The sequence below is a fragment of the Carya illinoinensis genome, chromosome 11, assembly GCF_018687715.1.
Source record: "Carya illinoinensis cultivar Pawnee chromosome 11, C.illinoinensisPawnee_v1, whole genome shotgun sequence".
Classification (NCBI taxonomy): Eukaryota; Viridiplantae; Streptophyta; class Magnoliopsida; order Fagales; family Juglandaceae; genus Carya; species Carya illinoinensis.
In genome coordinates this window covers 42,502,183-42,574,271 of record NC_056762.1, presented here as the reverse complement: position 1 = coordinate 42,574,271, position 72,089 = coordinate 42,502,183, and the positions used below count along the sequence as shown (strand labels likewise).

Sequence of the window (72,089 nt, the reverse complement as noted above, 5' to 3'; positions counted from 1 at the left end):
AAACAATCTCTTGGCGTTTCATTGTAAAAGCACTCATCTGTGTTTAAGTCTAGGTTGCTGCCGCTAGTGAATATTCTCATTACAAGCCCTCCATTGCAGCACCTTAGATCAAATTTATGCAGGTTATAAATTTTCTAAATCAAATTATAGAATCCCCTTTTCTACAGATTATAGATTCCAATTTTCTAAACTTACTTTTTTTTAAGAACAAAATCTGAATAAAAAACAAATTCATCGACAAAGATCAAAAACAAAAATGAAAAAAACAAAAGGAAATCTTGAATGCTTGAATAGCATAGCTAGAGCAAAGAAGGGAGGTGGCCAAGTTGTGGCTTATGTTTTCCAAGCCAACGAACTTAACGAAATTATAATAACCAATTGTCCATTGATTAACTCTATACCCATATACCAAATATCATGATTTAAAAGGGAAGACACTAATGAAATGTTTGCTTGCGCACAGATCTCATCTTGGTAGTGTCTGAAAATGAAATGGATAGAAGAATTAGAGTTGCCTTCGTTACAGAAAATTAAAGCTATTATTTGCAAAGCTTGACAAGTATAGTGATGCTTCAGATGTGGTTTTCAGTTGGGTTTCTTCTATTGAAGAATGCGATGTTTAGTAGTGGTAAAGACTTTTAGCTATTTTTCAAAGATAGAGGACTTCCATTAAAATTAAAAACTACCAACACCAAAGGTGAAATTAGCCATTTTCTGGATATTCAAATGTGCTTTTTTGGCTAATTTAGAGAAAGATAACAAGAGATTGAAAGAGAAAGAGATATATTATCAGTGTTATGACATAAAACAAGGCAGTGATGACGATGGCGGTGGTGTGGAAAAGAGGGGGTGCTAAACATGAGAACAACATATTGGAAATGAGATATTCAACTTGTAATTGGGGTTTATTCCCGTGAGATAAACTCTATCATCAAAAGCAATAAAAAGACAAAAGCAGTGGTAAATTAATCCACTTTCTGCTCTCAAGAGCCATATATTTGATTAGACCTGGGTTCATGATACCTTTCTTCAAAGCTTTAAAGGGCCATGCATGTATGTAGTCAGTGTCACTCATTGTGTAGAAAGAACATGCACAGTACATCACATGCTTAATTTCAAGCATTAATTTCAAGTATAATTGTGTAGAAAGAATATCAAAATGAGCACATGAGACAAAAAGGACATGCATAGTAGACCACATACAAGCTGGTGCAAGTTGTGTGAAGTGTAGCTAGCAGTAGTAACACGGTTCTGATATACACTTTTGACCAATTTATTTTCTAGGCTATTCAAAACCTAACTTCAAAATCCCTAATTAGTCACCTAATTAGGGATTTGAAGAAAAAATCAATACTTCAGACGACACGCTGCAAATTAAAACTACAACCTAATAATTATGAAAGCCACAATACCCACACCAACACGTAGCCAAAATGCAGATATAAAAAAATTAAATAAAAAAAATGGTGCAAGAAAGGAGATGCTGATAGATTCAAACATCTAACATAACGTCTACAAACAAAAAGGTCCTATTTTTGTAAAGAGACCATCGCGGATGAAGGGGGAGAGAGAGACAAATGAGTCGGAGGAATACCTGTGGTGACGGAAGGTATACAAAACATAGTTAGGTTCCACAATGGCGACGTCTGATGCAAAGAGAAATTGGTGTAATAAAATCACTCCGACAGTAATGATGGAGGAACAGAGCGGGATGGGGAGGAAATGATGACCGTAGCTTCCGCAGAAGGGAAATGAAGTGGAGGAGAATCTAGGGTTCTAGTGTAGTCGACAATGGAGGTAGATTAAACACTCGTGTGTATGAAGTTGTTTAGCTTTCGGAACTGAAGGAAGGAGAAATGGGTAAGAACCACGAAGTGGAGAAGCGCTAATCAGTAACAGAGGGATTTCGGGGGGGGGGGGGCAGGAGGGAAACAAAAGCTTATGTGAGATTTGGCGCCCAAATCCTTTTGCAACGACATTACCCTGTTGTAACAACATTTTTATTATTGCAAGGCACATTTTCGCCGCTATAAATGAAATTGTCGTTTTAACAGCCTAAAGTCAGCCGGCTCTTCATTAAACCGTATATCGATGTGAAAAAAATTGCAAGGAGATATATTTCACTGCAAAAGATAACTAATTGTAGCAATTTCTTTTACAAAAATATAAAAATCGCTGCAAAAGGCCAAAATTCTTGTAGTGTAAGAAAAAATAAAAAGCAAAATGAAAGGGATTTAAATAAAATTACTTCTCTTGTCAAAAAATTTTTTAAAAAAAAGGAAAAAAAAAGAAAAAAAAAAAGAACTACACTCATTTTGGCAATAGACATGAATCATACTTAATAATAATAGTAGTACAAGAAATAAGTGAACCGCGTTGTGCTTGGAATTTGAAATGAAAAGGATAGGACTTAATTTGCAGTAAGGTCATAAATCATTTGATGGTCATCTATGTGTGGCTGAAATGAAGATGCCAAAAGTATCATATTCCTATATAAACCAGTAGGACAGCCACATGCAGGATGACGATATATATCGCCTTCACCACGTTCTATTACTATGATTTAATTTGATGGTAGACCATCTCCTTTTTATATAGTACATTATGTGTTCGCGACTGAGATGGATTCCGATCGATTCTTTCGCAGGGATAAGGAAGGCCACATTATTAATTCCTTGTATATCCCGTATCCGCATGTTTTACATGTATGGTCACGAGGATACCTCAAATTGGTGTCATGTATTTATCCATGCATCATTGTCGTATATGTCGGGACCTAAAGTGCCAATCACTATAAGAAAATTATTTATTTAAGATTAATTATTTTTAACAAAATGTCTATTTTTAATTTAAATGAGTCTATTTTTATCTTAAGTAATTATTTTTCTTATAAAAAATTAATCACAAATATCTATTTTTCTTATAATAAATAAAGAGTAGTTTTCCTATCGATGCTTTCGCAAGCCAGAATGCACAGTCGTCAGTATTCGATCGATGATCATGATATCTCCTCGTCATGTTTTATACATGAGAATACTATTATCGATGACTCATGTGATCCTGTACTATGTTATAACATGCATCATGTGGTTGAAAATGGATCAAGTACTGCAGATATGCAGGCTTCTAGATCAACCTTTACTTGATCCATGCCCATGATGTTCACGAGTTTTTTTTTTTTTTCATCGTACGTGTCCCATGTTTTGTATGATCATGTCATGTGGCTGAAAATGGAAGCACTAGAGCCATCTGATCTTTACTAGGGGTGGGCAGCGGGGCCCCGGAACCCGCTGCTCCGCCCCGTTCGCCCCGCCCCCGCATATTCAAAGATTGCCCAAGTCTAAATATTCAAAGATTGCCTTAGCCCATTCTGGCTTTACTAGCGCCAACTGGTTCACTCTTATTCTGATTGCTGGAATCTCTATTCCCCTTCTATGTACCTCCCATGGGAGATTCACTTCTTCCTTTGCAGAGGCGGCTTTTTCCAGTCTATCTGTTATGGTGTCGTCTTCTCTGGGGATTTGTTCCGGGCTAAAGTAAGTCAATTGGTCCCAGATCTCCCATACTCCATTCAGATATTGTTTCCCTTAGTGGCATAGGCTCTGATGACTTGGTTTATTACGATGTGGGAATTTGCCTTCACCTCAATTTCCACTACGCCCAATGCTTTGGCAATTAAGAGTCCTAGTATCAAGGCTTTGTACTCAACTTCATTATTGGTGATTTTAAATGTGAGTGTCCCCATATAATAATGCTCATTTGCTCTTTCTTCAACAATGTAAATCCCTATTCCCCCTCCTGTCTGACAAGCAGATCCATCGACAAAAACTCGCTAGAGCTATTAGCGTGGTGTGGCTTGAATTTCAATTGGGAACCCTGTGAACTCAGGACAAAGTCCGCCAAAGCTTACCCCTTAACTGCACTCCTGGGTAAGTATTCAATATCGAACTCACTAAGTTCCACTAACCATGCGACTAACCAGCCTATGAAGTCAAGCTTCTACAATATTCTTCCAAGCGGTTGTTCTGTCAACACTTTCACAGGGCTTGAATGTATGGGCATAACGTTATGGCGACTGTTACTAAGGCAAACGCTAACATCTTCATTCTCGGGTATTTGGATTTGATGCCTCTCAATGTGCAACTCATAAAGTATACTGGTGCTTGGGCGACACCTTCCTCTTTAACTAATACTGTGAAAACGATGTGCGGAGATACCACCAAGTACATGTGCAGGGTGGCTCCATGATTAGGCTGCTTCAATAGAGTGGGTTGGAGAGGTATTACTTCAACTCTTGAAAAGCCAAATCACATTCCTCATTCCATGTATGGACCCTCCTCAAAACCATGAAAACATGAAGGCATTTGTCCATGGACCTTGAAACAAACCTATTTAAGGCTACTATTCTGCCTGCCAGTCGCTAGGCATCATTGATGTTCTAGGGCTGCTTCATGTTCAATATAGCGTCGATCTTCTTAGGATTTGCTTCATTCCCCCTTTTAGAGACTATGAAGCTTGAGAACTTTCCTAAATCTACACCAAAGACACACTTTGTTGGGTTTAATTTCATCTTGCATTTGCAAAGCACAACAGAAGACTCTTGTAGGTCAGCCAACTACTTGGTAGGTTCTTTTCTTTTGACCAATAGGTTGTTAACATATACCTCCATAGTCTTCTCAATTTGCTATTTGAACATCCTATTGACCAATCTTTCATAAGTTGCCCCGATGTTTTTCAAACTGAATGGTATTACCCAACAACAATAAAGACCTATCAGTAATAAATGCCATTTTCTCCTCATCTGAATTGCTCATGCGAATTTGATTGTACCCTAAATAGGTATCCATGAAGCTTAGCACTTGATGCCCTGTCGTGGCATCTACAATAACATATATCCGTAACCATGGAAAATTGTCTTTGGGACAAGCTTTAATCAAGTATGTGAAGTCAACACACATCCTCCATTTTCTATTTGCTTTCTTTACTAATACCATGTTGGAAAGCCACTCTAGGTAATAGGTTTCCTTTATGAAACCTGCTATTAATAGTCAATCAATCTCCTCAGTTATGGTTGCGCACTTCTCTATGCTGAAGGTTTTTTTTTTTTTTTTTTCTTTTGACGCACTTTGTTCACTACTGGATCGACACATGGTGTGTACTCCATGACGACATTATCGATGCATGCTAGCATATCCTTGTGGCTCCAAGCAAATACATCCCTGTGTTCGACCAATAACTAATTCTATGCCTCTCTATACTAGGGTGAGAATCTTGTCCCCACATCGGTGGTGATGCTTGGATGGTCTGATGGAGTGTTACCAACTCCAAAGGTTCATTTGCCTCTGCTTGCATTAGTTGCTTTCATCCCTTGCTTCAATGTTTTAGTCAGTAACAACCAACGGTGGGGGCGGTAGGTTAGCACTTGAGTTCTCCACAATGAATACTGATGGCGCTGCTGCCTTGAGTTCCTGCACATAACATTCTCTTGCTAGAATTTGTTCTCTTCTTACCTCGTCGACACCCGACTCTGTTAGGAACTTCATTTTTAAGTGGTAAGTACAGGTGACAACCTTTAAACTATTTAGAGGAGTGGGTGATGGGCGTAGTCTATCAGGGTTGATGCCCATCTTAGTGAAGGCATCCCAGAACAGGATGTCAGTGGAACTCCTATTTACAATCAATATCCATCTGGTAGTGTAGATAGTGACCAGCAAAGTAACCACCAAGGCGTCATCGTGTGGGTATAAAACACCTTTGTAGTCTTCATCTCCGAAGGAGATAGTCGAAGAGGCACTCAACCTAGGGTACTTGAAAGGTTTATCTACGGAGTATACTTCATGATATCTGGCTTGACAGGCTTGGGCTTTTCTGCAAGACACTGTTACCCCTCCATCGGCAAATGCTCCTGATATTGTACAAACTCTCCCAATAGGGCTTGATCTTGGTCACGTGTTTGGTGGGGAGTGTCTTACCTATGTTCTCTATCATGCCATTGACTTTTTGGGCTTTTGCTCTGTCTGGGCTCATGGCGACAACTTTCTTCTCTTCTTGGTTTCACATGGTTTGCTAACATTCGTTTGAGCTCCCTATTTCTTGTCAATTTCGCTACCCTCTTCTTCATAGTTGTGCAATCCTCTACCCAGTGAGTATCTGACTGATGGTACTTATAGTAGAGCTGGCCCCTAGTGGGTGGGCGCGTATCTTTCCTTGTCGCTGCCGACTTTTCTTGCACATTTAAGTTGTTATGGACTAGTTGGGGCCCTTGGTCCCATTGGATAGAGTGTCTCTCATACCCTTCATCCTCATGACTTGACCTAACTTTTCTATCTCTGTTTGAATTCTTGGATTCGGACTTCACTCTTGCTTGCTTGGCTCCAACAAAGCCTGTAATGTGTCTTCCACGTTGACATAGTCGTCAACCCTATCCATAAACTCCCTCAAAGTTGAGAGGGTCTTTCTGGCCAGCTTGGTCACAAATGGGCTTCGGGGACATATACCTCCCAACAAGACTGCGAGCGTGATCTCATCTAGGCCTGTTCATCCAGGTCGGATTTGTCCAGCTCGGCCTGAAAATCGGGTTTTCGATTACAGGTTCCGGCCTGGAATATATCCAGGCTGGTACTCGTATGACTAAAACCGATTTTATCCGATCCGGGTACCTGATGTTAAATCCAAAACTGGGATTTAACATCCATTACCCGTTTTTTTTTAAACTCGTATCAAAACGAAGTGGCAAAACCCACTTGAACCCTTCACTATTCAGATTCTCAGATCTCTCTCTCTCTCTCTCTGCAACTTGAGCCGATTTCCTCTCTCACTCTCACACCGAAACCCTAGCCTCCTCTACCTTCATCGCCTCTCTCTCTCTCTCTCTCTCTCTCTCTCTCTCTCTCTCTCTCTCTCTCTCTTTCTCTCTCTCTCTCTCTCGTGTCATCAAGATTCTGCAACCAGGTGAGGGAAATTTTGGTATTTTCTATCATGGGTTTGAGTTTTGGACTGTTAAGTGCCGAAACCATAGCTTTTCTCTGCCTTGTGCCGAAACCCTAATACTCTTAGATCTAAGACGTGGCTTTGAGTTGTTTTTGCCTATTTGTTCTAGATCTACTCTTAGATCTGATTCAATAATTTGCATTATATTTTCTATTTATTTGTAGATCTTATAATCCATGGTGGTGCGAGATGATTGTTACACGATACAAAGTTGAGGAGAGCTTGATGAAAGGAAGATGATCATCGAGCATAAATGCAATTATAAATTAACTACTGGTATCTCATGCTTTTTGGATCAGCCACTACTTGCAGTACTAGTAATCTCATGAGGTCGAGAGGAACAAAATGTGAGCATTGATTGATCTTTGGTTGTTTATTTTGGATCACTCATATACAAATGCAGTTTGCTTCTTTGAGTTATTAGTGTTATATCTCCTACTCAAGGCTAGCCGGACTGGGTTGCAATTCTTCCAGTTTGTAAATTGTTAAGTGACCCTTACATTTGGATGCTTTTCTATATTAAACTAAGACAATGTACACTATTATCCACTGGAAGTATCCATAGTCCATATTTTTTAGAGTACTTGTTTTCAATAAATATATTACATGATGTTTGGTTCAGCAATAGTGGCTTTAATGGGTTTAATTTCAATGATTTTCTTGTATCTTTTTCTCTTTCTAGTTAGGTGTTTTCTTAGTATACATCCTACATACTTGCATGCACCATTTGCCTTTTTAATATTTTTTTTATGAGTGCCTTGCATTCAAATTTTTATTACTAAAAAAGAAAGGTGTTGGGTCCAACCAGGAGGTTTTCATTACTATAATATTTGACTTGCACAATAACAAGCACGATTATGCAATATTTATTGGCTTGCATCTTAACATGTGGTATATATTTTGCTTACTTTATTGACTATTGACATTGGCTGTAGGTTTACTCAATTCGTGATGTAGCTGCAAATAATGTGAAACGCCCCGCAGAAGAATTTGGCCCAGAGTGGGCAATGCAGCACATAATCCACAGGTTTGTATGGACATATTATCATAAAGTTTCCTCTAGGAAAAAAGGTAAAATTCTCAAATTGATGTTGGTACATGACATCGAAAATTTTATCTATATTTTTTGATAGGTAATCAATAAGTTTTACTGATAATAATGGGCTATGCCAAGTACACAGAACGAATACATGAGTAATTCCTAACTAGGATTTACAACCAAAATAAGATACTCGTGGACATTAATTAAGCCCATTAAAATCTATTACCCCTCCCAAAGGAGCAAGTTTTAAAAACAATTCATCCATTGTCCTCTTGTGGTTTTCAAAGCTTTTATCATTTCTCTCTTGCAAAATACACCAGCACATGCATATAGGCATCATCTTCCAAATTGTAGTCACCTTTGGATTTCCTTAGAGACCATTCCAACACTACAGGAAATTCCTCCATTTCCGGCGGGTCGATTAGCTGGAAAAAACATATGGTTTAACCGTTATTAATTATTACCCGCTATTTCTAGTCGCCACAGGATAGCCGCTATTAAAGAGCCAAGTAAAACATTTTCTAGCTACTTTCACAATTGCCAGAAATACAAATTATTTCCGACAATAATTTGAGCCGCAAATGAATAAAATTTTGTCGCAATAATTTTTGCCAATATCCATTATCCATAGCCAAAAATAATTTGCGGCTATATTTTTTAATCGGAAATATATTTTCGTGGCTACATTTTTAAAGCCGCGAATAGATAGTGGCTAGTTTTTAGTCGCCAAATTATTTTCCGGCTATATATTTTTAGCCGCAAATTCGTATTTGTAACTATATTTTTAGCCGAAAATAAGTATTTGCAGCTGAATTTGTAGCCAGAAATAAGTATTTGCAGCTGAATTTGTAGCCAGAAATACTACTGGCTTGTTGGCTTGACAATTTTATTATCCGGCTATATATTTTTCACTGGAAATATATATTTGTAGCTACTTATATAGCCGGAAATAGTGAACGTTTGCTGTTGCCAAATTTATTCCGGCGAAATACTGTCGTCGAAAATGTTTGGAAGCGGTCCCTGTTTTGTACATTTATATGTTGTTTTTCCCTGAATACTTGCTTGTTAATAAACAAAGCAAGTTAATAAACCAAAAAATACTATATATAGAGAAATTCAGTTTTTGTTTGAAATATCATTCATGTAACCTCAAAGTACATATTTAAAGCTTAACCACTGCACTGCCATTGTTTTAAGTTTTACATAAAACCATCCAACATATCACAATGTAACAAAAATTTACAAGTGAAAGTATTTCTATATCGGTTTAGCTAGCTTTTCTATCAATCTTTGACAGCTCATGAAATGTTTTTGCTCTATTTCTTGATATCTTGGTTCAATCCTGTGAGACACAAGAACAAAAAACTTCCATGAGCTTTTAGAGATGTCATCAAACAGAAGCTAGCTAGCATGCACAACCAGATAGAGTGAAAAATGCAATAAATCAAAGTATTCAACAATGAAAGAAAAGAGCAATATAAATAAAAGGAAATTTAAGGAGAGCAGTGACTAGTACTGAGGATGGCTGGCGAGGGGGATGAGATATCCGGACATGGAGATCAAACAAGCTGTCAACTTTGAGGAATGTTAGTGGTGGGTTCGACGAAACATTACTGAAAAAAATGGCCATGACTTTGATTGTTTTTATTCTTGATCTTGAGTTTTGAAGTCAAATATCAACCATGTTACTTACAAAGTAGTGAAAATGGGTTGCAGTTTTCTTCTCAATTTTGAACATACAAAGCTGATCGATGACCCCAATGGAAGAACCAGTAATTTTTCTAAGGGGGCCAAATATTTTAATGTGACACATTGAGGTTCAAAAATTATGAAAACATAACTATTAATTAGGGGTGTAACGGGTCCGGTCAGGTCTGGACAGCAGGAACCCAAAAAGTATGCAGTATAATGTATTTCCAGGACACAAGAATAAAAACCCAAAGCAAGAATCGATATTAAGACCTTGCAACAATTACAAAAAATCAAACAAGTGTCTAAAACTAAACCTGAAAACAGTTTGATACTTTCACTAAATATCCCAAGCATGAAACAGTGCGCATCCACCTATACCTATCATCCCAAAACAATACCAATTGCATTTCATGCATGCCTTTATCACGGGAAATGTCATTGATATTACATTTCTACAGGAAATTCTCACTACAACAACAAATTTCTCACTACAGGAAATTCTCCATATAAACACTAGGAGTTTTGAACTTTCTATTTCTACAAGTAATGTCATTGATATTAAGAAATGATTAAAATTTGGCAAACACCATAATCACGAAAACATCTGAGTCTTCTAGAATTGTTTTATGATTTATGAGATGGTCATTTCCAACAATACCAATACCTCAATTTCAGTAATTCATTAAAGAAAAACTTGAACATTTTATGAGTCTTCCCGCCATGATGCTAATATATATAAAATGGAAAGTGAGCATTTTATTAAACCATAATAAAATAATTTCAAACCTCCCACGTCTGGCCCCTTGGTTTTGCGGTGTGATCTGTGCAAACCATATACTTCCATTACACTTTAACAAATATGTTATGTATACGTACGTTGCATGCATGCAAAAGTATGGACTTTTTTCCCTCAAAGTTCTATTGGTATTCCACCGCATAGAATCTTTCAATTTTATAACAATTATTTTTATTATAAAATAGATTAAAAATATATTATTTTATAAATTTATTTTTATAAAATTTTTCTGTATCTATAGTATTTCTCTTATATAAATAATAAGTAAGAAAATTCTAAAAAGTAAAAGCCTGAAAACTCCATTCCCCTCAAAGGCTTAACTGGAGCAGGCAAGAATATATTGGCTGTTGTAGGATAATTTTATAACCTAAAGTAAAGCTCTTTTGCCGGTCCAACTCTTATTAAAAAATTGTTTTTGTTCAGAACTAACACCCACACATATAAATAAAACTATATATAATCCAATCCAGCTTTACGTCTTTCTTTATCACCAGAAACTTTGTATGCAAAGCAATCTGGACTCACCTACAGCATCCATCAGTTCAACAAACTTTACCAACAAAACAAGAGAAAAATAAATCTTTTCAATTAAGCATCTAGCTCTCTTTCAACCAATTAGTGAATGCACAAACAAGTCAATCTTCATAAACAAATAGACAGCTACGTACTTACTTTACTCTAATAAATAGGATATATGTTCCTCTATAAGTAAAGAGGAGTGAGAGAAGGAGAGAAACCTTGGGCTGGCGTAATCAAAGAGCTTTCCGGTAGCCCTGAAGACAATGAGCGCTATTTCAGCCTCGCAGAGAGTTGAGAGCTCCAGAAACTCTGTATGCAAAGCAATCTGGACTCACCTACAGCATCCATCAGTTCAACAAACTTTACCAACAAAACAAGAGAAAAATAAATCTTTTCAATTAAGCATCTAGCTCTCTTTCAACCAATTAGTGAATGCGCAAACAAGTCAATCTTCATAAACAAATAGACAGCTACGTAGTTACTTTACTCTAATAAATAGGATATATGTTCCTCTATAAGTAAAGAGGAGTGAGAGAAGGAGAGAAACCTTGGGCTGGCATAATCAGAGAGCTTTCCGGTAGCCCTGAAGACAATGAGCGCTATTTCAGCCTCGCAGAGAGTTGAGAGCTCCAGAGCCTTTTTAAATATGCACTTCCTCCTCTTAGAGAAAGTCACCTGCCGTGCTGTGGTGTTGTCGATCCTCATCTGAATTTTCTTTCTCGTCATCGAATCTGTAAACCATCATCCGATGCTTCATTAATAAAACCAAATAGTCAGTCTATAATAGTTTGGGCCGAAATTTTAAGCTCTTAACAAGGAATACAACTTTACAAAAAAAGGAAGAGATACGAAATAGGCCTCATATATACTTCATAGGTTTCCAGATGGTTTAGGAGAAATCAAAACTGCAGTAGCACCAAAGAGGGATGATTTTCTTTCTTAAACTATTCAATCGAAGTCAATCATAACATGCAAATAAAATGCAATGCTAATCGTTAAGAATTTAAATCAGAACATAAAAAAGCCTATGGGTGTAGGACATTACTTACCTTGTTGTAGCAGTTTGACCTGACATCCAATGACCAATAACTTCCATGTGAGCAGTTGGTGGCAAGAAAAACGTACAATGGCATAAGCTACAAAATATCCACAAAACCTAACCTTACACTACCTACCCCACACCAGTAGAACCTAAACAAAATATTAATTAAGTAGGAGGCATTTTGTGAAAAGTATATTACTTTCACCTTCATCTCCTTATCAAAATTCACAAAAAAATGTTTCATGGCCAAATATTAACTATGCAGGTCCCTGAGTCTCTCTATGAGACTCTCCCTGCGTTTGCCGCTCTGACTCATATTGCTCCATGAACTTGTCGTATTCAACTTGTCTCTCCATTAGCATCATGACATTTGCTCGTAAGTCATCAAGCTGGCCCTTATAATCTGAAGCAGCTTTCTCAAACCTTTCTGCACGTTCAGCTAATTCTGCTATTTGGGCATCAGCTGCTTCTCTAGATGACTCCGGAATAACCATCTCGCTAAGCCCCCTTATATACCCTAATATTTGGCCCAAAACTTCCTTAAAGATTGTTGCTGTAGCCTCATTAGTCCTTTTCTCCAGCTCCAGCTCTGACATCTTTGCAGCTATCTCCAGCTATGAACCATTGGAAAAATCACAAATGTTGGTAAGGAATATGTACTTAGACAACACCATATAATAATTTGGAAATTGAACCCATATTAATTTAGGCTTTTACTTTAACACTCACATATTTCTCTTCAGCAATGGGAGTCACAAATTTGTTCTTTTTCTTTGACCACCTCATTTCTTTAAAAAAATGGACCAAATTCACCTCATTCCCAGACTGCCAATACAAGCAAATTAAATTCAACTTACACTTAAACTATATCATCTTAAGGTCTCATTGATGTGCATATTGCATATCGAGCTTAATTGACTTACCCTCATCTCCATTAGGCGTACAAAGGACCTTCGTCTAGCCGTGTGATTGTTTTCTTGCTTCTCTCTATTACCTTTGTTTCGTTCAGACATTCGCTGCATGAAACACGAGACATGATAGGATTGAGATCAATCACATGTGTCAAGCTTAACATGTATTAAACAGTGATTAAAAAATATTGGAACAAAGCAACGTTAATTCAATATTTGACTTCCAACTTACCTTATACTCCTCGCTTGCATATCGAGCGCATAACTTCACCCAGGTGGTTGGTGTCACCAACGATGGCACATTCGCGAGTGCTTGTTCATTACTCTCGTATTTCTTGTAGGTTTTATGTAAATCATAGTGAATATGATTAAACCGCTTCCGAAGTGTCTTCATAACCGTATCACGGTGATTCTTCTTGGTCCAATCGAGGATGAAGTCAGCTTAGGGACAAACAGCAAACATATTAATTATAATTAGTGCTACGAGTTTTATATTTGCAACGTTGGGATTTCAAATACTCTATGTATGAAAATGTATGAAATTCCAAATCAAGCTAACCTGAATGCGTGTTACCAATTCTTCCTTCTCATTAGCTGGAACGGCATGCCAGCTAGCATGACTCAAGTCCATATGGTGCTTGACCAACCATGTAACCCTTGTAGAAAAAATTGTAGCATTTTCACAACAAGGTGCAGTCTCACCATCCTTAATTCTCAAGGGTATCTTTCCATGCTTTCATAACTTCTCAAACTCTGTACTTTTTGCTGCTCCTCGGCCACGCTTCTGGCTTGGTGGTACTAATGTTTTTAATTGACATGTTAGCATCATATATCTCGTGTAACAATCAAATTAAGCAACCACTAACATACTATGTAAAACAACACCTCAGAAAATTAGAAATATGCCATCCGGGTTTGCACTTTGTGAATCAATTGTTGGCATGTCATTGGGTTCTGTGCTCGGGATGCAATTAGGTGGCTCAGTTGAGTCATCTGAGCTTGAGAATGCATCATCTTGGGCAGTAAGGGCAGGAATGGGTACTGTATCCTGAACTTCATCATTTCTTTGAGATCTACCTCGCCCTCGGCCACCCCTCACTCCACGTGATCGACCTCTACCTCTTCCAGTGATCAGCATATTCAAGGCGAAGGCAACCAATAGAGTATCCCTGCAATCACACTAAGTATATACAACCATACCAACAAACAAGTGTCAAATTCTGGGCATAAAGGGGGGTGGGGATTCTTCAGTTGTTACTTGAACTTAATATATGAATAAATTTTGTCAAATTCTTTGAAAAATAACAAACTAATATATTGTCAAGCACAACACACAAAATGGATACTAAAGTGATAAAAGTCTTCTATTCAATAGAAATACATAAAGGGTGCAACACATCCATTCAATGGAATATCTGCTATTCTTGAAGTATCACTTGAAGTATCAAGGGCATTCAAACATCAATACAATAAGATATTGCCACGCTGCAATCAACCTGGTAATAACTCCTGCATTAGATAAGAAACAATGGAAAAGACGAGAGCATAATTAGTGGCGAAATGATATCAGATTGAAGTAAACACAATGGGTTATGTGGAATCACGAGGTTATTACTAGCACACAATTCGCTAGTCCATCTCATCCTCCGTTGAGATACTATCTTCTTCTATGCTACCTTCTAGTTTGGCGCTGTGATCTAAATTGTCTTCGCTGGTATCGTCATTGATAAAACCTTGCTCAAAGTGGTCCCAATTAGACCTTTGCATTACCAATGTGTCAACATCAACCTGCTCCGATCAACATTCGGCCTGTGCATGTCTGTTTGCACTGGGATGTCATCAGCATGGACACTCATGTAAGCATCACCATAATTATCCTCTTGGTATGCATCAACGTCACTAGAATCAGATTCATCATCTTCAATAAGGGATGATCGTGGAAGGTCATAGACATTTCTATGTATGACCTTTTGGACTACATACCATTCCCCACGGATGCTGCGATTTTTTAGGTAAAATACCTGTGATGCTTGGGATGCCAAAACAAATGGATCATCCTTATAAGCTGTCCGCGACATATTCACACTAGTAAGATGTGGTTCCATACGTATCCCTCGTTTGGAATCAGAGATGTCAAGCCATTCACATTTGAATAAGTAAACACGACGCCAACTCATGTAGCGGAATTCCAAAATGTCTGTTAGTCTACCAAAGAACTCAAGTTTTTTAGATCCTGGTTGTTCACTAATGACCATGACACCGGAGTTTTGGGTGCGATGATGTTCTTCCCTTTTTTTGTGTGAAATCTTATACCGTTGGTTATGCAACCAGAATAGGACGCACCCCAAGGGTCAGGACCACATGCTAAGGCATATAGATCGTCCGAAACTTCTTCGGGATAAGCAGGCAGAGTCATATAACTCTTTATGCCAATTTTGCCTATGTTTGTCACTTTTCATTCCACTTTTACTCCTATTTGTCTGGTTCAATTCTCGTTTGTTTCAATTTTTCAGTTTTGTCGCTCTTTAATTTTCTAGAACATCAATCTACAATATTTTATTTTTTTATATTTATGAACTTATCTTTGCTTTCCATCGCCTTCTTTAATTTCTAGAACATTAGCCAACGTTTGAATCACTGCTTCACTCACTTTCTAGTAGATCAACCCCTTCCACCCCCTTCGTGTTTTGTCTCAATCAGTTTTTGGACTTAACTTATCTGCTACCAGTGTCTTCTGTTCACTTCTTCGTCTTCCTAGTGTCTTCTACTTAGACCAATCCACCGTCTAATTCACTATATATACCCTAGCTGCCCAACCAAGAAAAATAAAATAGAGGAAAATATTTTCAAGATCAAAACAGCGGAACGACCACACTGCTGCTCAAAACTCTGTCATAATGAAATTGATGCATTGCTGATATTGTTCATCAATTGGCTACTGATATACAACACCAGCGGCGAAGATAACCATACAACATCGTTCGCATGCATTAACATAGAGAGATGGAGCCCTTCCCGTTCTTCATGACCACGCCACCTTTTCAAACAGGACTAAACCAAAGAGGACTACAACAACTTCACCTACAACTACCTCCTCAAAAACGGCTTTTGCAGAAGTCATGAAATGAAAGAAACATGACTTGTTTGGGCAGAGATCTGAAAGTGACGTAGAAAGAAAGGAGATTTGAGAGGCATGTATAGAGAGCCATAGAGCTTTTGGGGAGTTGTATACCCATATGCATTCTTTTACAAACTTTTGGATCATTTCAAGAGAGAAAAAATATTTATAAACAGAGGAACCAAAAACTGATTCACTTACATACAAACAAAAGAACAAAAAAAAATACCCGAACTTTCCGAAGTTAAAATCCCAACCTTTCGGATTCGCGAGATAAACACGAAATTACCAAAACAATGATACCCATATACGCGAAGTGCCTCAATAGAGATAAGAGATAAGAGATTACAAGTTCTTCAAACACATATATATATAATAATAATAATAAAAAAACCAAACATATATATTTAAAAAAAAAAGCCAAACATATATATTTATATATATATAAAGGCCAAAAAACAAACATGCAAAAACACAACCCATAAATTTTTTCCCAAAACAACCAAGGCACAAAAAGAAGAAGAAGAAGAAGAAGAAGAAGAAGAAGAAGAAGAAGAAGAAGAAGAAGAAGAAGAAGAAGAAGATTAGAATGAAATAAGAAACTTCATTTCACATATACGAGAGCCTTGGTCCCAAACTCCATAAAAAAATCAACAAATCTACTCACGACAGGCAATAGCAGAAAAATAGAACCCACAATCTGGCCGTCCATTGGGGGAGAACTCATGGTGGGGGAGAACTGATGGGGACTAAACCCACAGTGAGTGAAAGAGAAGAGAAGGGAGAAAGGAAAATGCAGAAGTCTTGTGGGAGCTCATGTTGCGGGACAACTAAGGGAAGAGAGGGGAGGGGATACTGCTTAAAAAAGAAGAGATAAAAGAAATGAAGAGAGAGAATAAATTAACATGTAAAAGAACCGGTGGTCAGAATGTAGAAGTACGAGCGGTCAAGAAGAGAAAAAAGTAAAAAATAACATCACTTGGCACATGAACCTAGAATCAAAGTTTAAGATACAAAAGCAAAAAAATTAAAAGAATAAATTCATGACACATATTTCAAATGTCAAAACCATGTCTACCAATCCACCTCAAATTCCAATGAAAGTAAAAAATAAAAAAGATGACTATTTTAAACACAGAAGGAAAAGCAGAAATGACAATGGTGTGATCATGTGAGAGTGTATGCTTACTTCCTTGTATGCTTACTTCCTGTCATCATTTCAAATTTTCAATTTCATTTAAGATATAATTTCCCTGCAAATCCATCCTTCAAATATTATATAACCTTCATCTCAACCAAACTTGTGAAGATCCCAATGAGAAAAAAAATAGTAAAATACAGAAAATGACTCGTTACCAAAATAATACTACAAAACAAATATCCACAAACGTTATACATTGAAAAAAATTTACTATAATTTTTTTAAAAATAAATTAATAAAAATTAACATGAATACATCCAATTTACGGATACCCTTGGAGTCTGGCTGGGGTTCAATCCCAGATCTAAACCTTTTATTTATCCTCACGTAAGTCCAAATCCAGTAGCAGCTTGATAGGCATTTGAACCACCATAATGAATACGACTTAGAATCAAAATAAACCCAAACCTAAATAAATTTAAAATGGGAATAGATTTCAAGAATGAAAAGAGTTTTACTTTCCATTTCTCCTTGTTAGTGTCGTGTTTCGCAGCCTGGGCAGCAGTATAGACCTGCTTTGTAAAACCTGCAAGACAAATAAGGAGTGGACTCGGGTTGAGCCCGTGTGGCCTTCAATGCTTAAGTTAGTTGAGAATTGTCGTGTATGCAAAGAGTATCCAAATCATTTTCAAGGAATGGATTGGGTTATTTATACCTGACCTGGATCAAGAGGAAGCATGGATCAAACCTGTCTCATCCCTGATCCGGTAATGTCCTACCATATCGTGATCGCGTGCAGGTATATTCTGTCATGTAATAAATGCGACGTGTCCCTGGCCTCCCCCGACTAGGCAGGTCATAAATGCGACGTGCCTCTGGTTGCCTGCGACTGTGCAGGTCATAAATGAGACGTGCTTCTTGCTTCCCATACTTGGGCAGGTCTGACTTCCGATTGGAGTGACCCAGTTAGAGCCCTAATCCTTGTTGTGGCCTTGAGGAGGGTCGAGTTTATGATGGGCTTCTTACTTGACCAAGGCCTATAATCTGAGGGGCCTCTCTTGTGGGGCTGAGGAGTCCGTTGGGGGGAGGGACCCAGGCTTGCCCTTCGACCAATTTGGTTTTGGGTCACTTAGGGGTCCAGGGCTGGGCCGCTGGGTCCGTGGGCTCGTTCCCCTCACATTCCTAATATGTGAAGTGAATAATCATGTATGCATTGGAGTTTATAGGAATAAAGTCAAGAATAGAAAAAACTACCACCATCTGATCCAACAGAACGTTTGTGAAGAAGTTATTTTATTTTCTTGTTTTCTCCTCAAAGTCATACTTCTTACTTCTTAATTAGTTTTGTGCAAAACATTCATTCTAAAAATTCAATTGAATAATTAAAAAAAAAAAACTAAATACAACTCTTGTCCTTCCAAATATTGGGTTGCATTGTCTTGCCCTTGTATGGCTTATGTTGTGCAGGTATCAAGTCTTTTCTGTAAGGATGGTGATAGGCTTATTCTCTTACTACCCTTTTACTATTTTAGTGTATTTCAGATTTTTAATTTTTATTATTATTTTCTTTTAAGTATTGTTTTAAATCATTAATTATTAAAAAAATTAAATAAATATACAATTTCATTAATAGTCAATTCCTTAACTATTAAGTTAAAAAAATTAAAACAATAAAAATAAAATAAAAAGAGTAATAAAAATGTGGTAGGAGAGTGGTAAACCAATCATTATTCTTTTTGCAATCATCTAAGAAAAGCTAGTCCTATTGGTCACATAAAGTCTACTGAACCACATGCATTTAGCATAATACAATATTCGCAGTGGATTAATTTTTCTCTTTAGCAATATTATGTACCAAACTGAAAATATCTTAAATACTTAAAATATACTTCATACATAATGACATACTACACAACTGAGATCACAACACTAGTCCAGATCGGTTGTACTCAAAAGAGTACTTGAGATTCAACTCCATATGTATAAGTAGTAATTTAAGTTAACTACGTTGCACCATCACTTAGTCGACTATTTCCAACAGGTCGATCCCCGGCTCTCTTTCAGGTCCTATAACAAGATCTACTTTTCAGGAAAAATGGTAGTTGGGACTACCATAGTGAGATTTGATTACAAATCTCAGCAAGTTAACAGAAAACCTTTACACAAGTTAATGATGCATGCATATTAGTAAAAGCATGAATACATAATCACAGTCATAAGTAAGTATAACATAATTTAACATAAAGCATAATATAACTTCACATATGACGTAGTATAACTTCACATACTTATAATGTATAGTAATACGTGACAGAATATTTGTATAATAGATGAATAATTTGTGATAGAATAAATTCTATGTAACTAATAAATATGTGATAACTTGGTATGACATGACATATATTATAACATACATAAATACACTGTAGTTCCTTTACTTATCACCCATACACAGTAAACTACTAGTAAGTTAAAAACTAACTTACCTCGTTTTTCGCATTTTCTAAGTAATTTCAAGTGTGATTACGAGAAACTGAAAATAGTGATTTTTAAAATTTAAAAATTGATCACTAATAATTAGAAATATGAAAAATTACTTGGAGTAAAATTATCATTTTACCCTTTACATATGGAAAAATGACCATTTTACCCCTATATTAAGGATTTTACATCCTAACTTCAAAAATCACCAAAATTTACATACCTCATGTAAATTTTGTCATAAACTCAAATAAAAAATCGTAAAATTTTAAAACTAAACACAACCTATAAAAATTCTATAGGGGCAGAAACTTGCATAGGCTTTTTCCATTGATTTTTGTTACAATTCTTCCAATTTCATAACTCACGATCGAACTAGATTTTTGCGACAAAGATCTACCTATCCTAAGTTTAAAATATTCTTAAAACATCCACTAAATATATGCTAATCAACAACAACCAACGTTTTAGAAAAATGATCCAAAATTTTTAACTAAAAAGGCAAACCCTTAAATCATATGGTTTGATATATTTCAAAGCAACTCCAAAAACTTCAAAAATCTAAATCTATCTTATAACATATTCATAACATATTCCTAAGAATAATCATGTTTTGAATCATCAACAAAAGTCATCAAAATCACTAAAACAATACTTGGAATTTTTGGCTTCTTTCTAAGTTCTAAAAACAGATTTTTGTTTCTAACTTGTTTTGATCAATCTTTTGATTCATGACTTATAAAAATGTGATATTCAAACCAAAACATCACAAAATGTGTCTTAAAACAGATCTAAGCTTCAAATTCAAGATCACATGGTTAAAAATCAACCAAAACATAAATTTAGCCAAGAACATCAACACTTTGCTCTATCCGAATATCTCTTTGCATAAAGTTTCATATATTTAAAACTAACATCAAATATCTTCAAAATAACATTCTAACATGTATATAAGAGGTTGAGGATCCTCCAATAAAATTATCAAAACCATTGGAATATGTTTAAACTACCAAAGATTTAAACTTTTTCAAACCAGAAATTGTTTTTCCTCTTCCAGTTTCAGGGAGGTTTGGGGGTAGAGATGAGAATTTTGAATTTGAAATGAAAGTTTAAAATATTATTTTTTAGTATTATAATTGTTTTGGGATTTGAAAAAGTTGAATTGAGTTTTAAAAAAGTTAAATTGTTTATTATATTTTGTGTGGAAATTTGGAAAATTTGTAATGATGAGATAAGAATTTTAAGTTTGAGTTGAGAATTCTAAAGCCCCAAACTTGCCCGAGTTTCCAGATCTAAGAAAATATTTCATCAAAACCTTTAATCATGCAGCAAATACTCAACCAATAATTATATAGACATGTTAAAAATACTCCATAAAAATTTCAGACTAAGATCTATCTATTAGCTTGTTCAAAAACTCCAAAATATAATATACTCTCCAGTTTATCGTCCAGAATGACCTTTCTGGGGTTTAAATAACATTTGACTGACTAATGATATTCAAATAAAACAAATAAGATATTTAGATAAACTAGACTCCAAAAAGAATAGCTTTTATGAAGGAAAATTTGTGAGAAAATACTTTCAAAAGCTTCAAAATGGGTATATGAAAAAACTCCTAAAAGCTGTCCAAGAGAGTCTTTGGTTTTCTTTCTAAGAAATGTAAGAAAAAAAAGTGAGATGATTGTGAAATGAGCTGGACGACTTCTTGAAGAAGTGAGGGATGAAGAGATGGCTGAGAGTGAGCTTGGGTGTTGCTCTTGGCAACCCAAAAAAAGTGGACAAAAATATTCCAAGATATTTCCTTATGGTGGAGAATTGAGTTGAAAGAGTGAGGTGGCCCATTTAGCTTATCCCTTCTAGAGCCTTCTAGGCCTCTTTTTGAAAGATTTGCTCAGCCAAGTGAGGGAAAACTGAGCTAAGAAGCAATGCTAATGTGGCCAAATTCGTGGGCCTTAATGAGCCTTAACCGAATGGGCCTCAATTTAGGGTTTTAAGAAGGTTTCGGTTGCTATCAACCCCCAAACCAATTTATTTTGGCCCAATCAAATATTCAAAGTTTGAAAGGTTGGATAATGATGTTCAAACATAAATTTGAAAGATTAATAACATGTGAAAGTAATTTAATCAAGCGATTAAACATAATGTTAGAAATCAATTCAGTTAGGATTTTGTGATCAGTTTTAGGATTTGAATAAAACCGCTTAGGATTTCAGTTTCAACCATGCTTTTGGGTTCTCAATTAGATTCTAACCATTTAGGGTTTTACTAGGGTACAAATCATTTTTAGTTTGGTACAATTTGATTGGTCGGATGGAATACGGTTTTTGCTTAGATGACATGATCTCAGACCTTGATTCCTTCAAATCCATCAAATGTTTCTCATGGTGCCAAGTGTCTAATACTACTCACTATATATGGCTAAGATCTTGCCAAATGTCCAATTAAAACTTCTCTAACCTAATTTAGACATTCCACAGTGTGATTTTTGAAAACATTACACTTGGTGTGCTTATCGAGTTTACTATTCACTCCAAAAAAGTGTATAATAAACTTAATACTAAAAAGTTCTCAATATTCATATGAACCTACAGTGAAATCGTTTACCGTAATTCAACCCCAAAGTGCCCCAAAAATAAATTTACAGTTTTGAATAGACGTTTCGTCTGAAAATTTGAAAATAAGTTATTGCGCTATAAAATCATAAATAATCATCTGAGTTTAATGACATAGACCATAATGCATTTTGACACTTTTAATTATCTCAAATAATAAAAATCACATTTCTAACACTATAGTGAGTGATAATACTGATTTTGTTGAGAAACTAAAAATTATGCGATCGGTTAATTCATGAAAACTTATGGGATTTTCATTAGGTTCCTAACTAAAACCAATAAAAATTTCACTATTGAATTTCTAACGGGCTGTTACACATATGCCCCCAAATTGAAAAGCTCTTGTTAATGCGCACGTCGTGGCCATAGAGCTTCGATCGGTGCACATCTTTTCCAATGTCAAAATCTACTGTTTTCCCTTCCGAATCTTTTTTTTTAGTTATTTCTTCCTGTTATGGAAATATTTCATTTATCATTGAGGAAGTGATTCTGAACCGATTTGAGCTAATTTTTGACAAATTATTTCTTTTATTATATATTTAATTTTCACATGATTATTGGGATTTTGCTATTTTTGATAAAATTTTGATTAGTACGATTTCGAACTATACAGCCCGGCTTATGGGCTAATTTTCGACATTCTTTGATTTGATTAATTAATTTTGAATTGAACATCAGATGTATTTCTCTATATTTTTTGGCAGTTCTCTTGTGTTCTTCCATATGAATTATCTTTTAAAACTATCTTGTAGAATAATCATTATTCTGCCCAGTGTCACTTACTGTGTTTCCTCATTTCCCCAAAGACGTCAAGAGACTTGTGTATATATATCAGGCGACAATCGAAACTATTATCGAATGGGCGCACGGTCGTGTTGGAGACTCTTACCGAAGTGAAAGTTCAAAGGTGCCCGATTATTTTCTTACGTTTGTCGAAGAAATTGAGCACATAAGATCGACATAGCTTACTCAAGCAAACTAGCCGCCAGAGAAAAAAATCTGTGTATTCTAACAAATGCATGGATGTCAAAACTGTACGCGTAAGTTCCGGGAATATTCCAAAGTTTTAGTTTGTTTTTTGGCCGTCAGCTCAGACCAAGAAGGTTGATTTCCCTGTAGTAACGATCGTACGTCAGCATTCTCGGACACAATGGCATGCATTGTAATCTGGAGATCAGACTTCTCCCGAGATCAAAGTTCAAAAGTTACACAAATTAAGAATATTACCTGTTTTACATGACCAGGCAATTGGCCAAATTCAAAGGTGGCTTCATATTTTTGGTTCTATTGTTCGAGGAATCAAGAACGTACGTACATAAATTAAATGGCATATTATATGAATGGGTGGCTTTGGGAGAGACTTTTCGATCCTTATATCAAAGCAGTGTTTTTAATTTTGTATAATATATACCGGCCGTACACGTATTGGCCACTGGTTCGGTATAGAAATTGTACCTGTTTCACACCGGTTTAAATACCGGCCGATATTTTGACATGTACCGAGTTATGTACCGGCCGGTATTTTAGCATTTATTTTATTTTATTTTATTTTTTATTTTTTCAAACTACAAGCTCATTTTTTAACCCCCAATTTAGATTAGACTATTTATAATTTATATATATGTGTATTTATGCGTAATTTATTCATATATAGATTATTATTTTAGAATATAATTAATATATATTTATATATATAATTTATTCATATATTGACTATTTCGAAACGGTACACGAAATAATATCGATATCAAAGTATTTTATTCTAGTGCCTTAACCAGTATGACATCCAATACAGTATTTAAAACATTGAATCAAAGTTCAAATATTACACATGCAAAGAACATGACCTGTTTGATCCATCCCTGGCGGGCCATTACGCACCCGAATTCAAAGGTGGCCGGCTTCATATTATTACTCTATTCTTCGTAGAATATACATACATATATATATATATATATATATATATATATATATATATATATATATATATATATATATATATTAGCCTACCAGTCTACTCGGCAATCTAGCAAACAGAAAAATATATTAATTTGGGAATATGATTTTGATAAATCATCGATTTTCTTTTTTTTATTTTTTACTCCTTTTTTTTTTTATAGTTAAGGAAATGAATATTGTTGAATTTCTTTTTTTTTTAAAATATTATTGAATTGCATGGATGTGTATCCTGTTTCGAAAGAAAAATGATCTAATAAGCTTAACTTAAAAAGAAAATATGAAAGAAAGTGAGAGTAGTATAGCTAGGCAGAAGGAAAGTGATAACCATACAGTTATTTTCTAATTTTTTTTAACTTTACGTGAAATTGAGGGTAATTTTGTAATATTAAAAATTAATTTTAGTAATGTGAAATAATTTCATTGATAGTTTAAAAATTAATTTTAATAATGTGAAATAATTTCATACATTAATTTCATAAAAACTAATATCTTTGACGAGTTTCGTGTAGCACGCCTCATGAATATCATACATTATCTGCAGGCACGCATGGGGTCGTAAATCAACAGTAATTTGTTTTACAATTAGGCAGGAGGCACGTGTAGTGGAAAGGTTAAGTTTGATGACGTAAAATCACAATTAAGGACAGAAAGTTGGAGTCAAGAATATTGTTTCACGGGTCATAGAACTGATCAAGATTGTTAGTGCAGGGGGGAAGTGCTCGGTCCAATGAAGTAAGCGTCCGTGGAGTTTTTTTTGACTGCTTGGAGGTGTCCGTAATCGATCGATTTCCACGAACTGAGTCGACTCTTTGGACTTTTAACTTGCACTATAATGCTACGTGTCGAGACTATTTCTACTAAGATCAAAGTTCAAAAAATTACCCAGAAATTCAAAGGTGGCTGCTGGCGAAATATTTATTCAAACCGTTTGGGTATAATATATAGGCGATAGAGAGAAGTTCAAAAAATTACCCAGAAATTCAAAGGCGGCCGCTGGCGAAATATTTATTCAAACCGTTAGTGTATAATAATATATAGGTGAGACAGAGAAGCAATTGAGGAGAGAAGTCAAGAATATATATATATATATATATATATATATTTATATATATAAGGAAAGAAAAAAGAAAGAAAGAACACTACAACACGTAAGCAATTGAGGAGAGAAGTCAAGAATATATATATATATATATATATATTTATATATATAAGGAAAGAAAAAAGAAAGAAAGAACACTACAACACGTAATTCCATTCGTCGTTTACAGCACTAATCTTTCTATAAATACCTGAATGTCCTGCAATCTGTTTAGGATCTCATACTAGGCCCTGGAACTGAAAGCACTAGAAGTGCCATTAATTAGAACCACCATCTCCAATACTAAGTACGGTCCCGATTAACTTCTATAATGTCTATTCAAGTTTCAGCAGTAGCTGCTCCAACAGCCCAGAATCATGTTATGCCAGAAATTAACCGTCGCTCAGCAAATTTTCAACCCAGCATTTGGGGTGACCATTTCCTCTCATATGCTTCTGAATTCCTGGTAATCTAAGATTGATATGTATAGCGTTTACATTACGACATCATGTGTTTGAACTCTCGTAAATCAAACATTACTTTTGCATTTCTCGGTGTAACTAACGCTAGCTTATAAGCCCTTATTTTTCTAGGGATAATATTTATATCTTGAAAGTATGATATTATTCCATGGACAAGTCACAGTGCATATATACTTTTTGCTCATATAGGAAACTGATGTGCATATGAGGCAACAAATTGAAGAATTGAAGGAAAATGTGAGGACGATGCTCACGGCTCAAGTTGAGAAGCCTTCACAAAAGCTGAACTTGGTTGATGCAATTCAACGCTTAGGCGTGTCTTACCATTTTGATAACGAGATTCAAGAAATTCTGCAACAACTGCAGAAGACTCATGAAAGTGATGACCCTGAATATAATGATGACCTTTACAGTGTTGCCCTGCTGTTTCGACTGCTTAGACAAGACGGCTATTACATTTCGTGCGGTAAAATATGCTTGTTTCAATTCCTTTCTATAGGCTTGCAGAATTCTTTTTCAAGGGAAACATAATCAACTAATTAAAGGTTTTAAGATAAAAGATAGAACCCGTTTCATTATGGGATTAAAAAGTGTCTAACAGTACTATTAACGCACACACACGTAGATATAGATATAGATATAGATATATATTATTCTCCTTCCATGGGGTGACTCATTTGATGTCATTGGAATATTGTGAGGTAGATATGTTCAACAAGTTCAAGGACAGCAAAGGAAATTTTAAGGGATCACTTTCCAATGATGTGAAAGGAATTTTAAGCTTGTATGAAGCCACACATCTCAGGGTAAAAGGTGAAGATATACTGGATGAGGCTCTTGTCTTCACTACCACACATCTTCAGTCTGTAGCATCCCAATTAAGCGGACCTCTAGCAGCACAAGTAACCCATGCGTTGAAACAGCCTATCCGAAAAGGACTACAAAGGTTAGAGGCAAGGCATTACTTTTCTGTATACCAAGAAGACGCTTCACATGATAAAGTTCTTCTTAAGTTCGCAAAGTTGGATTTCAACCTATTGCAGAAAGTGCACCAGAAAGAACTTTCTGACATTGCCAGGTCAATTATTAAGCTCCATCTCAGAATACTTGCAAGTGCTGTAAGTTAGCTTGTACATGATGATATGATAATTGTAGGTAATTGATAGAATGATTCTTTTAAATTATGTTTTACAGCTGGTGGAAAGACTTGGACTTTTCAAGGAAGCTACCCTTTATCAGAGACAGGGTGGTTGAGTGCTATTTTTGGATATTGGGAGTGTACTTTGAGCCCCAATATTGCTTTGCTAGGAGGATGCTAACCAAAGTGATCTCCATGACCTCTGTTATTGATGATATCTATGATGTGTATGGTACAATGGAAGAACTTAACCTCTTTACTGAAGCAATTGAGAGGTTGAGATTGAGACACATCCTAATCATATTTACATTTATTCTTTATTTTTTTTATTACTGGGAAAACTAAATTACCTATTTTACAGGTGGGATATGAGTGCCACAGATAAACTCCCAGAGTACATGAAAATGAGTTACCAAGCACTCCTAGACGTTTACACTGAAATGGAGCAAAACCTAGGTGAAGAAAAATTGTATCGGGTCCAGTATGCAATAGAATCTGTAAGCATCATAGTTTATATATTCAAAGAAATTAAGCAAACAGACAAACAAACATAAATAACAGGAAATATTATGTTTGACTATATTATATGTTTCAAAAACATAAGTATTTGTTCTGATTGTGAGTTGCTTACATCTACGTACGTACGTTGTCTCAGATGAAGAATCAAGTTAGAGCATACCATCATGAAGCCAAATGGTTCCACCAGAAATACATACCAACAATGGACGAATATATGCCCCTTGCTCTTGTTACCTCTGCCTACGCAATGTTAGCGACCACATCCTTAGTCGGAATGGGAGAACTTGTCACAAAGGATTCCTTCGAGTGGTTGTTCAGTGACCCTAAAATGGTCACAGCTTCAGCAGTGGTTTGCCGACTCATGGATGACATCGTGTCACACAAGGTTTAATTATATCTCCTTTTTTTCTTTATAATAATAATTTATAAAATTGCCCTATTAATTTATATACTAACATATATAAATGATTCTTCAATAATAATACTTGCAGTTTGAGCAAAAGAGAGGACACGTTGCTTCGGCTGTTGAATGCTACATGACACAACATGGTGTTACAGAAGAAGAAGCAGTCCATGAATTGATGAAACAAGTGACAGATGCATGGAAGGATATAAACAAAGAGTGCCTCTACCCAACCGAAGTCCCCATGCCAATTCTCATGCGAGTTCTCAACCTTGCACGTGTAATTGATGTCGTGTACAAGGATGAAGATGGCTACACACATGCTGGAATTGTGCTCAAGGATTTTGTAGCGTCTTTAATGGTGGATCCTGTGCCCTTATAAGCTGCATGGACCTCTGCATTGGTGGCTGTCGATCACAAGAAATACTTGATATGGTTACGTTTACGTGTTAATAAAGAAAAAAAAACGTACTTGTAGAATAAATTAATAAGTTTAGCAGATTGCTCAACACATATATCTAAATATATAAAGTCGGGGTGGCAGACCATAGAAAATATGAAATATTTCTTAGTCTCTTTCTTCTTATTCTAATGACATGACAGTTTTAGTGACTATTCAAACTCAAGTCAATGTCTGAATAAAGTGAATTGTGATTGATTCGAGTTGCAAATATATTATTATTAGTTTCTAATTCTTAATTAGTAGCACTAGCTTGTGTAAGAATTGGTCATTCTCTTAAAAAATTTATTACTCGGCTTGATCCGGGCTTAAGCTTGGCCTGGGGAAAGACTACTGGGCTTCTATCTCGACCTCGCAACAGATCGAAGTTCTTTTATTTGGGATTAGGCCTATGAATTAGAGTAACCCCAAACAAATCTCCAGGCTTGGCCGACTAGCTAGGCTTCTCAGCTTAATCACATGCAACCTTAAAAACTATCTGATTATGCAACATGCACCCAAACTCAATTACTCACGCTAGTTGCACGTGATTGGATAATAATTAAGAGTTTAATCATGATTGTGCAGCTAACCATCGGCCTAAACTTCATGGTATAAAGGCCCATCGCATGTAACATGATCAACTACCGACATGGTCAGTTGTGTTTTTTCATATGTAAAAGCATCTTCATTGGATTATTCAAATTTAAATCCAATAAAAAATTTAAGTAATAGAATTTAAAAATACTTTACATTGGATTATCTAATTTTAAAATCTTTTACTTTTAGCTAAATTAAAATTAAGATTGACAGTCAAATTTGATTGTTACTATATCACAACCAAATGAATAAAAAATAATATCTTTGTACACTCTCTCTCCATTTATTCTCCTTCCTCATTCTCATTCTTCTTCCTGCATTATTTCTCCATATTATTTAATAAAAAATAATAATATATTTCCATATAAGCCATTAATTTAGAAAAAAAAATTAATAGAAAAAGATTGAAAAAAATATTATTAAATTTATAATATTTTATTATTATTTTGACTAATAGATGAATTATATAATGTGGAAATACATTTTGAATAGAATAATTAAATATAAAATCATATTATATTATGTAAATTTTACATTTATATTTAGATAATCCAATAACGATGCTCGTCCAAATCTTTTGGATGTGAAAAGTAGTTGTAAATATGTCCCATGAACAGAAGCTTTGTAACACCTCCGGTGCTAAGCCAGGCCAAGGCCCAAACCAATGTATTATTAATTTTTTTATATATAATATTTTTATTTGGTTAAAAAGTATGGATAGCCACTTGAGATTTAATGAGAAATTTCGGATTAACTACGTGCCCAGATTTTTATTTTGGGATTGTTGGGCATAACTTACGTTTAACAAGCCAATCACTACAACAAAAAACATTTTTTGGGACGAAAATTTTCGTCTCAAAATATATAGATTTCGTTCCGAAAGATTTTTTGGGACGAAAAAATTTTATCCCAAGGTCGTCCCAACATCACTGTCCCAGAAGATATATTGGGACGAAAATCATAATTTCGTCCCAAAATATATCTTTTGGAACGATTTTGAAATTGACCGTTCGATACCGTTCGAACGATGGATGTTTTTGTCACGGTTTAAATTCGTTCCAGAATAGCGTTCGAATGCTTCTCATATAACGTTCGAACGTTAACGACTCTTTTGAACGGTTATCAAGATACGTTCAAACGCTCAGTAGAAATACGTTCGAACGTTAAATGAGACGATCGAACGGTATAAGAGTTCGAACGGTGATGATCAACGTTCGAACGATATGGTAATGTCATGCGTTTGAACAGTTTTTTGAGCATCTGGTATCGTTCGAACGGTTTGCGCATTGTTGTTTGAACGGTACATTATCGTTTGAACGGCATGCCCATTAATGTTCGAACGTGACTCGGTCGTTCGAACGGATATTATTTTTATTAAAACCAATAATTATAAAAAGACTAAATAGACATCCATATTATTTGAAAAACATAAATTAGGAACTGTTTAATTACTCACAAAAGTTTTATAATAAGTGCGAAGAAATAAATAACCATAAAACTAGCATTGTTCATACATAATTAGATAATGTCATAAGCTAGACGTAAAAAACCATCAGTTGGTTGGAGGCCTGTACTGTTGCATAAGCTGTTGCATTTGGAGTTGCATATCTCTCCTGAACTGTGCTTGTTCTTCTTCATGTTGTTTGAGGCGCATCTCCATGTCTCCTTGTCTCGCCAATTGAGCCTCTAACTCTTGTTGTTTTGCAACCAATTCTTCAATTCTACGATTCGCATTCTCTTGAGCTATAGAGGCAGACCCGGAAGAAGAGGAAGAGGGAGAAGGTTTTACACAGCGACCCAAACCCCTCAAATATCCTGAACGTTCACCCAGAACTTGTGTAAAAATCTCAACATCTGTATTTGAGGAATTTTGATCTGACGCAGATTCAGCACGCAGGGCAACTATGTTATCTTACACATAAGATAAAGAGTTAATATCATCATAAATATTCAAATATATTTATTTAAAACAAATTATAATACTTACATAATTTTCACGGGCATCAGGATGACTCCACTCTCCATTACGATTAGTATGTGATGCAGCATATAATTTTGTCAGATCATAATTGGCATCTGAATCTTGCTATAATAAAGATTTGTTAAGATATAAAGTCATTATGATTGATATATTCAGTTAACTATATACAAATGAAAGAATAGCAATACCAATTTTTTAGAGAGGCGGTGGAAAGATCTTGAGCCTGCATGATGAGTAATCTTCAATTTTGATCTATTTGTTTTGTTTATAGAACTTCGCTCCTACATAAGAATTGAAAATATTAGAAAGCGAAATTAAAAATAGGACTAAAATAATTAAATTAATTATACCTTATATGATGGATCCTCAAACATGTCACAAAGTTTTTCTCAATCAGAAGGTTGCACATCTTGAAAGGGATGTTGGCGTGCTTCTTCACTATTCTCAAACTTATTATAATGCTCATGACACCTCGCCTTATACTTGCGGAATGCATTACTCATAAGCTCTTCCACAGTTTTACGCTCCTCTCTTCGACCAAAATTTAATTCGAAATCATCCTTACAGAAAAAAGTTTGGACAAAAATATTATCATTTATAATATTCTAACTTTAAAGTAAAATAAAATTATAAGTCCAATTAAATTTCATTTATTAAACATTACCAAACAACGCTTCTTGATAAGGTCCTTAACATCTTGGGGGACTTTCTTCCATGAACTTGTTGCCAAAGGTGTATAAGTTCGTGTAAGAGCACCCACATGCGATGCAAGCCAAGCTGCTGGTTGTCCTTCGCCTCCGGTATGTTCATCAAGAATGTTAACTTTGATCTTACCCACCTTACGATATTTTTCCAACGTCACGCCTCTCGTAGTGCCTCGACCTTGACGAGATTGTACTGTGAAGTCATCATGATATATAACATTATAATCAATTTTCTATTATAATCTTAATTAATAACTTTTATGACTATTAGAATTTTACCTTGTTCTGTAGAGTCAATCTCTAATGGTGAGTCTGAAGGAGAGCTAGGAACAGGTGGAGATGGGTTGCGCACTTCCTTTCTCTTCGGAGGCATAATTTCAAAAGACTGATACAATATTCATTAAGTAAAATAGTGTTCATCATCACGTAATGTGAAAATATAATTCGTCAATCACTATCTGTATCAGTATCATTTGACAATTTAGTCTCATCTTCTGTAGATACTTCAGATGAATCAACACTTTGCTCAAGTGTCGCATCAACAATTTCAGCCTCAATATCTTCTCTATTCAATGGAATCATCTCATACTGGCTCAAATCCACAAACAAATTAAAGACGGGTTGACTCTCTTGGTATGCTTCTTGAGTAGAGGCATCATCTTCTTCTTCATCTCGCCCTTCTGCCTGAGGGATAACATCATATATATTTCTTGGAGCATATTTTTGTACTACTCGCCATTGAGTTCCCAACTTCGGGTCATCTAAGTAGAATACTTGAGATGCTTGAGAAGCTAAAATAAATGGATCATCCTCGTACCATTTTCTTGATGTATTAATACTCAAGAAATATTCATCATCACGGACTCCAGTTCGAGGATTGCTTAAATCCCACCAATCACACTTAAACAGATACACTGCAAGCTCCCCCAAATATTTCATTCCAATTATATCAACAATCACTCCATAGAAATCAATATTTTCTCCATCATGACTTCCCTCAACTAGTACACCATGATTTTGTGTTTTCCTATAATGATCTCGATCTATTGTGTGATACCTACTACCACGAGAAATACATGCAGAATATCTTGTAGCCCGTCTCGATGGGCCACGCGCTAATGCATACAATTCATCTGATATATCGTTTGGATTATTGGCATGCATTTGTACAACCTACATATTAAGTAAATCGTCTATTATATCAATAAAAAAAACAATCAATATTTTCTATTTGTATTAAATGAAGTGTCGCATATGTAATGTCATTACCCGTTGTTCAAACCATCTCGGAAACTTCTCTTCATGTTTCCGGTCTATATCATTTACTCCTAGTTTCTTGAGCATGTTAATATGATCACTGAAATTGATGATTACCACATGTATTTTATATTATTAGAATTTTGCGAAAGTAAATGAGCGAATACTAAATTAAGAAAAGATTAATACTTACTTCAAGTAAATCTCTATTTCAGGGCAATTGTTCAGCACGTACCATTGAGCTTTCTCAAACTCTCTTCCACATAAGTCATAACCACGCACTGCACCAAGTGGACGTACTTGTTGGGAAAACACGGAAAACACATTTCGTTGTCTTGTTCTGTCAACGTCAAAGTTTCTTTCTGGCCGATCAAACCTAGTGTCAACTCCGTGGAAATATTTGGAACAGAAGGTATGCCACTCATCATCAATGTATGCTTCTGCAATTGATCCTTCTGGGCGAGCTTTATTACCAACTGTTCGTTTCAACTTCCCAAGAAATCATTCAATGGGATACATCCATCTATACTGAACTGGTCCTGCAAGTCGAGCCTCACGTGGCAAATGGACGGCCAGGTGAACCATGACATCGAAACATGACTGTGGGTAAATACTTTCTAGCTTACACAATATGATGGGAATTTCCCGTTCCATTCGATCCAAAGCTTCTACATTTAATGTCCGTGCACATAAGTCTTTGAAAAATAAACCCAACTCAGTCAAAGCCACGCGCACGTCTTTAGTCAAGTACCCACGTATACCAATAGGCAAGATACGCTGCAAAAGGACATGACAATCATGACTTTTTAACCCAATTATTTTCCAGTCATTTGTTCGCACACACCTTGTCAAATTCGAGGCATAACCATCCGGTAATTTAATTTTCATTATCCACTCACAAAAAGTAGCCCTTTCATTCCTTGACAATGTATACCACCCAATTGGCATGTAAACGGACGAACCATTTTCTTGCAACTGCATTTCCGGTCTTATTCCCAACCGCTTCAAATCCTTCCTTGAGTTTAATGTATCCTTCGTTTTTCCTTCGATTGACATCAATGTTCCCAATACGGATTCGCATATATTTTTTTCAATATGCATAACATCAAGACTGTGCCGTAATTTTAACTTTGACCAGTATGGAAGATCAAAAAATATACTCTTCTTAGTCCAATTCAACCGGTATTTTTCATTTTTAAAGCATTTTACCGTTTAGATTTAGGTTTTTGATATATTAATTGTTTAAGTTAGGGTAAACCGATTTATACATCAAAATAATCGGTAGATTTGCATAAATCCACGTTAGGAACGTTTATTTAGGTTTCTATTGCATTTATTTTGGTGTAAAATCCAGGGAATCGAAGGATTTCATGGATTTCAATGGCCGAGTCGACTCGGCCTGGAATCCCGATCGACACGAATATCGTGCGTAGCGTTCGAACGATATAACTTAACGGTCGAACGGTTTGTCTGAAACCGTTCGACCGTTACAGTAAACGTTCGAACGATTTAGCTTAACGGTCGAACGGTTTCAGACAAACCGTTCGACCGTTACAGTAAACGTTCGAATGGTAATTAATATTATATTTATATTATTAATATTGATATTGAGAAATATATTTATTGTTGATAATGTTGTTCAGAATATCAAATATTATTAAATTGCTGTTTGTTTCAAACTACTGTAAATTGTTCTTTATTGTATTTTTCTTGTTAATGTTATATATCTAGTTTGTAATTATAAATTTCAGGTTGATTATAATGTCTACTTCTAGATCGGCACGTAAGCGACGCAATCTTGGTGAGAGTAGTAGTGGTCCAGTTCGGGAGAGGACAGTTTCACTGGAGCAACCAGTGAAGATTTCTGATTTCCAGAGTCTTCTCTGGGAGGGTCATTCATTGCCCTCAATATTCAGTGATCGTGGTTGGGGACCTATCTTGGATGAACGGGAGGAAGCATGGGAGCCAGTCTCCTACATTGACATTGTTGCTGAGTTCTATAGAGAACTCGGCAGTGCCAGCGCAGATGATTCTGGGGCCTACAGTATCACTGTCCGAGGAGTACCCGTTGTATTTTCACGAGATGGACTTGCTGAGCATCTCGGTATTCCTATGCTGCCAGATGCATATCCGAATGTGGTGCCTAGAGAGACTGATCCTTCAGTTGAGGCGGAGACAGCTGAGGAGGAGGCATCAGTTTATACTGATGAGGTCGATACCCTTGCTGATCACGAGGTGAGGGATTTGGTTGTCGGTCCAGATGCTCCACCGTATGACGGGACGAAGAGCATCAAACAGGCAGATTTATCTTCTTTCTTTAAGATATTAAATTTGATAATTGCCAATAACATTGACCCTCGGCAGCACAAGACAGAAGTTGGCATTGATCGGACGGAATTTATGATACGGGTCGCTCATGGCATTCCTATCAACTTGGTGGGCTATATATTCGATAGGATTCGATCAGAATCTCGGTACATTTCGATGGATATACTACCATTCGGAGTCCTGATCACCCGATATCTATTATGTGCTGGTGTTGTGCCAGATGTTGCTGAGCGTAAACGGGAGATGATGGGACCGATAAACAGCACCACCCTCTCACGCAGCACGGGACACTCGAGACTGCGTTTTCGTGCACATGTTCCAGAACCAGTTGATCCTCACGGAGATGCACAGCCGGGAGATCATGGAGTCTCAGCTGCAGCTGCAGAGACATCTACACGGGCCGAGGCATCAGTCCACAGTGTTACTCGTGAGGAGATGGCTGACATAGTGCGTGCAGCGATCAGCGAGCAGACATCAGCAGTGATCGATGCAGTGCGTATGAAGATCCATTCTACTGTGTCTGAGCTTCGTACAGAGTTTGCTGCCATGTCTGCGACTCAGGTCACCATCAGTACTCGACTGACACAAATAGAGGAACGTATAGCTGCAGTCGAGGAAGTGTGCAAAGACTTGGGGTCTTAATTACTTTATGATCAATTTTATTTATTTATTTCCTGTTTTTTGTATGGACAATATTTTGTGTTTTGTAAATTCAGTATTTAAGTTATATGAAATAGTATTGTTTTATATTTTCTAAACTAATTCTTAATTTAGATTATTCATATTATTTAATTAACCAATTTTTTATAATTACTAGTTAATCTAAATATAATTTGGCAAAAAACTTAAAAAATTAAAACTTTGTCACCGTTCGACCGATTAAAATAACGTTTGAACGGTGAATATGCATCATTCGAACGGTTAATATTAACCGTTCGAACGGTTTATCTATTTCCCTCCAAAATATTTTTGCCTATCACGCCAATATTACGTTCAAACGGTAAAAATTAAACGTTCGAAGGGTTAATCATTAACGGTCGAACGGTTAACTTATTTGGGACAAAAATTTTCGTCCCTAAGAATACTGTTTGAACGCGTTCAAACGGTCTGGCATAACCGTCTTCATTTTGGAACGAAATTGATATTTCGTTCCAAAATCCCACTTTTTGGGACGATTTCTATTTCGTCCCAAAGTAATTTCGTCCCAAAAAATGTTTTTTGTTGTAGTGAATATTTCGGAAACCTTATTGGTATCTTGGGAGTTTAATTAGGCCGAGGTTTAAGAAGTATTTTTCGGGTACATCAAGATTTAACCAGTGATTTCGGACTCAATAAATGAGTTAAGCCCATTTAATAAATTATAGACCAACTGGACATTTTTTTGTAGTGGCCGAAGATTTTATTCCAAAAGCCCAACACGACTATTCAATATACGTTTCTTTCTCTCTTTTTTTTTTCCTTTTCTCCTCTAGGGTTTTGGCTACCTATATAAATACATACATACCCATGTACGTAGAAACTGTCCGAGCTAGGGCCGCCGCACGTTCACTCCCCCACGTCTCCACGTCCAGGCAACACCAACCACACGTACACAACCCAGATTTTCTTCTATTAAAAAATTTAATTGTAAATAATTATGTACGTCAATACGCAAATTTATCTAATATGATTAGTCAGAAAGTCAAATTTTAATTAAAATGGTGCCGATTTGAATTTTAAATATAAAGATAACAATATTAATATGCAGATCGATATGCGAATTTGCTTGTACGTAAAAAAATTCTCTCTCCATATTCACACCTTCCCTAGCCCTTTTCAATCTATTTTTCCAACTCCTAGATCTTCCTCTCAACAGATCCCTCTCACTTGTTAGTTTCTCTCACATCTACTCCATGCGGTTTTGGGTCTGCCATCAGTTTTCCCTATTCTCCACCACCAATCGTAGCGCCACCATCCACCCTGATCCACCACATGCTCCCCCACACCCATGTTGTTTCTCTACCACCACTGTGGAGTCAACCGAGACTAGTGTGTACAGCCTCGAGAAACACCACACGGCAGCCACCATAGCGTTGCATGCTCCTCCTCACACCACTACCTCGTCCCACGAAAATCCACACAACTACAAGCAACCATGGTTGAGCCCTACTGTGTCACAGCTAAAGGAGCCCACGTCCCAACGAGTTTAGTCATTGCACCACCGCTCCTCCTCTTCTTCTACTCGCCTCAACCGCTAACCACTTGAACCACCGTCCCCATCCACTATAAATGATAGAAATACCCCTGCTTTTACACCACCAAAATAGAGCAACCCATGTCCAGCAAGCCCTCCACGACTCCTTCCTCAGCCGCAGATAATGCCGATCACCACCTTTCCCCTTCACATCGCCAACTGCCAGACTCCTACACTCGAGGCCTCGTAAGCCCTACTCGTTCAAGCAAACCAACATAGAAGGAAAAGTCTTGTTGCAGGCATGATGCGGAGGCATTTGCGGAGCAGCTGACGTGGATTAATGAAACGAACCGTTTTGGTTGAAGCTCGCCCATCTGCTTTCCTCTTTGAGTTAATGAAACGAAGCGTTTCATCGAGCGGGAATTCAAATCGATTCTCTTCGTTTTCCCCTTATTCTTTCCCCCTCATTCATTTCAGAGCACCAGCACCAAACTCCTTCATCCCCATGACTCTTTCAGACTACCATGTAAGCCACCCTCCTTTTGATTTCAGACCACAGACTATCGAAGAGGAACGAGCACCAGTCAGGTAGTATTTTCTTCATTTCTTCCGCATTTTTGTTCTGGGTTTTTTAGGCGTATAACAAATATGAATACCCCCAAAATTTCGGAGGTTCTTCATTTTGATTTCTGTTTGGGGTTCCTGAAATTTTGATTTCGGAGGTTCTTCATTCTGATTTCTGTTGCAGGCGTAGAGATTGAATGTTGGGGAAACCCTAAATCGGACTTTTCACAGATTAACAGGTCTCTCTCTCTCTCTCTCTCTCTCTCTCTCTCTCTCTCTCTCTCTCTCTCTCTCTCTCTTTATGTTATGTTATTCAATCTATTTCCAAATCCAGCTAGCTTTATTTGTGATTCGGATTTATGGGTAAGTCTTGGGTTAGGTTGGGTTGGTGTATTTGTGATTACAGATTAATGGGTTTTGCTGCAATGAACCTAATTGGGAATGGGTTGGTTTGTGGATAAAGGATGCATGAATGTAAATAGGAACTCAATGAAATGTAAGAAAATGATTCAGATATGAAGAAGAACAATGTAGCGGAAGTGTTTGATAGAATGATTCATAAACTCATATTCATACGTAATTGATAAGGGAAAACTTTGAGGGTTTTCCAACCTACAAACTACCACCTCCTGTCTAGATACTGGGAGACACCCCCTCCCATAGTCATCAATCAACAAAATAAGGCCATGGGCCAATTTTCTACAAACAATACTAACTAAGGCCATGGACCAACAATTTAGCAATTCAAATAAAACAAGAGGGAACACCACCCAACTAGGGGCCCATCAAACCCAACCCAACTTATATTATATAATGTTAAAAGAATGGAGGGAGGATTTAAATGATGAATATTTTACACTGCGTGGTGCCTCCTAGTCCTTTGAGAAGCTGAATAAAATGGGAGGTTCTGCTTATGGTTGAGGCAATTTAAGAAATGGGTCAACCCATGCAACAATGCCCATATCTGCTATTAGTTCACTTCGTAGAGAGTGAGGCCTAATTAACTTCTTCAATTCCACCAATATTTTCCACATTTATCTACCAATATCTGATGAAAAGCATGCAGATTCCTTTCCCTCTCATCTCCAGTTTTGATCATTTTTGCATAATGACTTTAATCTTAATTTGTTCATATGATTGATTGTATTCCACTTGAGGATGAATTTAGAGGAAGAGGAGGAAAGGTCCACTTGTTAAGAGTTGGTGGTAATATTGTACTTGAAAGGGACCTATCAGTAGTTTTTGTTGGATATATTTTTTTTGATTAGTTTTCATTATCAATCATGAAAGTATAACTCTGGTTTTCGTGTGTGGTTTGCGTGCATGGAAAATGAAAAGTGCCATTATAGGCCTCATCCATCATCCCCTGTTTTCATACTGTTATGTCCAAATCACAAATAAAGTACAGTATATATCCCATTTGGTCTAAGATAATCTGCTAGTTAGAATTGCAATTGTTTTTGATTAATGCTAAGTAAAATTATTGCGCTTTTTATCCATTTGCTCAAGACAATGATTTCTTATGTTCACTCATAAAAAGCAACAAAAGCCCCCAAGTGTCCAACATTTTTTTGTTGGATCTGTATACTCCATAGTTACTTGGGAACATGATGAGTAAAGAAAAGGTATCATCGTCGATTTCGTCATCCTCTATTGTTAAGCATACATTGGAAAACACCCCTGTGTGCACTTGTGGATCACCCACTTCACTTAGAACATCTAATACGCGGCGAAATCCGGGCTGAGCATTCTTTGGGTGTTCAAACTACAATATGAAGGTACAAAAGCGGAGTTCCTTCACTTTAACTTTTGGCGGGTTTGACACAACAAAATACATTAATTTTATACTCACAAAATTAGCTTCTCGTTTGTTTGTTTATACAGGGGTTACCACATTGCAACTTTTTTAAATGGGCAGATAGCGGTCAGGAAAGAGAACAAGAACTTGTGAAAATTGAAACTGATGTGTTAAGGAAGAAGGATGAGCTTCAGAAAACACAGGAGGAGTTTCAGAAAACACGGGAAGAGCTTCGAAAATTAGAGGAAGAGGTTCGTAAAACTATGGAAGAAGTTCGACATTGGATGGAAGAGGTTCGTAAAAGAGAGGGCGAAATTGTGAAAATGGAGTTGGAAGTTCGGCGTCAACGCACACATCTGCGTATATGTTGGGCAATTTTAATATTACTTTATTTGTTGTATGTACGATCATAGTGAACACCCGTAAAGCCCTCATTTTAATATTACTTTATTTGCTATCACGCGTTTTATGAATTTTGTACTCCCTCATTTTTGCCCCTTGTTAATCCTCACTTGCACTCAATTGCATGGGGCAGTAATGGCCAACGTCATTACTGCCCCAACCTAAAAACGGTGCAAATTTTGGCAGGTTCCATTTATAACTGGAGTTTTCATGCCTCTGATCAATAAAAAATTATATCCTGTAAATTGACAATATCAAAGAATCATGTAAAATATGCTTAACCGCCCAATCATGTTAGTTTTATGTATCAAACCTGTGGTAATATGCGAACATACAACAGCTTATGCTCTCGTAAATGCACAACTAAAAACAACTTGGTATTTCTACCCATCAAGTTGGCTGCAATAAAGCAAACTTCCACCCATCTAAAAATTATTACAGCAGCGAAATCAAGTAATGCTGTACCCAACAACTTCAAAAATATAATGTTACACCATCCTTCCAACATCAAGTAATAATTACATCAACATGCTTTAATTTTTTTTTTTACACAACCCATCAAAAAATCATTACATGCCTACTTCCAACATCAAGTAATAATTACAACAACGTCACTAATGTTGCTATACACAACCCATCAAAAAATCATTACATGCCTACTTCCAACATCAAGAGAGGCTTACAACAACTTCACTAATGTTGCTATACACTACCCAAATGAAAAATCATAACATGCCTACTTCCAACATCAAGTAATAATTACAACAACTTCACTAATGTTGCTATACACTACCCATCAAAAAATCATTACATGTGTACTTCCAACCAGCAAAAAATAATTACAACACCTCCACTAATGTAATTATACACAACCCATAAAAAAAAAATACACCATCACCATCTGCGTAGCTTAGCCCTTATCCTTCAAAACTAATGTTGCAATACATCATTATATGGTGGTCGGATTTGGGTTGACTCCCCTTCGTTCTGCTGTACAGTACTCTTCCTAAATCAAGTACACCAGCGAAATCAATAGCATAAATGAAAATACTGGTGGTTTAATTTAAGTAAAACCACCAAAATTAAAGCATCATGGCTTAGTGCCTAATCTCATAAAGTAATAAGCATGGTGAAGGTACAAACCCCATAAAGTGGCTCATTGTGACGGTTGTGTCTCACGCAAGCTACCCGGTTGGGTTCCATCCATCCCAAGCAAGATCTGTGAACAAATCAATATCAGTTATATCATTAAAAATACAACCCATCATAACACTCATTTGGAAAAAAATACACAATATCACCAATTTTAAGAATGAGAAATTTACACTTTCTTGAGTCTCATTCACTGCAAAGCCAAACTCGGTGGCACTAACATTTAACACTTCGGTAGTGTTTTGTATTGGCTAACAATACATAAGCGGAGTATTAGATCAATACGTAAAGCTATAGACTCAAATTTTCCAACTAGTTTTAAAAGCTATAAAAATTACTCATATCAAACAAAACCCACAAATGTACCTCAACTGGGACAGTTTGTTGTGTTCCAACAACTGTTTGGCCAAATAAATTCCTGCACGTTCCAACAACTTCGCCTCCTATTCCATGTGGCTACAAAGCCAACAAAACCAGGTATAAGCGTGGGAATAAATTGCAATTTATATATGTCAGTTATATCACAACGTAAAAATATGACTTAAAAGCTAAAAAATTCAGAACAGTGCACTCAGAGGAAAGCGTAAACTCAGTGGTAACCTGTTTACGCTTTCCTCCACGACTAGCCTTCTTCGTCGTGGGTTTCACTTTCTCAATCATTGATTTCTTTCTAAGAGATGGAGGTCTACCTTTTCCTCTGACTACATGAGGACTCAGCACTTTCTTAGAACTCGCTTCTGTGGTTGAGTCGGCATGAATCACTACAACCTTCGAGGGCGGCAAGTTGGTGCAATAGCCTAAGTTCATCGCATCTAGTTTAGCTAGCATATCCTCAGTGTGCTCATCACATGACGATGCATTTGTGGCTACTTCGTAACATTTCCTGATGATACGTGAATATCTGCTAACTTCAGGCCTTTGATCAACTAAGTCATAAGAAGAAGGTATAAGAGTGTATGTCCTTTTTATGTCTTTCCTCCATCGATCTAGTATGTACTTTTCAGGAACCGAACGGACTTTGTTAACTCTCATAATGCCTAATACATGTCTACACAATATCCCTCTCATCTCAAACAAGGCACATGAACACTTCACTTCACATTCGGCCTCATTAAAGTACACTGTGTGAGTCACCTCCTTCATGAATTCACCAGCATTCACTTCACATTCTACATGGTACGTTGCAATTACACCATCCTTCCGGTGTAGAGCTGGAAGAGTTGCAAGCATTCCTATAACTTCTTTCTGAACTTCTCTAAATTTATTGCAAGTGTATATCTCTTGAAAAATCTTCTCAAGTGGAGAGGGAGAGACAACGGAAATTGTGACGTTGAATGACTGGAAGTCTGCCTCACTTTCAGTCTCAATCTTCTTCCTCAATGCATTATCAAACTGATCGACAAACTCTTTTAAGTTTGTCTTAGCATGAACATACCCATCAAAAAATGCATTCATGCTTTCGCTTCTTTGGGTTGTACTCATTCCAGCCCAAAAAACTTCTTTCATGAACACTGGTGCCCAATACTTACGCTCAGCGTATAAACTCTTCAACCACGCATTCTCCTGCAAGTTGTACTTCGTAATCAACACTTGCCAAGAGCCCTCAAACTCCTCTATCGTGTGAGAGTCATACACACAGTTTTGCAACTGGCTTTTCAAACCAGTTTTGTATGCACCATGTGAACCTAGCTTCTCTGGCAATTTCTTCAATATGTGCCATAAGCAAAATCTATGTCGGGCGTTTGGAAAGACGAGACTAATAGCATTTTTCATGGCTCGATCTTGATCTGTGATAATAGCCTTGGGAGCTTTACCATCCATACAAGTCAACCAAGTCTGAAATAACCATGTGAACGTTTCTGTATCCTCACTAGAAATTAATCCTACCCCCAAAAGAATTGACTGACCGTGGTGGTTTACACCAACAAACGGTGCAAACGGCATCCCATATCTATTTGTCAAATACGTCGTGTCGAATGTGACGACATCTCCAAAATATTTGTAAGCTGCCCTACTTCGTGCATCCGCCCAGAATACATTTCTCAACCGCCCGTCATCATCCATATCCATTACTGAAAAGAACCCATCATTCTTATATTGCATCCGAGTAAAGTACTCACAGAGGGCTCCAGCGCCACCTTTTCCCAGTCGAAGGTGGCGTGCCTTGTCAATGTAATTACGACAGTCTTTTTCAGTGAATGGCAAGTTCTCAAACCCACCCGCTTCTTGAACAAGAGAGGCAAAACTCTTGTTCATTCTGATCCCAGCCTGATCATTTATATCTAGCACTCTCTTAACAGACTCGCTCACTTCTCTATTACAGCGAAAGAACCTTGACTTTTGTGGACTTAGGCCGTGATTATGGGAATTGTTAACACTCGACACCTTCAACACCCCTTTTTTAAACATCACATTTATTCGTGCCTTACATTCTATCTTTGATGTCGGACGCGGCCTCGCAACATTTGTCGTACGGTTTCGTGCCTTCCCACCACGAGCACAACCCAATGTGACATATCTATTGCTCCCATCCTCAAACCTATGACTTCTTTGTGTCATAATCCCAAAACCGGATTGTTGCCCATATCGTTTATAGTAAGAAAGTAACTCCTCTTCAGATTTAAACACCATTCCCAATTTTGACTCCTCAACGATATCGGCCCCTTCAATATTTGTACTCCCGGATTGATCGGCATCTTTGAGTTCAACATTATCCCTGGACTGATCGGCATCATTGGGTTCAACAGTATCATGAATGGAAGGCTCAGTCGACAAACTTTTTCCAGTAGACTCGGGCGACATATGTTGGATTTCATCGACATGGCTTGAAGTTGTCGACTGAGCACCAATCGGAGAGAAAGCTGATGAGTGAAATGGGGGCAGTGGATTTCCCTGCAATTACACCCACGAAATTGATTACAAACATTGATAAAAATAACCACTGTACTTAAGAAATGAAGTATCCTCACCTGACTAGTCCATGTAGATGGGTTTGCATCGGGATGCTCCACAAATGGTGGTAACCACGCATGATGCATTGGTGGATGGAAACCATGCATATAGTTTGACAAACCGGATAAAATGGTATTGGTATCGCCTAACATATAAAATAAAAATGATTATGAAACAAAGATGTACTCGTGCCAACTACGGAACAAAACCAGTAATGATAATGCTATAAAAGCTGAATATGCCGAAAAGCGATAAATTCCTACCTGGGACAGAGGATTTATTTCTGGATGTGTGGTAGGAGGTGTAGAGGAAGATGAATGCTCCTTCCCTTTCTCCATCTAGAGAATAGATTTATACATTAAAAATCAGCTTATATAAATTATATAAAATGCAATAAATAATTTGGAGATAAGCTTTATATTACCTAAACCCATTGGTAGCAGTATACAGTAATAGATGTTATATATGCTCAGAATAATGTATCATTTAGAAACTAAATTGATATGGCCGCAACTTTTTATCAAGAGGACTTAATACATACAACCATGCATGATTGCATATGTATTAAGATAGATAGTAGCTAGTTCTAGCTAAAATAGTTTATGTGCATGCTAGTTTATGTGCATGCAACTTTGTATCAAGAGGACTTAATAGTTTATGTGCATGCTAGTTCTAGCTAAAATAGATAGTAGTACAAGACTAAATATGAAAATTATGTCTTCTACGTTAATGTTGACCACGTTCAGTTTTTCATAGTTTGATTAATGTGCAAACTCTATTAATAGAGCTTGTATGTATGAATAGATGCACACTATATTTTTTTTTCCTAAGCAAAATAAAAACAAAAAAAAAATTATTAAATAAAAACAAAAAGGGCAAAGAAGAAGAAGAAGAGCAAGCACGTACATCTCATTTATCAAATTGCAACCTATTTTTTCCTCCTTTCGGCTATGTATCAAATTGGAGTTCAACTCTAGCTTTATTTTGGAATGAGAACTTTCCATGAATTACCATGGTTTCACAAATTCTTGTGTATTAAGCAATTGTCTTCACCAATCTCACGTTAGTATAGGATTGATGGTCCCGTGATATCCAGCTGGTTGTATAAGCATGTGATGGGATGGGTGCCTTAATGCAGTCACCAGTCTATGTTAGTATAACAACCAACTAGCTAATCTGGTCGTGTTTCCTCATTAACACAGAGCTTAACATAGGTGCTAAGCTAGCCAGTGTTATATTGGTTACTTCACAAATATTGGTTCTAACAATACATTCACTTTCATTTTGCCAAACTAAGACGAAGAACCGAGATGGATAAAACAGGAGAAATATTTCGAAAAAAAAAGAAGAGAGATGTTGGTTGCTAATAATGCCCTATATAACACTTCTGTAATGTTTTTGAGATATGAGGGCCGATTATTTCACTACTTTCTACTTGACTAATCAACTCAATCCCAAGTCAGGAAAAATTACCTTCTATTCCAACAAGCTTCCGACCCTCACTCTAGCCTCAATCTCCCCTGTTTTCAGGAAACCAACCAACGCAGCCTCAACCCCCCCTTCTTCTACTGGTTTCCTCGATCAGCAGCTATGTACACTATGTTTGGTTGTAAACCAACATAAATAACACTTTGTAAGGTAAAGGAAAACACCACCTCGTTATATAAGAGTAAAAAAATGGTAAAAAGTTACATGCTTATTTTCAAATCAACAAGAAAACTAAAAATACCTTTTTGGGAAGCACATTTTTACATCTGAAACTCGAATGCTACGTGAGATTTTCCTTCTGAGATTACCATGTACTCTAATGATATAAAATGGACTGGAACAGAGACCACTTGAGAAACCTCAAACCTGTCAAAAAAATGGAGACCACTTGAGGATTAAAATAGAGAAAGTGACAGATAGATGAAAATAAAATTAACTGATGAGAGGGTTGGTCGTCACACTGAAAATGGTGGAGAAGATTTACCAGAAATTGTACGTGATTGGTCGGGGAAGCTCTCGCGGAAGAACTACGTACGGGACGAATGAAACGGTGAAAAGCTTCTGAAGGAAGCTACTTTTCCATTTCCCACTTTTTCTTGTTTTCCGCCTTTTTTTTTCTTTTTTTCTTCTTCTTTATTTTAAGTTGCCACGTCAGATTTCGTCCGCAAGTGGTGCGCCGTGTGCTTGCATATAGAAGTACTCACCATAGAAACACTGCCTCAAATTGCTCGAGTTTACCCAAAGGCCCGTCGTGCTCCACCACTCTACACCACCTAGCCAAGGCCTTGCACAACCACTACCTTCCCTCTGTAAACCATCGAGAGCCTTTGTTTCACCACATGAAAACACAACAAGTACCTCCACTGTGTAAGGCTCCTCCACATGCCGCCCAACCACCACGAGGGTTGCACAATGCAGCCATTGCCACCATTGCCTCGAGCTGCTATTCCTCGCCAGAAAGCAAGCCTCATCCACGTTCACCCAGCTAAAGTCACTGTTCCTCCGTGTTGTACGACGCAAGCTCCCCAGGTAAGGCTTTTTCTCTCTTTACGCGAGACACACACTCACTCCCTCTCTACCCCTCTCTCTCTCTCTCCAAAACCTCTCCTATCTCTCAGCCTCTCTCTCAATTCAAGTAACTCTTTCTCTAGGAAAAATCTAGTTACAAGCATATATGCACATTAATATGTGCAACCATCTAATGTAATTGGTCAAAAAGTAAATTTTATTAAAAATAGTGCTAATTTAAATTTTGAATATGAATGAATCAGTATTGATACACAAATTAGTACGCGACTTTGCTTATACATAACAAAACTCCTCTCTCTATCTTTATTGCTTACAAGTTGATATGCATTTTGGATATTGGGCTATGCTTATTGGAATGGGCCATGCGCTTGCAGATAGTTTTTTTGGTTTATATTGCATTATGGGCTACACAGATTTATATTGCATTATGGGCTGGATATAATGGGCTTACTGCGTATATTTTGATGTCAAGATCATGTGTTTGCTTGGACAATATTATAAGACCAATTTATGAAGTAATATGATCTTAGGATTTAATCGTGTATTTGTTTGAAGAAATTATGTGAATATCAAAGTATTTTGGGACAAGTCAATATTTTAGTGTTCCGATAAGTTTTAGGCATTAAGGAAAATATAGATTTTTATCTCTTTTGTTTGAATTACAAAGTATGTGTTCTATTGGAAATTTACACAGGTTACATTACTATTTTATAGATGACGATTGATATATATTCCCTTGGCACTCTTGTAAGAAAATTTAAGGAAATTAAAAAGTCTAGATAAGTGGGGTTCATATACTAGATTTTACATAAAAGAAATAGACTGAGGTTGATTTTAAAAAATATGCATATTTTGTTATGAAAAGAAATTTGAAACAATGTCAGTTATTTATTCTATATTACTAATGAAATATGAATGAAAAAGAAAAGTATTTTTGTCATGACTGGTGTAGAAATGAAAAAATAATTTTGGCATTATGTTTTTGAACTGTGCAAAAATAGCGAATATGAAATTTCAAAATTTGTGCATGTGATGTGAGGATGTTCTGAATTTATTTTTGAATATGTTAAATGATCTGAATCAATTTAGTACTCTATTTTGATAAGATGTCGCATCTTAAAACCATTGGCATGACTTTCTGATTTTGTATCTGATTCTATTATGGTTTTGATTCTATTTCTGATCCGCTCCGTTAAGGCCCTGCTATGGGTATAATAGTGGTGTACGGCCCTACCAGAGCTATAATGCCTAAGGTACAAAACTTAGCATAATCCGTTGAGATGAAAGAATGGTAGCCCCAAAATCCAATAAAACAGTAGTTAGTTCTTTAAAAAAAATCCCAAACTTTAGAGAACTTTATTTTGTTGTTTGTATGATGTTATAATATTATATGGAGAGTGTTATTTACTATTTTAGATGAGGTTAAGCTAATAATTTGGGTGGAATCATTATTAAGCTTTTAGTTCAATTTTGAAAGTTTACATTTTAAACTTGAATTGGACACTAGCAAGTATGGTGGTCGATATTTTGTGCACAAATGTATATACCTAAGGGATTTGGAGGTATGTGAGGCACCAAGATACAATAAGGTTAGAATCTTGGAATATTAGGTTTGACATAATGATCGAAGATTAAAATAGGCACAAAATTGATGAGATGGATAAGTGGTTTAGACTTTAAGTGCAACAAATTTTGAGGATGAAATTTTTTTATAGGGGGGAGGATGTAACACCCAGGCCAACACCTAAGCCTAGGCCCAAGCCGTGCGAAGCCCAACCTGTTGGAAAAGGAAATGAAGTCATTTCTCGGAGGTCAGTACCCCTCTATTTTCCCTCTTCTTCCCCCCACCCTGAAGATTTCTCTCTCACGATTCCATCTCCACCCCGTCACCTCTCCTCTCCAATACTTTCTCTCCCCACTCACTCACCCATGCCACATTTATTTTCACTCCTACATCCCCCCCTCTCTCTCTCTCTCTCTCTCTCTCTCTCTCTCTCTCTCTCTCTCTCTCTCTCTCTCTCTCTCTCTCTCTCTCTCTCTCTCTCTCTCTCTCTCTCTCTCTCTCTCTCTCGCATGTGCGCGCTTCAGACTCCTCACGGCAACGCCATCGTAAGCCTCACCACCACACGTCGAGCAACCCACAAGAGTAACAAATTCTCCTCCACTATGAACCACCAAGGCTAGCCTCACTAACACCATACATCAACATCATGAGACACAAAACCCGCCACCACTCACACATCTAATCGTAAACCACCAAGCACGAAGCCAGTTGTGCCCAACCACCATAGCGTCCATCATCAACCTACCTCCCTCAACTCCTATAGCACCAAACAATAGCCTCCATGCTCGTCCAGCAAGCCACCCAACCATTGCTTTGCACCACCACTATCCACCCTTTATAAAACCAACAAAAGCCATTGTTTTCCCTACACCCATAATCAGACCCTTGCAGCCTTGCTTCCTACCCGTGAGCCACAAGCCATCTACCTTTGTTTGACCACAACATGCCAAAATCAACCACATATAGTGACGCCATAAGCTTCCCATCAGCCCAAAGTCGTGTCCTCCCCATAAGTCCCCTGTTGCAAAATCTCTCCCTCCACTCTGTTATTCTCGGGTTAAGACCACGATGCCATTTCTTCCCGCAAGACTCCACCACTTATACGAAACTGTGGTGATTGGTGTTTCCATCCAACCACCCAAGATCCACCGCCGCACCTTTCTCCTCCCTTGGTGAGTTCACTCGGTCTCTCCCTCTCGCATGCTTCTCTCTGTGCCTTTCTTGGCCTTTTTGTTCCAAATTTCCCACTCCTTTCAAATGGAGATGGGTTGTGGGTCTCAAGCCCCTTAAGTGGGCTATCATTCACATGTGCTTATATAAAAATGGGGAGTGATGATGTATGATACCCCATATTTACGTGTATTTTTACTGAATGATTATCTAAATTATTATAATAAGTGGTTCTCTTATTTTAAATTAAACGTATTTTTCGTTATATTGTTTTATGGTTTTTAAGTTGAGAGATTTAAATAATGTGTCTTCTTGATATTAATAATTACTTCGCATTTAAATTACTCTCTAGCTTGAATTATTTTATTGTTGGGCTTTAACTATTTTATTTTATTAATATTGAGTTGTATTATTTTAATTTGGATTTTATTTATTTTATTGTGCTCTTTATTTTAAAATAGTTTATTGTTGAATTCTCATATTTTATTTTATAAAATCACTGTGTTTAAATTATTTCATTTAATTCATCGTTTTAAAATTTATTTTCGTTGGATCAGTTTGAGACTTCAAGTTAAAGAGATTGGACCTCACTTTCCTTCCCTTCCTTTTTATTTTTTTCTCTTTCCTTTCTTTTTCTTATTTCCTTCTTTTTCCTCCTGCTTTTAGCCTGTGCGTGGTCCACTCCCCTCTTCCCTCCCATGCATCTCTCTCTCACTGTCGTCAGTGCCGTCATGCACCACCATCCGACATCTCCTCCCATGGGAACCTCCCCTGCACCGGCCACCACTCCCCACGCCCCACCTTCTTTCTCCTAACTGTGTAGGGCTGAAATGGCCATGATTTTTTCCTGCACCACCATCCAGTGCCGTCACCACCACCAACACAGCTTCCCCTCCCGTCGGCCAACATCCTCCACCGATTTCAACCCTTAACTAGCCGCTGTTTGCCCCCACGAAGCCCATCAAGCTGCACGGTCTTAGCCTCCTCGCGCCGTCGTCGCACCGCCATTGGCCACCAGCTCTTCACCACTTCACCACCAACTTTCCAGATACCAACCCACCCATCCTCAGCCCTATCCATCACTGTTGAAGCCCAACCATCTCACTTTCCATTTTAGCCTTTTTGGCTTTCGACCACCATTTCTGCCGCCATCCACGGTTAACCCTCACTTCCACTAGCTTCACAAACACCTCTAAGCCATTCCCTCTCAATCTCAAGCCTTGATTCGTCCCCATTCAAAAGTGGATATTTTTACAACCCACGGCCACAGTGCTTTTACACTGTTACGTTGCTTTTCTTCCACCTTTTGCAGCCCATTGATCGTTCAAAAAATATTATATAGTACTGTAAGTATTTTTCAAACTTCCTTTTAGATTAAAATATATTATTACTTTTACAATAAATTGTGATTGGTTGGTTATGCCAGGCTAAGTCCAAAGAGTCGGGGGTCAGATGGATTTGAGGATGGAGTTATTTATTTTGGGATGAGTTGGATTGTTGGTTATCCTTGTGTCTTGTCATTTGCATTGCATGGTGCATGCTTGTACATGTGTTGGGTATTGAAAATTGAGTTTTCATGCGTAAATGGATTTTTGGGTGCATGTGTGTCACAACCCCAAGCCGAGATGGGGTATTATCTCGATGGAGCTCATCTGGTCACTTGGGAGCGAATACTACGTACTGAGTGACATCCCTTGGGTTGTCGTTGGGTGACAATCGGCTCGGACGATACGGTAATGTTGTTGGCCGACTCTGTGGTCCCTCGATTGGCAAGGAGTAGAGGATGCCTGGTCATGGTATGTGCTGGACGCGGAGCCTGGTATTGCTCATTTAGATGTCATATGCGTGGTCGTTACCTGCGGTGTGACATAGGAGCCAGAGTGTGTGGATGATCCCTAGGGGAGATCATGGTGCATGCATTAAAATTAGAACTGGTTTTGGATATTGGATATGACCATTTTTTGGGACAATGGTGAGTTTGATTTGAAAAATTACAGGATTTTATAAGTGAATTTTCGTGAACCATTTTCTGGAAAAATTGTGAATTTCTTGTTTTGGGCCATTATCTGGGATAATGGCGAGGAAACGGTTTAATGGTAATATTGTGGGTCATTATCTGAGATGATGACGAGGAAATGTTTTTAATGGAAATGTTTTGGCCAAAAATGGGATTTTTGGCTTGTGCTGAAAAAAGGTTTTTTTGGAAAAAGATCATTTTTGGATCTGATGCATATGGCATCTAGTTTATGCATATTGTTGAGTTTTAATGTATTTTTATCTTGTGGGTGTTTGGATTATTACTTACCTGCGATACCATCTTTGATACCGTAGATTTTTATGCAGATAAGGAAGAGGTTGAGCCGGAGTTGGCAGCTCTGCAGGAGGATTGTTTTGGTGCTCTTGGTTACTTATTGGAAATTATTTCCCTGATTTTAATTTATGTAATTTGGTTTTATGATGTTTTTGGAACTTGTAATATCTTATTACACTTGTTTTAAGCGAGATTGTATTTAAGTAAAATTCTGGTACTTAATTGAAAGACTTTTATTACTTGTTGCGTTTTGTTTTAAACCTCAATTTATATTAAGTCGCCCAGGGATAAAATTCTCGATAGTCTGGGAATTTTTCATGCTTTGAACATATCAAGACGGTACAAATTGTAGCGCGGCCATAAAGGTAGAATCTTAGATTAAGCTGGATGCATGTACTCCATCCCAACTGTGACATCCCATTTTTACGTGTGTTTTTTTTAGGGGGAGTTTTAATTTAATTAAAATATTGATTCTTTTATTTTATATTATCATATTTTAATTGAACTTATTTAGCTGTGAAAATTATTTTGTAGAGTTTTCTTAATATTAATTATTGTTTTGAGTTTAAATTGTTGTGTAATTTATTTTAATTTTTTTTATTTAAAATTATGTTGTTAGTATTTACTAGTTATTTATTATATTTTGGCTAGATGTGATGTTTAAATTATTTATTCGTTTTATAACTTTTAAAATTGTTTTCGTCGGATCAATTTCTGAACTCTAGAGGTGAGGACTGGACCTCATTTCTTTTTCTTTTTTTCTTTTTCTCATTTCTCTTTCTTTCTCTTTTTCTTTCTTTTTCTTCTCTTTTTTTTTTTTTTTCCTTTGGTTTCCTTCCCGTGCGCACCTCTCTCTCTCCCCTCCATTTTCTCCGTTTGCCTTCTGCCGCCCACCCCCGATCTGTACAACACCACCCACCCAGATTTCTTCCCCTCCGACCGGTAAACATCCCCACCAAATTTCACCTCCATCCGAACCACCGTTAACCGCCACGAGCTCCTCCAAGCCGCACGACTTTTGGGCCATTTCGCCGCCGTCGTTCCACCTCCGGCCACCATCTCTTCACAGCTTCATCATCGGCCTCTTGCCGTCCTAAACTACCAATTTCCAGCTCCGATCCGTTGCCGGAGCAGCCCTCACGAGCTCAACTCCGTTTTGGCCGTTTTTCACTTCCACCGCCGTTTTCGCCACCACCCATGGCCAACCCTTGCTTCCACTAGCTTCATAAACACCTCTAAGCCACTCCCTACAAATCTCAAGTCTTGGTTCGTCCCCATTCAAAAGTGGATATTTTACAACCCACGGCTACAGTGTTTTTACACTGTTACGTTGCTTTTTCTTTGCCCTTTTCAGCTCGTTGATCGTTCAAAAATTATTATATAGCGCTGTAAATATTTTCCAAACTTCATTTTAGATTTAAATATATTATTGCTTTAACAATAATTTTGTGACTGTTGGTTATTCCGGACTGAGTTCGAGGAGTCGGGGGTCGGATGGATTTGAGGACGGAGTTATTTGGTTATTGTTGATGTTGAGTTTTGTTGGATAAATTGTGTCTTGAGGTGTGCATTGCATGGTGCATACATGTGCATGTGTTAAATTGAGAAAAACTGGTTTTATCAGTGTAATTGGATTTTTGGGTGTGTGTGTATCACGACCCCAAGCCGGGATGGGGTATTATTTCGGTGGAACTCCTCCGGTCACTCAAAAGTGGATAATACTAAGTGACATACCCTGGCGACAACCGGATCGCATGATATAGTAATGCTGTCGTGTCGACTCCGTGGTCTCTCGGCTGGTGGGGACTAGAGGATGGACTGGTCTAGGTACGCACTGGACGATAGACTGGGTATCGCTCGTGTAGGTGTCACATGCGTAGTCGTTACCTGCGGTGTGGCACATGAGCCAGAGTGTGCGGATGATCCCTAGGGGAGATCATGGTGCATGCATTAAATTGGAACGTGTTTTGGATACTGGATATGGGTCATTTTCTGAAAAAATGGTAAGGTTTTGTTTGAGGTTATTGTGATCCATTTTCTGGAAAAATTGTGGTTTTCTTAGTTTGGACTATTATCTGGGATAATGGCAAGGACTTTCTTTAAAGGATATGTTTTGGGCCAAAATAGGATTTTGGTGTGCGTGGAAAAATGTAGATTTATGGGACATGTGCATTTGGCATCCTTTCATGCATATTGTTGAGTTTAATATATTTTTATCTTATGGCGTTTGGATTATTACTTACCTGCGACACCATTTTGGTACCGTAGATTTTAATGCAGAGGTTGAGGAGGAGGCTGAGCCCCAAGGAGGCGGCTCCGCCAGAGTATTGACTTGGAGTCTCTTATGTTAAAAATTATCTCTACTAGTTTTTATGTCTTGTAATTTAGTTTTGAAACAATATTTGAGACTTGTAATATTTTATTATGTGTGATTTAAACAAGTTTGTATTTAAACAAAAATTCTGGTACGTAGTTATAAGACTTTTATTATTCGCTGCGTGATTTTATTGTACACTTGTTGCATGTACACATACTTGGCACTTGGAGATGGGATGTTTGACCCGTGTTGTCATCATCCTGACGCCTCGATTTCCACGTGTCCGTACGTGGAGTTGGTGGCGTCATAGGTGGTATTAGAGCAATTCGACTGTAGGTAAAACCATATGTCCCATAGGTGGAGTACCAGAAAGTTTTAAAAGCTTGAGTTTAAATTATTTTATTTATTCAAGTTGAATTGTTTTAATTTAATTTGATTCGATTTTATTTGATTTGAAATTTTTTTATTAAATTTGAATATATTTGATTTAATTCTATTTGGTTTGGTTTGGTTTATTTGATCTTATTTCAATTGAAATTATGTTGTTTTATTTATTTTGTTTGAATTTATTTTGATTTGTTTTATTCGGAGTTGAAAGTGGGGTTAAGGGCTACACTATGGTAGGAAGGCGGTATAATCAAGAATACTATTATTAGGCATGAACATTTAGTGTGGTAGGCTTGAATTCTTAGCAATGTGGTTTGCTTTTATGATGTTGAGGTTTAAAGAGAATGTTATGGTTTAGGCGATCTTTGTAAAGTAGGAACTCACGTTGCAATGAGGAGGGGAATTAGCTTTAAGTCGCTTAAGATGATTGAGGTCTTAGATTTTGTAAAATTTATGTAACGAGGCTATAGAATAGGAGAGTGTAGGTTCAACGAACTTTAAGGATATGTTTAAGAGAATTGTATCTAAGGTTTGAGGCCTTATGGATTTTAGGAAATAAGATTATGGTAATTAAGGTGTTAGGTTTGACAAGCTTTGGGGGAAATAATTAATTTCAAGTTTTAAATTTCGCTAATTTCAGATGAACAATTTGGTGGCAATTGGGGTTTTAGAATTTACAAGCTTTTAAGGTGAATGTTTTGGATTAAGGCCACCAATCTTGAGGATTTCAGCAAATGATTTATTATCCATTAACGTTTTAGATTTTGAAAGCTTTGGGAGTCGATTGTTCTATTATGGGGTGTAAGTTCATTGATTTTAGAAATTCCAGAAAATGATTCTTATGCGATTTAAGATTTTAGAATTGCAGAGTTGAAGGACCGATTTATAATAAGAGTTGAGTTCTTAGTTTTACAGACTTGGTGTGCTAGCTTGATCTACTCTGGAGAGTGATTAGTTTGCAACCATTAAATAGGATTGATCAAATTTGAGTTACTGGTGTGTGAAATTTTTTTCAAGAGAGTATTTCTTTGGGGATTGAAGGTAATGATCTAGTTCATGTATTTCTCTGATGACTGAAGATATTGATCTAATTCAAAAAATGATTATTGTTAACTTGATTGTAGTAGCAGATTTTAGGAAATGATTTTTATTGATTCGGAAGAAATAGGTCCATCGAGTTGTTGGAAAAAGTGGTTTGTGCTGATATTGAATGCGGTAGAATTTGAGGCTTTATGATCCGTAGACTTTTGGGAATGGATTAATAGTAGGTTTGAGGTTAATCCCGGTACAAAACTTTAAGCAATACCTGTTTGCTGATTTTAAGGGTATAAGTTGAGCAAATTTAGGAATGATTCATATTGATTTGCGGATATAAGTCCAGATGATGGAAATAGTAGTAATGGATCACTTGTATGTTGGAATGATTATTGGTTTTGGCTAAGGATGCATGAGATCAACACGTGATAGTGGTGAGTCGATTAGAGTGTTCAATTGAAGCGTGTTACTCAATGGAATGTTGGTTGGCAATAGTTGTTATGATTACCTTAAGGAATTAGTTGTGAATTGAGGTCATATAGGAATTTAAATCTCTGGAAGCTACACTCTACTTTGGAGATCGAGCATCCAATTGGAAGAATTATGAACATTGTTATTAATTTGGAAAGATATTGTTGGGTTGCCATATGTGATGGATGATAAAATTTTGGAAGTTGAAACTTAGGCATCAACGGTGGGTAGCATAACCATATGTATGAGGTAATGAAGCATTAGGATCCATGAGGGTTGTTCAATAGTTTTTGATAGATTGAAGATTTAAACAGTATAGCCTGTCTTGAGGTTTGTTTGTGATATGCAATTGAAGGAATTATAAGTTTTAATACTGGAGTTTTGAGGGTACAAGCAGGTGGGTGAGTTTCCAAGAGCATTTCGATTATGTCTAGGTGGGGTCAATGGTAGTTTATAGTTAGTTTAGTTTCCGCTAGATTAGATGATATTCAAAATATAGGTAATGAGCTTGAAGTGTGGGATGTCGAGTAGAAGTTATAGGCACTCTCGTTGATTGGCCGAGAAGGACTTGGGCCTTTTTGGATATGTTCCTTATCTTTAGAAGAAACAGATGTATTTTGGGATGATGTGATGTGTTTTCAATTTGGGGCATTGAGGTTGATTAGTATTGATTTCTGTCATCAGTCAATGGATGTATTTTTGCGGAATGTTGATTTTAATTAAGGCAGCAAGAGCCAAATAAGGAGTGAGTGATAATTCGTGGTTTTTGGAGGTATATCATTTTCTATTGAAGTGTGGCAAATGATTTTCTAGTTTTCAGGTGTTGAGTTAGCTTGTACTGTTGATTTATGAGGACATAGTCTTTTTGCATTTTGGCGAGTTATCAGAGTGCGCACGAAAACGTAATTTTTGGAGATAATTAGGTATTCAAATTTTGTACTGATTCTGAGCAATTAGTAGTGATTCGAAATTTTAATAAAAGATTAATCATTTGGTTGTGCAATTTATGCTTATTGATGGTTTACTTCGGAAGTGACTAATAAGTTACCAACTTGTGGAATACAACAGAGGTTTGGAAGTTTTTTTTTTAGCATAGGTGTCGATTGAGATTAACACAGTTTATGGCGCGAAGATAATAACCATTGGAATTTATTGGGTGTTTTATTAAAGTTCTTGTGGAATTGGAGATTTCAGATTATACAGTCGCCTTAGGAGTACTAGAGGTGGTCACTGGGAGACTAGTACAGGTATGATGAAATCGCCTATAAGAGTAGACATGAGAGAGAAATATTGTTAATTGTTTGGGTGTTAATGATGGTATGTTTCTCCCAAATGTATTCTGAGTTGTATTTTGTATCCTACTTTGGCAATGATGTTTGATCTTACAAATTTTGAGGACGAAACTTATTTTAAGGGGGGAGGATGTGACATCCCCATTTTACGTGTGTTTTTTTAGGGAGAGTTTTAATTTAATTAAAATATTAGTTCTTTTATTTTATATTATCGTATTTTAATTGAACTTATTTAGCTGTGAAAATTATTTTGTAGAACTTTCTTAATATTAATATTAAATTGCTGTGTAATTTATTTTAATTTGTTTTTGAATTTAAAATTATGTTGTTAGTATTTACTAGTTTTTATTATATTTTAGCTAGATGTGATGTTTAAATTATTTTATTCGTTTTATAGCTTTTAAAGTTGTTTTCGTCGAATCAGTTTCTAAACTCCAGAAGTAAGGACTGGACCTTATTTATTTTCCCCATCTTTTCTTTTTCTCTTTTTCTTTTTCTCCTTTCTCTTTCTTTCTCTTTTTCTTTCTTTTTCTTCTCTTTTTTTTTTTCCTTCGATTTCCTTCCCGTGCGCGCCTCTCTCTCTCTCCCCTCCATTTCCGCCATTTGCCTTATGCCGCCCACTGCCGACGTGTACAATACCACCCATCCAAATTTCTTCCCCTCCGACCGGTGAACATTCCCACCAAATTTCACTTCTATCCGAGCCACCGTTAACCGCCACGAGCTCCTCCAAGCGGCACGACTTTTGGGCTATTTTGCCGCCATCTTTCCACCTCTAGCCACCATCTCTTCACAGCTTCATCACCGGCCTCTTGCTGTCCTAAACTATCAATTTCCAGCTCCAATCCGTTGCCGGAGCAGCCTTCACGAGCTCAACTCTATTTTGGCCGTTTTTCACTTGCACCGCCGTTTTCGCAACCACCCATGGCTAACCCTTGCTTCCACTAGCTTCATAAACACCTCTAAGCCATTCCCTACCAATCTCAAGTCTTGGTTCGTCCCCATTCAAAAGTGGGTATTTTACAACCCACGGCCACAGTGTTTTTACACTGTTACGTTGCGTTTTCTTTGCCCTTTTCAGCTCGTTGGTCCTTTAAAAATTATTATATAGCACTGTAAGTATTTTTCAAACTTCATTTTAGATTTAAATATATTATTGCTGTAACAATAATTTTGTGACTGGTTGGTTATTCTGAACTGAGTCCGAACAGTCGGGCGTCGGATGGATTTGAAGACGGAGTTGTTTGGTTATTGTTGATGTTGAGTTTTGTTGGATAAATTGTGTCTTGAGGTGTGCATTGCATGGTGCATACATGTGCATGTGTTAAATTGAGAAAAACTGGTTTTATCAGTGTAAATGGATTTTTGGGTGCGTGTGTATCACGACCCCAAGCCGGGATGGGGTATTATCTCGGTGGAGCTTCTCTGGTCACTTGGGAGTGGATAATACTGAGTGACATCCCCTGGGTTGTCGCTGGGCGACGACCGGATCGCACGATACGGTAACGCTGTCGTGTCGACTCCGTGGTCTCTCGGCTGGCGGGGCCTAGAGGATGGCCTGGTCCAGGTATGCGCTGGGTGCGAGACTGGGTATCGCTCGTTTAGGTGTCACATGCGTAGTCGTTACCTGCGGTGTGGCACAGGAGCCAGAGTGTGCGGATGATCCTTAGGTGAGATTATGGTGCATGAATTAAATTGGAACGAGTTTTGGATACTCGATATGGGCCATTTTATGAGAAAATGACGAGGTTTTGTTTGAGGTTATTGTGATCCATTTTCTGGAAAAATTGTGGTTTTCTTAGTTTGGGCCATTATCTGGGATAATGGCAAGGACTTGCTTTAAAAGATATGTTTTGGGCCAAAATAGGATTTTGGCATATGTGGAAAAATATGGATTTATGAGACATGTGCATTTGGCATCCTTTCATGCATATTGTTGAGTTTAATATATTTTTATCTTATGGCGTTTAGATTATTACTTACCTGTGGTACCATTTTGGTACTGTAGATTTTGATGCAGAGGTTGAGGAGAAGGAGGCTGAGCCCGAGGAGGCGGCTCCGCCAGAGTATTAACTTGGAGTCTCTTATATTAAAAATTATCTCTATTAGTTTTTATGTCTTGTAATTTGGTTTTGAAACAATATTTGAGACTTGTAATATTTTATTATGTGTGATTTAAACGAGTTTGTATTTAAATAAAAATTCTGGTACTTAGTTATAAGACTTTTATTATCCGCTGCGTGATTTTATTGTATACTTGTTATATGTACACACACTTGGCACTTGGCGATAGGATGTATGACTCGTGTTGTCATTATCCCGACGCCTCGATTTCCATGTGTCCATATGTGAGAGTTGGGGGCGTCACACCAACAGCTTAGGCTCAAATCTGATTACGGCTCTTAAACCCTTCCCATTCCACTCACAATCCTTGCTAATGCCCTATATAAAGCTTCTAATTACCAACAAAGCTTTCTGCAAGAGCACTCTTCCCAGCAGCTTGCAATCACTATTAATCAAAGCAGCTTTGAGTTGGCTTAATTCGCATTAAAATATGTCTCCCCCTACATCCTCGGTTGCTCTCTCACAAAATGAAGAAATATCATGTAAAGGGCTGAAACGGTGTGTATTGGATAAGTGATACGGGGAGTTTTAAATAACTGTAATAACAGCTTGAGATTAGTGTAAACGGTAACGTTTTACTTCTGTAAAACGTGTATAAGAACCAAAGCAACCTGTAAGCAAATTCATTCAGAAAGTTTAATAGAAAGGCAGTTTTGGAGGTTGGGAGCTCCTCGAAAGCTTCTTCCAAGAATCAAGAAAGTGATTCTTGGGTTTTCTTTTCATATCATTCCAGTTTGTGTTGTGATCTTGTGTGTAGTATTTGGGTAAACTATAGAATACCCATTACAATTGGTATCAGCAGTCGTCGGTTCTGTGATGGCAGAAGGCACACGAGGAGCGTTGAAGAACCAGCAGGAAGAGCTGCATAAGCATCAGGAGGTCGTCCAAAAGCAGCTGGATACTCATCAACAGGCTATTACGGGTATGTCTGAAAAGTTACAGCATGTTTCTGACATGCTTTGTTCTTTGGTTGAATCATTACAAGTTAATCTTCATAGAGAAGGGGTTAATGAACCTAGAAGTCATGAAGATAGGTCTATGCAGAGAAATTTTCGTTTGGATTTTCCAAGATTTGGTGGTAGTGATCCTGCTGGGTGGGTCTTTAAAGCTAATCAATACTTTGATTGCTATCAAACACCATTTCATCAGAAATTGATGGTGGCATCTATTCATATGGAAGGTGAGGCACTGGTTTGGTACCAAACTGCCTTGAATTCAGGGCAATTTAATTCTTGGGAGTCTTTGGTGGTTGCAATGCAGGTTCGATTTGGACCATCATCATATGATGATCCAATGGAAGTATTAGCTAAGTTGAAACAGACAACTTCTGTGACTATGTATAAATCACAGTTTGATAACTTAGCAAATAGATTACAAGGCTTGTCTGAGAGACACCTACTTAGTTGCTTTGTGAGTGGGTTGAAAGATGAGATCAGATTGGGTGTGAAAATGTTGAGTCCAGTCAATCTTGGTGCTGCTTATGGGTTAGCAAAAATCCAAGAAGAATACATATTTGCTATCAAGAAACCATGGAGAGGGTTTTCAGTACCAACTGAGCCTGTGGTGGAAACTAATAAAGTGCACAGACCTCCTTTAGCAGTAAAGAAAGTTTTTTCTTCACAAATGGATGAGAAAAGGAAGAAAGGCCTTTGCTATCATTGTGAGGAAAAATGGAATCCTGCACATGTGTGTAAGACTCCTAGGGTGTACCTAATGCAAGTAGAAAATGTGGGTGATAAGGCCATAGAAGTAGAGGAGGTGATTAATGAACCTCCTATAACCAGTGAACAATTGGTGACAGATGAGGGTGAAGCAGTGGAGGTGTCCATTCATGCAATTTCTGGATGCTCTACTAGTAATGCCATGAAGTTACTGGGGAGGGTAGGAAGTTGTGTGGTGGAAATTTTGGTGGACTCGGGGAGTACACACAATTTTTTGGATCCATTAGTAGTACAAACTGCAAAACTGAAAGTCCATAAGGATTCGAAGTTACAAGTTAAAGTAGCTAATGGGGATAAGCTGATTAGTGGAGGAAGATGTGAGGAAGTCATAAAAGTTCAAGATTCCAAGTTTAGAATTCCTTTTCATGTTCTGACATTGGGAGGTTGTGATATGGTTTTGGGAGTTCAATGGCTCAAGACTTTAGGGCCAATTTTCTGGGATTTTAATTCAATGTCTATGAGTTTTTCAGTGGGTAATTCAAAGATCACATTGAATGGGTTAAAATCTGAAAGAATAAGGGTGCATAATGGGGAGGGCAATCTCAAGTCTTCCTTGGTAAGGCAGCAAGGGTGGTTTTTGCAGTTAAGGGCTGAAGATCAATGTGGGAAACCTGCCAATCAGGTGAAAGAAGTGGAGGAATTATTGCAAGAGTTCAAGGAAGTTTTTGCAGAACCTGTTGGTTTACCTCCTAACAGGTCATTTGATCATAGTATTCCTCTTAAGGAGGGTACGGGTCCTGTTTCTGTCAGACCTTATAGGTATCCTCATTACCAAAAAAATGAGATTGAGAATATTGTGAGAGATTTGTTGAAAACTGGAGTGGTTAGACCCAGTCAGAGCCCTTTTTCATCACCAGTCTTGCTTGTTAAAAAATCAGATGGATCATGGAGGATGTGTGTGGACTATCGAGCCTTAAATCAGGTAACAATCAAAGACAAATTCCCTATACCTGTCATTGATGAGTTACTTGATGAATTATTTGGAGCATCAGTTTTTTCTAAACTGGATTTAAGGTCTGGATATCACCAAATTCGTGTAAAAGATGTGGACATTGGAAAAACAGCTTTTAGAACTCATGAAGGCCATTATGAGTTCTTAGTAATGCCTTTTGGCCTTACTAATGCCCCTGCAACCTTTCAAGGGTTAATGAATGATGTGTTTAAACCTTTTTTAAGAAGGTTTGTCTTGGTGTTCTTTGATGATATTCTCATTTACAGTAAGAATTTGAGGGATCATGTTTCACATCTCAGAGCTGTTTTACATGTGCTGAAGCAACATACTTTATATGCAAAGATGTCTAAGTGTAGGTTTGCCATGCATGAAGTTGATTACTTGGGGCATATCATTTCTGCTGAAGGTGTTAAAGCTGATTCTTCTAAGCTTATTTCTATGGTGGAATGGCCGATTCCGAAATCATTAAAAGCCTTGAGAGGATTTCTGGGCCTCACTGGCTATTACAGAAAATTTATCAAGGATTATGGCTCTATTGCTGCCCCTTTAACAGTTTTATTGAAAAAGAATTGTTTCCATTGGTCTGAGGAGGCATTTCAGGCATTTAAGAAATTGAAAGAAGCTGTTACAAGTCCACCAGTACTTCGATTGCCTGATTTCTCTAAAAGCTTCACTATTGAATGTGATGCTTCTGGTATTGGATTGGGGGCTGTACTCATGCAGGAGGGTCAGCCTATTGCTTTTTATAGCAAGGCATTAAAAGGTAAGGCATTGCTTTTATCAACCTATGAGAAAGAGCTACTAGCTCTTGTTTCTGCTGTAGCTAAATGGAGGCCTTATCTGTTAGGGGGAGTTTTTCAAGTTAAGACTGATCAGCAGGCTCTTAAGTACTTATTGGAGCAACGGGTAGGTACAGAAACTCAACAGAAGTGGTTATCTAAGCTAATAGGCTATGATTTTACCATTGATTACAAGAGGGGAAAGGAAAATCAAGTAGCTGATGCTCTTTCCAGGAAGTCTGAAGAGCAGACAGCCACTTTAGCACTCATTACCTTTCCTACTTCTCTTTGGATAGAAGAGTTGAAACAAAGCTATCAGCTTTGTTCCCCCATTCGAGAAATTTATGAGAAGTTGTAACAGGGATCTGAGGGTCCAAAACATTTCACCTTACAGCAGGGCTTGCTGTTAAGAAAAGGGAAGATTGTGGTGGTTTCAGATTCAGCATTCAAGACTAAGGTCTTGTATTACATTCACAATAGCCCACAAGCTGGTCATATGGGTTATCACAAGACATTACACAGGGCCAAACAAGATTTTTATTGGAAGGGGATGCGCAAAGATGTTAAGACCTTTGTCAAAGAATGTGAAATTTGTCAAGCATGCAAGCATGAAACTCTGCATCCAGCTGGACTTTTGCAGCCATTACCTGTACCATCTTCACCATGGGCAGATATTTCCATGGATTTTATTGAAGGATTACCTTCTTCAGGTGGCTATACTGTCATTTTTACTGTGGTGGACAGATTCACCAAGTTTGGACATTTCTTTTCTTTGGCACACCCTTATTCAGCAAGTAAAGTGGCTCAGGTTTTCTTTTCTGGGGTCTTCAAGCTCCATGGCTTGCCAAAATCCATTGTGTCAAATAGAGATGCTATCTTTACCAGTAATTTTTGGAAAGAATTATTTAGATTGCAAGGCACTTCTCTCAATTTCAGTTCTGCTTATCATCCACAATCTGATGGGCAAACTGAAGCTTTGAATAAGGTTGTTGAAGGTTATCTCAGGTGCTATACAAGTGACAAACCTAAGGAATGGAACCTGTGGCTTCCTTTGGCTGAATGGTGTTATAACACCACTTGTCACTCTTCAATTAAAATTTTCCCTTTTGAAGCGTTGTATGGTTATGTACCTCCCAGATTAGTTTCTTATGTAGCAGGAACTTCTGTCAATCCTGCAGTAGACCAGCAACTAAGATCCAGAGAACAGCTTTGGGTGATGTTGAGGGAGAATATATTGAAGGCTCAAAATAGAATGAAGGATTTTGCAGATAGAAGAAGAACTGAAAGGGAATTTCAAGTGGGGGATTGGGTGTTTCTCAGACTACAGCCATATAGACAGAAAACTGTAGCCTTACGCCATAATCTTAAGTTGGCTCCAAGGTTCTTTGGACCTTTTAAAATTTTGGAGAGAATTGGGACAGTGGCCTATAGGCTTGAATTGCCTTCTTCTACAAAGATCCATCCTGTGATACATGTCTCTTGCCTGAAGAAAAAGCTTGGCCAGAATGTTATACCATTGCCTACACTACCACCTGTGGACTCTCGGGGGCAAGTTCAACCTGAACCTGAGTTGATTTTGCAAAGGAGGATGAAGAAAATCAGGAACCATGCTGTGACTGAAGTCTTGGTGAAATGGTTAGGAGCTGTTGCAGAAGATAGTACTTGGGAACTTTTGTGGAAGTTACGTGATCAATACCCACACCTTGTGGGCAAGGTCCTTTGAGAGGGAGGAGTGTCAAGTTCTTGAGGACAAGAACATTGTTAAGGGGAAGGGAATGTAAAGGGCTGAAACGGTGTGTATTGGGTAAGTGATACAGGGAGTTTTAAATAACTGTAATAACAGCTTGAGATTAGTGTAAACGGTAACGTTTTACTTCTGTAAAACGTGTATAAGAACCAAAGCAACCTGTAAGCAAATTCATTCAGAAAGTTTAATAGAAAGGCAGTTTTGGAGGTTGGGAGCTCCTCGAAAGCTTCTTCCAAGAATCAAGAAAGTGATTCTTGGGTTTTCTTTTCATATCATTCCAGTTTGTGTTGTGATCTTGTGTAGTATTTGGGTAAACTGTAGAATACCCATTACATATCATCAGATGCCATTCGCCGGACTGCAAATTTTGAACCAAGCATTTGGGGTGACCGTTTCATCAATAACATTCCCGAAGACTAGGTACATATATGCGGTCGAAAATTAGCCTTTTGTTTTTTTTAGTGACAAATATACATATCAGTATCATTCTTGTATAAACTGATTGATGTCAACTCATTTTTCGAGGTGCATGGCACTGATCAATGTCAGTATATTTAATTAATCTGTAGGTGGTGGAAAGATTTAGACTTGGTAACGAAACTACCTTTCGCAAGAGACAGGGTTGTGGAGTGATTCTTTTGGATTGTGGCAGTCTATTTTGAGCCCCAGTACTAGCTTGCAAGAAAAATACTAACCAAAGTTATTGCCCTGACATCCATCATAGATGATATCTATGATACATATGGCACACTCGAAGAGATCGTGATCTTTACAGAAGCAATTGAAAGGTTTGAAAGGGATATCGAGTGGTTTTTTATTTTTAAGATTTTGGTGTATGATATCAGTCTAATAATTACTTCAATTGGTACTGGAATCATTAGGTGGAATATTAGGAGTATGAATACGTTACCAAAATACATGCAAATATGTTATAAGGCACTCTTGGACGTTTTCGAAGAAATTGAGCAGGAGCTGGCAAAACAAGGAAGATCCTACCTTGTTTCTCACGCAAAAGAAGCCGTAAGCTGATTCGAGCATTAACTCAATTATTAGATATTTATGCCTCCTATTTAATGCCATGCATCGTGTTTAATTTTATGTGAAACCCTTTGAGATATCTCAAATGAAAATTCTGGTCCGGGCATATTTCGATGAAGCCAAATCTTTTCATGCAAAGCACATCCCAACGCTGGAGGAATACATGCGAGTCGGACTGGTAACCTCTGGCAATCCCATGCTCACAGTCATGTCATTTCTTGGCATGGGTGAGATAGTTACCGAGGAGACCCTTGTGTGGGCCTTTAGCGACCCCAAAATTATTACAGCTTCGTCAGTAATTGTTAGGCTCTCGGATGACATCAAGACGCATAAGGTATGTGAGCAATAATATTTCCTCCGACAACGATCAAAATGCGGAATTAATGATCAAAATTCTCCATGTTTTAAACTAAATGGATGTTATTAGGTGTTTGATCTCTATGTGATCTTTTCTTGTCATACCAAATCTTTTTAATATATATGGAAAAAAACTATGTTTGCAGTTTGAACAAGAGAGAGGGCATGCTGCCTCGGCCGTTGAATGCTACATGAAGAAGTATGGTGTCTCAGAAGAAGTAGCATATGATGAACTCCGCGGGCAAGTTTCTGATGCGTGGAAGGATATCAATGAGGATTGTATGAGGCCTACTGCTGTACCAATGGCTATCCTTATGCGTGTTCTCAACCTTTCATGAGCAATAGATGTCATATATAAGGACGGAGATGGATACACCCATGTGAGTCACTCCTCATATATCCAGTGCCAATATGAGTATTGCTAGTTGTATTGGGGTGATCTAAAGCCAAGTAGATCTTGCAGTACTATATATATAATAAATGAAAATAAATGCAAAAGAGATAAATACATAGATCACTGCCATATATAGCTGTCAAAAAGTGCTTCATCATGTTGATGTAGTTTATAAAAATATCATACCTAAGCTTGGTTTCAATAATATTTTAATATTTTAATTTTGCTCAAGCTAGCGTATTATATTTGAGATGCTTCTTCTATTCTTTTACTTAACGCATCTAGGCCCCATTTCGATTCCATTATCTCCACCTCATAAAACTTACGAGATTAAGAGCACTCGATTAATGAGCTATATATTACGCACCGGCAATAATCTAATAGCTGAAATAATCGCTTGCTTGTTGCCATTGTATTTCAACTATATATAGTAATTTTGAAGGTTGTAAAAGCTAGCTAGTGATCTTCATCATTCACAAAGAATTGTTTACTTACCATAAATGTTCTGTCTCGCACGAACCCCTGCAGTGGGCGGGTAATTAATTAAGAGGCCCGTGAATTAGTTTGAATATATCGATATAGAAATAATAAATAAAGCTGCAGCAAGGATAGTTTCCTAACATTAAAAAAATTATCTACTCAACCCAAATGATCATTCCTTGTATACCAAAATAACTAACTCTCAGACTCAGTAGTCGAAACTGATCTTTATTTTATGTGCATGGGATCACCTCTAGCTAGCGAGGCCGCAGCACCGAATTAAATTCTCCAAAATAATCACTAATCGTCCGCTACACTCTGAACTATAATTTCATTGAGCGAACTCATGTTAATAACTCTAATCGATCGTTTTAATCTGGGGAAAAAGGCATCTCCTGTAGTGTAGCTTAATTACTTGAGATCGATAGTTGAATCCAAACTGTACTTATCATTCCACTACATGAAATATAGCTACTACCAATTAAGCACGAGAGCAGGAATTTTCCTAACTAAAAAGGCCTAGGCCATTATTCAATTCAATTCAATGCAAGCTGAAGCTAGCTGTCATAAATGCACATAAAAAAACTAAATCAAAAGGCCATGTAAATCACAACAAAACAATGGATTCCATTACCTGAATATAAATCGGCCTCATGCCAAAAAATCTTAATTAATAATATATTGACGGAGACAATATTATACCTCAATTCAAAGTCCCAATACACATAATTCTCTTTTAATGCATAATAATAAAAACGACTTCCTCTTTACAAAGGAAGACAAGACACTCTACATGCAGGCCTTAATCATCATGCATATATTACTGATCCATTAGTCGCTTTTGATAAACGGCATGCAGCTAAATTAATGTTAATGGTACTAGATCACTTAATGCGTTTACAAACTAAATGCGCGTTTGTAAAGTCCGCATGCAGGAGGCGCGTGTAATGGAAAGTTTAAGCCCTATTTAGATCTGGAAAAAGGCATCTCCTGTAGTGTAGCTTGATTTCTATATATCGAACGCACATGCTTTTCTAAATTTCTACGTACTGACATAAAGTACTGATCATCATGTCAAAACATGTGCGATTGACGCCAAATATTGATCCTTGTTAGATTTTTCCAACACCGTATATACCGTCTCTATATGAATGTCATTAAACATATATGTTCTGCATGAGGCAGGCATACAGGGTCGTAAATCAACAGTTTGAACATGCGTCTTACTAACTTAATGCGCGTTTGTGAAATCCGCATGCAGAGGCACGTATAGTGGAAAGGTTAAGCCCCATTTAAATTTGAAAAGCATCTTATTTTATTTATCATTATAATTTTTTTAAATTTTTACATAAAATATAATAAACAATTCAACTCTTTTAAATCTCAATTTAATATTTTTAAATTTTTAAATAATATATTAAAAAATAATATTTTAACAATATTTTATTTAATTTTTATTTTTATCTAAAACTATGATCTCATTTCGTATCTCAAAGTTATAAGTTTGATCAAGTGAAATCACAGAGACTGAAACTTGGAGTCAAGAATATTGTTTCAAGGGTCATATGTAGGTGTCGGCATCCGTGGGGACAAGATTGTTTTACGGGTCATAGAACTCAATTAAGGTTGTTAGTGCAGTGCAGGCCAAAGGGAGCGCTCGGTTCAAAGAAGTAGGTATCCGAATGTGGGGTATTTTTTAAGAAAAAATCTAATTATAAATATAATTATGTATTAATATGTACACTAATTTAATGTAATTGATAAAAAATAAATTTTATTAAAAATAGTACTATATTAAATTTTGAATAGAAAATAATCATGAGTATTAGTACGCAACTTTATTTGTATTTAACAGAACTCATTTTTTAACTTGGCAGAGTCTGTAATCGATAGGTGTCCACGAACTGAGTCCACTCATATGACTTTTAAGTTGTACTGTAATTATCAAAGTTCAAAGTTTGAAGTAATTGAAAAAATCTAGCCAAAACGTATCTGTTGTCGAGGAATTCCCAGAAATTTAAAGGTGGCTGGCGAAATATTTATTCAAATATGAAAAAATAGTAGTTCTACCAAACACTACACCTAGAGGGAGTGAATATGTGTAATCCAATTTTGATTGTCTTTTCAAAATTATTATCAAACAAACAATTAATCAATGAACAAATAATACAAATAATCAATTCGGTCACGAAGTGGAAAATCATTTGAAGAACGTCTTCAAAATCTAAAACCACTCTGGGTATAAGACACCATCTAAAATCCACTATAGAAAATAAGTTTGTTACAACCAATTTAAAGACACTCACAAAACCTTTATAGTAGCTAAATTTGGCTTGCAACACCACAAGTAATCCACTCAATCTCTACACGCATATAGTATAGGAACTCCGACCTTTCTATAACTCCCCACGAGAACTTTGATCTTTGCATCAACATCAGCTCTAAACTCTTCCTAGCCAATGAACAAGTCCACTTCAATAGACTCAAATGAAATTTGATCTTGAGTGCAGTGTGGTGAAGATGTGTTTATCTAAGAGAGATTCAACAATGTGGAGGAAAGGTTTCTCTCAAAAGCTCTTGAAAGCACCTTGAGTTTTTGCTCTGATTCTCCACACCAAAGAACAGAACAAGCTGTTCTATTTATAGTTCCAAGAGCACACGACGCTCAAAAATCCTAAATATTAAGTTGTCTAAAACATTAGCTCGAGCAAAGTGTCGAGTGTGAGTCAAGCGCAAGTTTTATTTCAGAAATTGCTCGGGCGACACGTCAAGCACATATCGAGCGAACCTCTCTGGAAAAGTTCCGTTCGAGCGCTATGTAGAGCGCAAATCAAACGAACCTTTCTGTAAGAGTTTCGCTCAAGCGCCACATTGAGCGAACCTCTCTGGAAGGTTATGCTCGAGTGCAAGTCAAGTTCCAGTCGAGCGAACTCTCTGTTTTAAGTTCTGCTCGAGCCGTGTTGAGCACACTTCAATCATTTTCATGTTACGCCGCTTAAACATTTGTTACAACACAATTTTACACAAGTTTTCACAAGAATATGCCAATTAACTCATTTTTCTCTCAACAATCTCCCCCTTTGGCATTTCTGTGATAAAACCTCTTACCTATACATAGGACCTAATCTTGACACACCCCACACAAGATTTTCAGATACAGGCATAATCTTGAATACGTTGAAATATTTTTGCAAACACTTAGCAAACAGTTAAACGTACCAACAAAATATGCAAGAAATATTCACACAAGTATAATCAATGTCCGTTCGCAAATCACAAACCAGAATACACGTAAAGACACAACACGCACAATTTTCGTCAATAAACATTTCATTAATCAATAAATCAGACATTGAATTTAATTAGTCAAACACCAGCAGTACAAACAGCATGTGTTACTAAACCAAAAATTGTTCCCCCACAAAAAATGTGTTACTAACAACTATCACTCTCCCTTTTTTGCTACTCCCCCTACATATATAACACTCCCCCTTTTTGTCACAATAGGCCAAGGGTCTCAATGACCACCATCACTATGACTGCCACCACCACCATCATCATCAACAACAAGGTGCTCCTCCATGTCATTGAAGCGTTGAGTTATGAGCTGCTGAAGGCTATCAACTCTAGCATTAAGGCTATCAAAATGGGCCTCAAGGCAGACTAGGTACTCAAGAATTTGATGTAAGCTGGGCTTAGTTGAACCTAATGCCGATGTGGATGGTGCCGAGCTAGAAGGCTGAGAACTGGATGGCTGAAAGGAGGGTGCATCAGATGCTCAACACTAAGAGGGTGAGGGGTAATGTGAGCATGATTAAGCTGCATGGTCCTACGACCAATAAGAGCCTTAAGAGGAATTCTAGGCTCTTGAGGAAGAATAGCAACTGACTGAGAGAGGGCTAACTGAGTGATGAGGTAGGCAAATGGCAATCCAGTATGTACTTTGTTGGACTAAAAGGCCTCAAGCATGACCCGGCAAAGATAACTCCCTAGATCAATGGAGATATCATTGATCAGTGCATACAGAAGAGTGGCGCAGTCAAGATCCACATCACTCTAATGACCAGTAAGATATAGATTTGTAAGGACAATCTTACTGAGAATGAGATAGTCAAGTGGAAATCTTTCTGTTAGAAGAGGTGACTTACCATCCCAATTACGAGACCTACCATACAGACATCCAACAATGACTGGCAGATTAGAAGGAGGTGTTCGAGTATAGGAATACACTGGATTGGACATAAGCGGGGTGTTTAGCACGTCTGCTAACATGCCCGGAGTCACCCGGAAGAGGATGTTCCGAAGACTAACCTCGAAAGAGCCATATTTAGAGATGGAATGAATATTGGAGTAAAACTCCCGAACCAACTCTATAGAATGAGTGGGAAGACCAGTGGTCAAGGCCTGCCACTGGCGAGACTAAAAAATACGGGGAATAATGGTCTCAGTAAGCTCACTAAGGGAGACTTCACGCTCAACAATAGGAGTACGATGAGAGAAGTTATGAGTATAAAGCTCTCGTGCTCGAGCATTGCGGAAATGTGCTTGAGCGGGAGCAGGAGGAATATGGCGAGGACGAACACGTTGAGACATGACTTTGGGTTGTAGACAGAATCAATGACTATTCGTCAAGGCTAAAGGTAATGTAAAGATTCGATGTATGCATGTCTAAAATGCCCAATGCATGATCAAGCTAAAATGCAAGCCCAATATGCCAAGTTCAAATGAATGCCCAAATGCACACTTAATGTGCCTATACATGCCTAAGTGCCAAATGTGCATGCCAATGTGTTTGCCAAAATGCCGAATGTGCATGCCAATGCAAAATGTATGCATAATATGTCAATGTGTATGCTAAAAGTGCATGCCAATGCACGAAGGTGCCAACCAATGTGCATGCCGAGCCAATGTCACCACTTCACAAGTTCACAACCCATCATGCCAACTTCATACACACTTCAGTTTCATGCCAAAAATCATCCCGACACTAGGATAACTATAAAAGGGGCAAGGGAACTATGCAATGCTAATACATGATGAAATTGAGACAGAACAAAACATTGAGGCATTTCACTGAGCACTTGTAGTGCATCCAAGCAAAAACTAAGTTCCAAACTCCATGGGAGTTCCATGAACCTCCTAAATACAAACCAA

The 72,089-nt window shown here is 37.2% G+C and overlaps 5 protein-coding genes across 5 annotated transcripts; 2 read left to right on the top strand and 3 right to left on the bottom strand.

Moving 5' to 3' along the window:
• Nucleotides 1-5,381: 5,381 nt before the first annotated feature.
• LOC122282521 (floral homeotic protein APETALA 1-like) lies at nucleotides 5,382-11,765 on the bottom strand. Its single transcript, XM_043094462.1, has 2 exons — nucleotides 11,587-11,765; nucleotides 5,382-5,799 (listed from the first exon to the last, which is right to left on the bottom strand). Exons 1-2 carry the CDS (start codon nucleotides 11,763-11,765, stop codon nucleotides 5,382-5,384), a joined length of 597 nt encoding a protein of 198 aa, XP_042950396.1.
• Nucleotides 11,766-25,616: 13,851 nt separating this feature from the next.
• On the top strand, nucleotides 25,617-28,628 carry LOC122280632 ((-)-germacrene D synthase-like). Its single transcript, XM_043091610.1, has 7 exons — nucleotides 25,617-25,853; nucleotides 26,059-26,335; nucleotides 26,575-26,947; nucleotides 27,064-27,282; nucleotides 27,369-27,504; nucleotides 27,663-27,911; nucleotides 28,018-28,628. Exons 1-7 carry the CDS (start codon nucleotides 25,719-25,721, stop codon nucleotides 28,309-28,311), a joined length of 1,683 nt encoding a protein of 560 aa, XP_042947544.1. The 5' UTR covers nucleotides 25,617-25,718; the 3' UTR covers nucleotides 28,312-28,628.
• A 12,244-nt stretch (nucleotides 28,629-40,872) lies between these two features.
• Nucleotides 40,873-42,469, bottom strand: LOC122282124. The gene is made up of 5 exons (XM_043094083.1): nucleotides 41,928-42,469; nucleotides 41,694-41,783; nucleotides 41,501-41,578; nucleotides 41,319-41,394; nucleotides 40,873-41,181 (listed from the first exon to the last, which is right to left on the bottom strand). Exons 1-4 carry the CDS (start codon nucleotides 42,393-42,395, stop codon nucleotides 41,332-41,334), a joined length of 699 nt encoding a protein of 232 aa, XP_042950017.1. The 5' UTR covers nucleotides 42,396-42,469; the 3' UTR covers nucleotides 40,873-41,181; nucleotides 41,319-41,331.
• LOC122282520 (protein FAR1-RELATED SEQUENCE 5-like) lies at nucleotides 42,429-44,713 on the bottom strand (the record flags this gene model as incomplete). Its single annotated transcript, XM_043094461.1, has 4 exons — nucleotides 44,704-44,713; nucleotides 44,543-44,617; nucleotides 44,297-44,424; nucleotides 42,429-44,219 (listed from the first exon to the last, which is right to left on the bottom strand). Coding segments are annotated over exons 1-4 (2,004 nt in total), but the record flags the coding sequence as incomplete, so codon positions are not given.
• A 21,042-nt stretch (nucleotides 44,714-65,755) lies between these two features.
• Nucleotides 65,756-66,403, top strand: LOC122280341 (sesquiterpene synthase-like). The gene is made up of 2 exons (XM_043091194.1): nucleotides 65,756-66,038; nucleotides 66,208-66,403. The coding sequence occupies exons 1-2, from the start codon at nucleotides 65,790-65,792 to the stop codon at nucleotides 66,397-66,399; spliced, it is 441 nt and encodes a 146-aa protein (XP_042947128.1). The 5' UTR covers nucleotides 65,756-65,789; the 3' UTR covers nucleotides 66,400-66,403.
• The last annotated feature ends 5,686 nt before the right edge of the window (nucleotides 66,404-72,089 follow it).

Excerpts from the sequence above, each read along its gene's own strand:
- LOC122282521 (XM_043094462.1), bottom strand. The coding sequence starts at position 11,765 with ATGACGAGAAAGAAAATTCAGATGAGGATCGACAACACCACAGCACGG. Across the intron at positions 5,800-11,586 it reads TCTGATTATGCCAGCCCAAG|GTTGAGTGCCTCTTCGACTA; the intron begins GTTTCTCTCCTT and ends CAAGTACCCTAG.
- LOC122280341 (XM_043091194.1), top strand. The coding sequence starts at position 65,790 with ATGAAAATTCTGGTCCGGGCATATTTCGATGAAGCCAAATCTTTTCAT. Across the intron at positions 66,039-66,207 it reads ATGACATCAAGACGCATAAG|TTTGAACAAGAGAGAGGGCA; the intron begins GTATGTGAGCAA and ends CTATGTTTGCAG.
- LOC122282124 (XM_043094083.1), bottom strand. The coding sequence starts at position 42,395 with ATGAGAGGGATATTGTGTAGACATGTATTAGGCATTATGAGAGTTAAC. Across the intron at positions 41,579-41,693 it reads AACAAACTGTCCCAGTTGAG|CCAATACAAAACACTACCGA; the intron begins GTACATTTGTGG and ends ATGTATTGTTAG. Across the intron at positions 41,395-41,500 it reads TGAATGAGACTCAAGAAAGT|ATCTTGCTTGGGATGGATGG; the intron begins GTAAATTTCTCA and ends ATTTGTTCACAG.
- LOC122280632 (XM_043091610.1), top strand. The coding sequence starts at position 25,719 with ATGTCTATTCAAGTTTCAGCAGTAGCTGCTCCAACAGCCCAGAATCAT. Across the intron at positions 27,283-27,368 it reads TTTACTGAAGCAATTGAGAG|GTGGGATATGAGTGCCACAG; the intron begins GTTGAGATTGAG and ends CCTATTTTACAG. Across the intron at positions 27,912-28,017 it reads ATGACATCGTGTCACACAAG|TTTGAGCAAAAGAGAGGACA; the intron begins GTTTAATTATAT and ends TAATACTTGCAG.